General features: G+C 38.0%; 5 protein-coding genes and 1 long non-coding RNA gene across 10 annotated transcripts in view; 3 read left to right on the top strand and 3 right to left on the bottom strand.

Annotated features, from left to right (window-relative positions):
* Positions 1–12,275, top strand: part of LOC104091267 (uncharacterized) — a 12,953-nt gene extending 678 nt beyond the window's left edge. The window contains exons 2-8 of one of the 4 annotated variants that reach the window (XR_004505704.2): positions 3,391–3,626; positions 5,887–6,577; positions 6,997–7,342; positions 7,510–7,616; positions 8,432–8,626; positions 10,923–11,727; positions 11,825–12,275. Coding sequence is in view for 2 of the 4 variants with exons in the window: in XM_009596558.4 (XP_009594853.1) it covers positions 3,391–3,626; positions 5,887–6,577; positions 6,997–7,342; positions 7,510–7,616; positions 8,432–8,626; positions 10,923–11,675 (2,328 nt within the window). In the remaining 2 variants the exon portion in view is untranslated. Of the gene's footprint in view, positions 1–3,390; positions 3,627–5,886; positions 6,578–6,996; positions 7,343–7,509; positions 7,617–8,431; positions 8,627–10,922; positions 11,783–11,816 lie in introns of those variants that run through there. The other 3 variants (XR_004505705.2, XM_009596559.4, XM_009596558.4) reach the window with 3 other exon arrangements.
* Positions 12,276–19,738: 7,463 nt separating this feature from the next.
* Positions 19,739–22,162, bottom strand: LOC104091266 (small ribosomal subunit protein uS2-like). 2 transcript variants are annotated; one of them, XM_070177454.1, is made up of 6 exons: positions 21,910–22,147; positions 21,044–21,306; positions 20,766–20,963; positions 20,379–20,568; positions 20,015–20,050; positions 19,739–19,948 (listed from the first exon to the last, which is right to left on the bottom strand). In XM_070177454.1, exons 1-6 carry the CDS (start codon positions 22,040–22,042, stop codon positions 19,890–19,892), a joined length of 879 nt encoding a protein of 292 aa, XP_070033555.1. In that variant the 5' UTR covers positions 22,043–22,147; the 3' UTR covers positions 19,739–19,889. The 2 variants fall into 2 exon arrangements, with proteins under 2 accessions (XP_070033555.1, XP_009594850.1); XM_009596555.4 differs by having other exon boundaries at positions 19,739–20,050; positions 21,910–22,162.
* A 557-nt stretch (positions 22,163–22,719) lies between these two features.
* On the top strand, positions 22,720–27,338 carry LOC138894178 (uncharacterized). The gene is made up of 11 exons (XM_070178860.1): positions 22,720–22,789; positions 22,855–23,189; positions 23,462–24,070; positions 24,489–24,758; positions 24,831–24,920; positions 25,002–25,231; positions 25,348–25,419; positions 25,487–25,771; positions 25,872–25,995; positions 26,337–26,836; positions 26,942–27,338. Exons 1-11 carry the CDS (start codon positions 22,720–22,722, stop codon positions 27,336–27,338), a joined length of 2,982 nt encoding a protein of 993 aa, XP_070034961.1.
* A 15,798-nt stretch (positions 27,339–43,136) lies between these two features.
* LOC138894958 (uncharacterized) lies at positions 43,137–45,582 on the top strand. Its single transcript, XR_011409148.1, has 2 exons — positions 43,137–43,727; positions 45,253–45,582. It is a non-coding gene; the product is annotated as an uncharacterized lncRNA (long non-coding RNA).
* Positions 45,583–58,608: 13,026 nt separating this feature from the next.
* On the bottom strand, positions 58,609–59,614 carry LOC138894177 (uncharacterized). The gene is made up of 2 exons (XM_070178859.1): positions 59,261–59,614; positions 58,609–58,668 (listed from the first exon to the last, which is right to left on the bottom strand). Exons 1-2 carry the CDS (start codon positions 59,612–59,614, stop codon positions 58,609–58,611), a joined length of 414 nt encoding a protein of 137 aa, XP_070034960.1.
* A 162-nt stretch (positions 59,615–59,776) lies between these two features.
* On the bottom strand, positions 59,777–61,015 carry LOC138894176 (uncharacterized). Its single transcript, XM_070178858.1, has one exon. The coding sequence runs from the start codon at positions 61,013–61,015 to the stop codon at positions 59,777–59,779; it is 1,239 nt and encodes a 412-aa protein (XP_070034959.1).
* Between the last annotated feature and the right edge of the window lie 11,074 nt (positions 61,016–72,089).

The raw sequence follows: 72,089 nt of genomic DNA, 5'->3' as shown, positions 1-72,089 counted from the left end.
TTCATTAAAATTAAATGTTAAGTATTTGGAAACTATATGAGAAGTATATAAGTAGCTATTACTCCCTTATCTAAGTAGTGAATAAATGCATTTCAAAATGTTAGTCAAATGCAATTAGTTTGAATCTCGGAAATGAGAAGTGTCAGACATTTTGGAACAAAGGAAGTGTGATTTCTTGACCCCATTTGTGTGCGTGTGTGTGTTTTTGAATGACTATTGACCTATTGTATTCTATTAGGGGACATTGGTGGAATATAATTTGAGGAATTGAATGTATAAGTAGATAGATGTATTTTGAATATGGTATATGTAGTCTATTTGGATATATGTAGATAAGACTTAAGGCTAGTTATTTACATCCCTAACCTTTTAAGAGGCAGATCCATAATTTGAACTTTGTGAATTCCGACTTATAGGACAGTGACCTCAAGTGCTAGTAACTGGCTTCTAAATTTAGTTTTTGTACATATCTAGTGGATTTTTAGCAAGCTCCGAAATAACCCATAGGCTTACTTCGAAGTGTGTAATCTACATCTTTCTAGCTAGGACTCGGTCGAATAAGAATCATTGATTCCCTTTGTTGTTAATTTCTTATTCATTGTGTTCGGCCAGTGCTCCTTTCTCATCTCAAACCATAACACTCTGAATGTTAGGAAAGATAAAGGAAGACCGTCTAAAGAAAGCGATCGAAAGAACTTGACCTATCCTAACCAAATGATAGCAGCTTAAAGCTAAAGTTATCATGAGCAGCCTCGCTCCTTGATCGGCAGGGAGGCATATCAAAGAATGGGGCAAAGGATTAAGCGTAATAAATATTATTTCAAGTAATAATAAAAGCATTTATTACAAGCTCTTGTGCTCACTTATCTCAAGTATAGGATGCTTTCCTTGAGCCTGTATGTGTTGAATACGCTTTTCCCGACACACACATATATACATACATACATACATACACATATACACATACACATACATATATACATACATACATACACATATACATACACATATACATATATATATATTTTTTTTTAATTGGATTCTGCCGAACCCATATCTTAAAGTCAAGATCCGCTCCTAAACCTTCTATATGACATATGTACTTGTACATTGAATACAAAGTGTGTGTTTCTATTATGAAGAAAGGTATTTCCACATGCTTGATACAATTTAAAAGAACAAGAATCAAGTCTGCACGTGAGGGAGCTTGTTTAGACATAATTGAATAAATATAAGTGTACCCTAACTTTGCATGCGTCCCTTATGCTGATTGGGTTGGTTGTCTTGTTACTCGTCACTTGGTTACTCGTTATTGTTGTTTCTTTTGGTGAGATTTAATTCCTTAGGAGATCAAGACACAACCCACACTTTCTCCTCCTATTTCTGAGGCTGAATATATTGTTACAGATGAGGTTTTGTGGTTCCCTTCCTCGTAAGTAGCAAGTGGTAACCTTATTAGGAAATGTATCGCTATGGACAAATTGGATAGTAGACATCTTCATCAAACTTTTGTCACAGTTTAGATTTTATATGCTACATTAAATCTTGACATTGTACTTCCTCTTGCTCAAACTGAGGGAGAAGATAGAATGTAATTTGGACACTTGAATGCATAGATCACATAAGTATTTTGAATATGGTTTAAATTCATAGAGTCTATTTAGGTCTGTCTAGATAACACTTAAGGCTATTGATGTACATGCCTAACCTTCTATATACTTGTACATGGAATAAAAGGGGTGTTTACTTCAATAACTTCTACAAATTCATTATTGTTTGAATTAACTGGATTTGAAAGTAACGAGCAGTTTAGGCTTGTTTTGAGGTAACTTTGACTGGTGAAAATTGGGTCTTTCTCATTAATATGCTAACAGGAGAACTAATATTGGTTTTGTTTCAGTTTTGAAAAAAGGGCTGTAGAATGAGGTTGAGCTACACCGTTGAAATTAAAGAATTGAACATTGAGGTAAAAGTAATCTAAAAGGCTTTATTACCGGAAAAATTCAAGTGGTTAAGGTATATGCGTTGGAATCATTTGGATGTGCCATAGGATTTTGTAGAAGCAGTGAAATACTTCAATAAGTGTACAATTTATAATTTACTTTTGGCATTTAATTAACTAGAAGTTAACTTAGACATAAATATTGCAACTTTGCTTTGACAGTGGGGAAAGTATTTTTAAAATTATGCCTATATTTTTATTCCAAAGAAGTAGGTTATTTACGTATCAAATATTGGTGCTTTCTCAAAAGCGCTTTTTCCGTAGAACGTCGAACACCTGCAAAGTGGTTTTTGACACTAAAAGTACTCAACTTTCCTCCCTAATAGGGCGTCGGAGTGCAGTGTCTTTTTCATCTTCGACGGAGTAGAGATTTAAGGCTGGTAAGATCTAAGCATGTGTTGGATAAGACTAAACAAGTGAATGATCAGAGGTCGGTAAAGATCGGAATTGCCTGAGTTCTCATTGTCAAACACTTATCTGGTGAAAACCATCCCATCATTGTACAACTGAAACATACAAGTGGATTCTTGTGCTTCTTGAGAACAACATTAACAGCAACTATGCCTCAATTCCGAGCTAATGGGAGTTGCTATATAAATCCTCACTAGCCATTCTCTTTTTAGACCCATCTCAATTCAATATATAATAATTTAGGTTCTTTAACACTAAAAGTGCTTCCTGAGACCATATTCCAAATATATTCTTCGAAATCAAACCAACAGGCCCAAGAAGGCCAAGTTTCAGCTTTATGGCCTTTCTTGATTAGAAGATTAGTTAACGAATAATATTATTTGTAAACTTGGATAACAAATAGCATTCCGTCATCTTCCCCTTCTCCGAAGAGAAGGAAAAGATGTTCTTTGAGAGGATTTAAATGTTCTATCACTGAAAAGGCAGAAGAGTAGAAAATTACATCTTAGGAAACTTCAGACAATATAATAGTTGTCCTACAAGTGGTTTCAATTTCTCACTGGTCCTCAAGCTTCTTTCTACTAGAAAGTGGGAGGAGATCACATCATTATTTCCCATTAGCGAAACATGATAGGATGTGCTAGAGAGATTATCAGTTCAGATCTGCTGTTATATTCAAGCTCATGGTATAATTTTGAAATATGTTTCTTTTTCAGACTGTTTAGGATATTATTCTTACTTTAAGAAGATATTTCTTTGTCACAGTTTTGTTATTTTATAATATCTTGATAAAAATGTTTCTATTTCACAATTTTGCTCTGAGATATGTGTTCGGGGATAAACTGATAATTGCTCACAAGCTCACATTCTGCTGTAAGATTTGAGTTTTGTTTATCTATTCAGTTACCTTTCACATTTTCCCAAATGGACTCGATCTGTTTCAACTTATCGTATTGTGCTTCTGTTCTGTCTTCCAGGGGATAGTCTGGGTTCTAGAATCTGAAAGATTACCAAAGGCTTTTCCTGTGGATAAAGCCTTGAAGCAGCAAAAGGTCAAGAAAGAGATCTTAGAGGTTACACCTACTCAGAAATTTGCCCAAATCAAGGACCATTATCTCGTCCTAACAGAGTCAGATGGTTCCCATGTAGAAATTTTACTCAAAGGTTGCATGATAGCAGCTGTTTCTGCTTCAAGCTTATCCTCTAGAAAATGGTAATTTTGGAAGTACTATTGTCTTTTGAAGTGTTTTTAAGTTGGACTGCCACCCTACATCAGTACATTGGCAAGATTTATATTGCACTCCTATTCCTCTTCTAGCAATTTTGAGAGTATAGTACATAACTTAGTATTGAAGGCTCAGATCTAAAAGACCTCCCTAGTCTCTAGCTGTAATTGAGATATACGCTATGTCCGTTTCTCTGTGATTCTGGTTGCATGAAAGCTAGGGTGGACATAAAAATGAGCCCAAAGCGTTCTTCGTAGTCTGAGTCTGAGTTAATCTGATAGTCTTACCGGTAATATTAGTAATATTCTTATATTTTCCTGTTCCTAGATGCTTTTATTATATGTTGTGTCATTCTTACCAATAATATTAGTTCTATTCTTGCATTTTTTTTTATCTCTAGATCTTTGTTATTACACGTGAGTCTTTGTTTTTTCTTTCTTTTTCTTTTTCTTGTTGTTGTTGTTATTATGGTTGGTTGCTTTCTTGTCATTGTTCCTTGAGCCGAGGGTCTATCGGAAACAACTTCTCTACCTTCACAAGGTTGGGATAAGGTCTGCGTACACATTTCCCTTCCCAGACCCCACTTGTGGGGTTATAGTGGGTTGTTGTTGTTGTTGTTGTTGTATGTATGTATGTAGCATCACTGGGTGAAAGTAGGTTGGTCATTTGGTGCTGGATTTAGTAAAAGAATAAAATTTTTATTATAGTATTTGAAGTTCAAATCCTGGTTGTGAGATTTTTGGATAACTGCAGAGTGTATTTAATAAGAAAGCTAAGAATTTTTTTAGAAATAGTATACAGAAGATAGAAATCAAATATCCTTTTTCTCTAGTGTCAAGAAGTTGATTGATAAATTCTTGCCGCTTAGCAAATGTAAACAGATCTTTCTTTTTGCCCATAATAGACTTCCCTTTTCCTAGCAAAATCTTAGGTTTCATTGAGTTAGGTTGAAGATGGATGTCAGACTTGCATTATGCACCATAAGAAATGTTCCAGTGGCAGCTCTATCTCTCTCTGTCTCTCTCCTTTATTGGGTTGATGGCTTGATGCATCCATAATAAGGTCTAGGTTCTTATGTGAGGGTAATGTTTCTTTTTTTTTTTAATTCATTTTTTAAATTTTCTGCATGAGTATCACTGGAGATATCATTCATCATAAGTTGCTCTGCAAATTGGTGTTACATGACATATTTATTGGTTGGCTGGTTTAAGGAGGCATAATATTTAATGTTACGAATGTGGTATAATCTAGCTACCTTGCTATTTGAGAAGATGGCAAATGGAATTGAGGTTTCCTGGTGACGAAGACTCGAGGTTGAATTTTGTTGCTTGTGGTAGAAAGAAATGGATTAGCATTTTAACACTTGCTTTTTCCCGCTCACCTCTTAAGCTCCATTCAACTGAATCTTGCGTCATTCCTGACTTCTTAAAATACTGATTGTTATTGCTCTTACTTGAATACCGGTGATTCATGTGACTGTAGGCTGCTTTCATTTGTTTAATTCATGAACTTCTATGTATAATTTGGTAATGTCTCAGGAGAAATATATGCAGAACAATTGCAGAGTAAATCCAAATTGCTTCCCTAATATTTTGGGCTGCAAGAAACTAGTCTTCTAACTTTTAGGTGAGCTTGACCTACTCCTCTCCTGATCAAAGTTGGAGAATCAAGTTTTTTTTGGACAATATTGAATCTTCAAAATAAGTGGTCGACCCTGAGAGCATATTAACTATTCACTTTACGTGCTAGGTGTTGTCATATTCACCATAGATTGGTGGATGTCAATTAGATCGTTAGTTCGTTTTGTTGTGCTTACCTCGAAATTTGGAGCTTGTTCAATTTATAAAGAACAAAATACCAGGTGGAATTTATCAGAAAGTGTGAGAAATAAGTTATTTCCTACAAACAAGTGACTTTAATATATATTCATATTTCATATACAATTTTTTGATAAAATATATTCATGGATAATTGAAATGCTCCATTTTCTCTCAAGTGGTTTGTGAAAATTGGAGTACAAAAACCCACAACGTGAGATGTTATCAATTAAGAAAAAAATTAATTTCAGTAGAGAAGGTAATACTGTATACTTTTTATGCAGAAGTTAATCTCTTATATCTTTTTCTAAAATTGTTTTTAGCACCCAGTTAAGTTAGTGGTTTGTCTAATTATTTCATTGACAAAGATGTAAGATTTAATAACAATAACTTACGATTTCAATTGGTGTTATCTGGTACAATTTTACAGGGCAAAAAGATATCCTATTAAAATAGAGAGCAGAGCATCAACTTTATATGAAGGAAGTAGAATACTTTACTTTTATCTTGAGACATGCTGGGAGAAGGAAGCATGGTGCAAATCCCTTCGTCTTGCATCCTGTGAGGACAAAGAAAAACTAAAGTGGTTTGCCAAGTTGAACATAGAGTTTCAAAATTACCTGATGTCATTAAATGCAGGATATCCTTCATTTATGAAACCACATTCAAGCATTGGTGTTGATTTAGGTGATAAATCAAGTAAGTTTGATGGTTCCTCATCAAAAGTTCGGCAATTTTTGAAAAAGCTAGGCAAGAAAGCTTCTAAGAATGCTCCGGAAAATAAGGGAACCTTCATTTCAACGTCAGACCATGAAGAAAGGAAGATAAGTGAGAGAGTTCATTCCTTCCAAGACCTTGCTTTTGCTGGTGTTGGTGTTAAATCGGCTCCAACACGCAAACCTCTTGATTTTTCTACTAAGGATGTTGTAGTGCCTTCATCTATATCGGCATCTACTGGATCAGGAAGCCGGAGTCAAATGTCTGTTAGTTCTGATGCAGATTCTGATGACAGGGTTTTCGGTGATGAAGGAACCCTTTGTTGGAATTTGTTAATATCCCGTTTGTTTTTTGATGCCAAAAGAAATGACCAGATGAGAACCTCTTTGCAAGCCAGGATTCAGGTTTGTGATCTCCTTTGTCTTTCCATTATGAGATGTATGTATCTTGGTTTAAGCTTTCGGTTACTGACATCATAATTTGCTAAGTATTGCTTTTCAAGCATATAAACATCTTTTTGCAATTAGTTCTGTAGGCGGAAAATTGGCAATTGAGTTTTGTCAGCAGGAAGTGTTTGAGTAAAAAATGAATTTGATTCCTTATAATACAATCTTTCTGTTTTAGAAAGTTGTGTCTGGAATGGTTGATATTTTCTTCTCTTCCTACTCAAGTTATCATGGCAGGAAATTGTTTTAATGCTTTATTTGAAGCTTCGTAGGCTTGTATGTTTTATTCTGACATTTTATGTTCCATTTTTATATTAAATTAAAAAGACATTTGCTTTATCTAACTGAGCTATGATTCTGTGTGTTCTTACTTGTAGAGAACGCTGTCCAATATACGAATTCCCAGTTACATAGGTGAAGTGACCTGTACTGCCGTTAATATTGGTAACCTTCCTCCCTACATACGTGCAATGAGGGTTCTTCCCTCAGACATGAATGAGTTTTGGGCCTTCGAAATTGATCTTCAGTATTCTGGTGGTGCAATCTTGGATGTCGAGACAAGGGTTGCAGTTCAGGACCTTGATTTTCCTGAAGGGGACGAACCAGAAGAAGATTCCGCTGCCAGTCATGATGTCAAATCAGATTTACTAGAAGGATTTGAGCAGTTTGGAAAAGGAAAACAGTCTGAAGAGAATGTTGAGAAGATTGACCAAACCAACGAAGGTACTATTTTCTTTGATGTTCTATAATATTTGGAATTTCCAATCATAATATGTTAATTTGGTTAGGCATACTTAATGTTATTTGTATAGTTATCTATGGGGGAATAGTCCACTATTTTAAAAAGTAGAATTGTTTGTATTAGATAGTAATTGAGGTGCATTAATCAGGTGAATTTTCAGATGGGATGAGAAGCTCGAATATCATGCCAAGTGAGTCACCTCAAGTGTCTAGGTGGAAGTCCATCTTTAATTCTGTTGCCAAACAGGTTTCACAGGTTGGTAACAATTCCTTTATTTGTTGCAATGGGTTATTCTATTTGTATAGATAGGGTGGAGGGGCACATTTATTCCTTGTTCATCTATTAGTTTTCAGTTCTTATCTTCGGTACAGGGTAGAGAGTTTGGTAGCTCGCAAGGCTCATTACGTTGAGGTGACGGGTTTAAATCATGTCTCTGCAACATCTTGTTTTGCCGAACTATTTTAGGGCTGACTCTATTAATTAGTAATTAATTCCCGCCTTTTGGTTTTTGGGGAAGAAAAAAGAAAACGTAGGGGAGGGACAAAATCACTACACTGTCACGGTCAACTATATCAAATCCAGGTTAATTGGTTTTGTAGTCCTTTACAAATTTGTTTTGATTGTTTTATGTCTTTTCATGAGAGATCTTTATTTTTACGCGTAAGAGATCTGAAAATAACACACAAGAGATCTGAAAAGGTAATTTTCTTCTAATCAAATTGTAAGTGGCCATAGGAGACCATTTCCTCATCAAATCCTTAAATCTGAATCATTCTGTGTCAGCAATTTAATTCTTCACTGTGGAGCATGTTTGAGCATTGCACTGACTTGTTTAAGGGGTGATCACAGAAAAAGGAGTTTGATTCCAGTACTATTAATATTCTTTTGGTTCCATAAACATAGTTTAACCTGTAGATTTTGTGAACTCAATCAAAATGTGCACTATACTAAATTAGTACTATTGGTTTCTGAATATTTCTGAATATATTATTTCTTGTTCTTCTTGTACTATAACAAATTGTGGAAGAAGCTCTTTTGCATCCTAAACATTGAATCTTTAAACTCTCCAGGTTTCACTCTCACTGGGGATTAGGATTGCATCCATTCAAGGAACTATGAGGCTATACATAAAGCCACCACCTTCAGATCAAATATGGTTCGGATTCACGTCGATGCCCGATATAGATTTCCATTTGGACTCTTTTGTTGGGGAGCATAAGATCTCAAGCGGGCATCTTTCTTCGTTCCTAATCAATCGATTTAAGGTCAGATTGAGAAGTTATCTGTGCTACAAATTGATTATGTGTCTGCATCTCTTCTCATTTAACCACTTTCTGTTGACCTAGCATGATTAAAAACCAATTATGGGGTGATTAAGATTGAAATCTCTTACCTTTAATAGGTACAACACTTCGCTAGCTTTAAATCCATTTTTTAAGCTGTTAGAGAAAACACACTTTTATTTACTTAATTACGTCTTCAATAGAACTAAAATTTCTAGAATATGGAGAGCCTGTTTGGCCAAGTTTCTGGGAGGTTAAAAGTGCTATTTTTGCCCAAAAAAGTACTTATTTGGAAATACAATGTGTTAGGCCAAAACGGAGAAGTGCTTTTGAACAACAACAATTCTAGCTTCTTCCAAGAAGCAAAAGCAGAAGCAAAAAATTAATTTTTTCAAGACAAAAATATCCTTACCATAAAATAATATTTCCTAAATTATCCCTTATTAATTTAACCTTTACTTTTTTATCTCTACCATCCCTTTCTTCTCTTTTTTATTTTTACCATCTTTTTGTTCTTCTCCTCTTATTCCTATATAGAATAATCTCTTTACCATAAATAGATCTCTTCTTTTTTTAGCATGCATGCATATGATAAATGGACCTTGGGCCTAACTCAACCCCAAAAATTAGCTTATGAGGTGAGGATTGCCAAGACCTTATAATGAGACCAAGGACCTCAAATCCCACCGATGTAGGACAAAACATCCCACCTCACGCCCAGGCCTGCAAACTGGAGCGTTGACAACATAAAGGGGGACCCAACATCGGTAATAATAATTGAGATGTGCCTAACATCGGTAACAATAATTGGGATGGGCCTTGCTCTGATACCATGATAAATGGACCTTGGGCCTAACTTGACCCAAAAAGCTAGCTTACGAGGTGAAGATTGCCCAAGACCTTATAAAGAGACTAAGGATCTCAAATCCCACCGATGTGAGACAGCTCAACACATATAATATAGTTGACATAACGCAATACTACCTAGTTTGTTTTTTTTTTCAAGAATTAATAGTAGTATTTTTTGATCCATGTAATTTGTAAGCACATATGTTCCTACCAATATTATTGCTTTTACGTACTTATATTTTATATTGATTAAAATCTTTAATATATATTATTTTATATTTTATACTTTAATTAAATAAAAATAAAAAATTAATTAAATTCTTTTATAATAAATATTTAATTGTTTTTAAATAATGCTAATTGTAAACTAAACATTTACTGTAATTTGACACTCAAAAGTACTTTTTGAAAAGATTGGCCAAACACAATTTGCTTATCAAATATTGCAAAAAGTATTTCTCAAACAAATTGGCCAAACACAAACTGCCAATCTCCAAAAGTATTTTTTTGAAAAGCACTTTTGAACAAAAGTACTTTTCAAAATAAGTAATTTTTGACAGCTTGGCTGAAAGGGCTCTAAGAAAGTCTTCTTACTCAAAAAAGATTATTTGAGAAAGTCTTGGAAATAGATAGTATTGGAAAAAAGTACTTAGCAATCATCGTATGAAAAGATATAATGGTTGATTGATTATAGATTCCATGTCAAATCCCAACTCTATACAAAAGAGTCCCTTCCCACGAAAATATAGCCAGTTATATAAATGGATATTTCGTATGAATCCAAAAATATACAAAAAGCGGAAAAATGCACTGAATATGGAAGAGAGTATCTTCCACTTCGTCAAACCTTTCCACATAAGAGCCCTAGGTGCTACTTCCCATATGTTACCCTATTCCTTCCTGATTCCGTTAGTGTTGTGTGGCTGTAGCTTCCATAGTCGATGTGACCCCAAAGACATTGTCTGCCTGAAATTTCTGTATTTCAAAATCGGTCACAGAATAAGTAGAGTCTAGTCGGAAACTGTAGAAGAAAGGTTGTTTAAGAACCAGAAAGTAGAGGGACAGGAGTGATTCAGTTGCTGACATTCATTCAAGAAGATAGAGATTGATGGCAGGTTATAATCTTCAACTTGGAATGCATAAGCTGAATACACTAAGCCAGCGTAACTAGTTTGTGGTTAGATCATTTCTCTTTGGTAAGTTGTTATTTAAACATTTAAACTTGTTTCATTCCCAATTACTAATGAATTTGATCTACTTTAAATTCAACAGAGCAGTGTATGCAATATTTTCAATTATATTGTTCTCTTTTTGTAGCCCATAGCCAACATTACTTGCTAAAATGGTAACTAATACTCCTAGTGCTGATCTCAAAACATGGGTGAAATTTCCTTCGGAGGGTTAGCTGATGCTATCATAACTAATGCAGGTTGCTATTCGTGAAACACTGGTACTTCCAAACTGTGAAAGTGTATGCATCCCATGCATGTTGGCGGAAAAGGATGACTGGGTCCCCCGACAAGTTGCTCCATTTATATGGATTAATCGAGAAACTGCAGGTAATAATGCCAACAGACAAGAAGCACCCAGCTCCCAACCTGGGGATGCAACACGATTCACTGAAGTTGATAGGGGAGGCACCAGTGGTAATGCTGAAAGCAAAAGTGAAAATCCAGGAAGAACAGGATGGGCTAATCAACAAAGCAAGTCATTGGATCCACAGGCATTATTATCAGTTCCTACGCATAGTCCAGATACAGGAAGTACCACTAGCAATGCCGAAGGCAAACAAGAAAAGCCAAGAAAAGTTGGATGGTCTGCACTGCAAAGCAAGTCATTGGATCCACATGCATCCTTATCAGTTCCTATAGCGCAGCCTAACACAAGTAACCAGGCTTCAGAAGAACTGAAAGCCCCGTTATTGAAGCATGAGGAACAGCAAGTGGGTCACCTCAGGAGCACAGAGGAGAACATAGAATGCAAGTCACCTTCTCGACAACTGGTACTGCTTGCAGAAAAATATCAAATTACTGGAGAAGATGATACAAAGTCTACAAGAATAGGGAGAAGGGCTAGGATGCTTGGTTTGGGGAAAAAAATGGGGGAGAAACTTGAAGAGAGGGCACGTCACATAGAAGAGAAGGGGAGAAATTTAGTTGAAAGAATGAGGGGACAACAGTGAAAAAAGGAATATTGTAAATTTGCAGCTTCACCAATTCAGTTTGTTTAACAAGGCAAGTCCAAAATGTATCTTGTTATCGGTTAATGGTTGTTTCGTTTGTGCTTTAACGTCTACGCAAACACATTTTTACACATGTTTCAGTCACACAGGTGGGCAACCATGTGAAGGAACAAATTAAACTTAAGTCTTCATGCTTTGCATCGTCGTCGTCCGATGGCTCATCTTTAGTTGCCATGAGGAAGAGCTTGAGTTGTGAAGCCCAACAGGTTCAGTTCAAGGACTAAACAAGCTTTGTTCGTTAGTCATGGAGAAGTCGTAAGAAGAAAAATAGCTCTACGTTGATTGTATAAACTCAAGCGTGTTATAAAATAAAGACTATAAAGTAAAGACAAGTATAGGAAGAAACTGATATATTATTCAAACTTCAAACTTATATATATAATGAATTAAAAACTCCTCTATTTATAGAAGAAAGGAAGCAGCTGCGAGGCTTTTCAGGAAGTAGCTGCAAGGCTTTTTTTTAGCTACTTGTAAGTTGTCTGCATGAGCTGCTTGCAACCTGCCTGTTTAATAAGAAGTTGTTGTAAATCATTTCATTGAGCTGCTTGTAACCTGCCTGTATCAGTTGCTTGTAGATAAACTTCAACAGAGTACTAAATGGATAATCTTCCTCAGGAAGATTATCTATAGCGGATTTATAAATGGACATCCACAATAATTATTTTCATAACACTCCCCCTTGGATGTTCATTAAAAGGTATTGTGTCTCGTTAAAACCTTACTAGGAAAAACCCAATGGGAAAAATCCTAGTGAAGGAAAAAGAGTACACATATTTAGTAATACGCATTTCTAGCTGCCTCATTAAAAACCTTATAAGGAAAACCCTGTGGGAAAAAATCTTAGTAAGGAAAAAAGAGTACATCGCGTATTTTACTCTCCCTTGATGAAAACCTTGTTTCAAATATTTGAGTCTCCGCATTCCAATCGTGTATACCATCTTCTCAAAAGTTGAAGTTGGCAAAGATTTAGTGAATAAATCTGCCGGATTGTCACTTGAACGGATTTGTTGCACATCAATGTTACCATTTTTCTGAAGATCGTGTGTGTAGAATAATTTTGGTGAAATGTGCTTTGTTCTATCTCCTTTTATAAATCCTCCCTTCAATTGGGCTATGCATGCAACATTGTCTTCATATAAAATTGTGGGTCTTTTCTCACATTCCAAACAACATTTTTCTCGAATAAAATGAATTATTGATCTCAACCATACGCATTCCCTACTTGCTTCATGAATAGCTATTATTTCAGCATGATTTGAAGAAGTAGCAATAATAGATTGCTTTGTGGAGCGCCATGATATGATATTACCTCCACGTGTAAACACGTACTCGGTTTGAGATCTAGCTTTATGGGGATCAGATAAATAACCTGCATCTGCATAACCAACAAGATCTGCCACTATCTTTGTTAGCATAAAACAAACCCATATCAAAAGTTCCCTTTAAATATCGCAATATATGTTTAATCCTGTTCCAATGGCTCCGTGTAGGAGAAGAACTATAACTTGCTAGTAAATTAACAGAAAATGCTATGTCAGGCCTTGTAGCATTAGCAAGATACATTAGTGCACCAATTGCACTGAGATAGGGTACTTCGGGACCAATGAGTTCCTCATCCTCTTCTGGCGGTCAGAACAAATCTTTATTCACTTCAAGTGATCGAACAACTATTGGTGTACTCAATGGGTGCGCTTTGTCCATGTAAAAGCATTTTAAGACCCTTTCTGTATAGGCAGATTGATGGATAAAGATCCCGTCTGCTAAATATTCAATCTGAAGACCAAGACAAAATTTTGTCTTTCCAAGATCTTCATCTCAAATTCTTTCTTAAGATATTCAATTGCCTTTTGGAGCTCTTCTGGAGTTCCAACAAGATTTATGTCATCAACATAAACAACAAGTATAACAAATTCTGAAGTCATTTTCTTTATAAAAATACATGGACAAATAACACCATTTATGTAACCCTCTTTCAGCAAATATTCACTGAGGCGATTATACCACATGCACCCAGATTGTTTTAAACCGTACAAAGATCTTTGTAATCTGATTGAGTACATTTTCCGAGATTTTGAATATGCTTCAAGCATTTTAAACCCTTCAGGGATTTTTATTTAAATTTCATTATCAAGTGACCCGTATAGATAAGCTGTAACCACATCCATTAGATGTATTTCAAGCCTTTCACGTAAGGCTAAACTGATGAGATATCGAAATGTTATGGCATCCATAACGGGTGAATATGTTTCTTCATAATCGACTCCAGGTCGTTGTGAGAATCCTTGCAACTTCATTTTTATCATTCCCTTTTCGCACAAAAACCCATTTATGACTAACTGACTTTATACCAGCAGGTGTTTGGACTACTGGTCCAAAGACCTCTCTTTTAGCAAGTGACTTCAATTCCGATTAAATTGACTCTTGCCATTTTGGACAATCAGATCTTTGTCGACATTCTTCGACATATCGGGGTTCAAGATTCTCACTATCTTGCATAATGTTAAGTGCAAAATTATATGCAAAAATATTATCCACCACTATTTCAGATCGATTTAAATTAATCCCATCACCAGTAGAACTTATTAAAAGTTCCTCACTCACTTGAGTCTCGAGTTCATTGATTTCTTCAGGAATCTCAGAACTAATCAGATCTTGGGTCTCTTCAGGAGATCCCTTCATAATATCATTTTGATCATTTGTCTATTTTCTTTTTCTAGGATTTCGATCCTTAGAACCCAAAGGCCTACCACGCTTCAGGCGTGCTTTAGGTTCACTAGCTCTCATGCTAGTAGATGGTCCTGCTGAGACATCAATTCGGATAGGCACATTCTCTGCAGGGATATGTGACTTAGTTATCCTTTTCAAATCAGTAAATGTGTCTGGCATTTTATTTGCTATATTCTGTAAATGGATGATCTTCTGGATCTCCTGATTACATATAGGGGTACGTGGATCAAAGTGAGATAATGATGAAACTTTTCACACAATTTCTCTTTTGATTTCCTTTTTCTCTCTCCCTAATTGTGGGAAATTTATTTTATCAAATCGACAATCTGTAAATCGAGCAGTAAATAAATCTCTCGTCAATGGTTCAAGATAGCGAATAATAGAGGGTGATTCAAACCCAACATATATTCCTAACCTTCTCTGCGGGCCCATCTTACTGCGCTGTGGTGGTGCTACTGGCACATATACAACACATCCAAAAATTCGTAGATGGATAATATTTGGTTCATGACCAAAAACTAATTGTGATGGAGAATATTTATTATAATGTGTCGGTCTGAGACGGATAAGTGATGCTGCGTGTAAGATAGCATGGCCCCAAACAGTAGTGGGCAATTTTGTTTTCATATATAGTGGTCTTGCTATCAACTACAGGTATTTAATAAATAACTCTGCAAGCCCATTTTGAGTATGAACATAAGCTACAGGATGTTCAACTGTTATCCCAACTGATAGACAGTAATCATCAAAAGCTTGAGATGAGAATTCTCTAGCATTATCAAGGTGAATAGCCTTTATAGGATAATTGGGGAATTGTGCCCTTAATCAAATTATTTGGGCTAATAACTTTGCAAATGCTAGGTTGCGAGATGATAGTAGGCACACATGAGACTATCTTGAAGACGCATCTATTAGGACCATAAAATATTTAAACAGCCAACTTAGTGAGTGAATAGGTCCACATATATTCCCATGTATACGTTCTAAAAAGGCAGGGGATTCAATGCCAACCTTCATTGGTGATGGTCTAGTGATCATTTTGCTTTGATAACAAGCATCACAAGAAAATTCATTATTTGTAAGAATCTTCAGGTTCTTTAATAGATGCCCACTCGAATTTTCAGTAATTTGTCTCATCATTATTGATCCAGGATGGGCCAAACGGCCGTGCCAAAGCACAAAAGTATTTGAATCCGTAAACTTCTGGTTTACGATAGTGTGTGCTTCAACTATACTAATTTTTGAATAGTATAAGCCAGAAGATAAAATTGGTAACTTTTCTACAATGCATTTTTGGACAGAAATATTCTTTGTAATACAAAGATATTCCACGTTCATTTCATCTATTGTCTCAACATGATACCCATTTCGGCGGATATCTATAAAACTCAACAAGTTTCTTCGGGACTTGGAGGAGAACAATGCATTGTCGATAATAAGTTTTGTTCCCTTAGGCAGAAATATAATGGCTCTTCCGGAGCCTTCAATCAAACTTATATTACCAGAAATTGTTGAAACATTTGCTTTTTTATTATACAAATAAGAAAAGTATTTTTGATCCTTGAATATGGCATGGGTTGTTCCACTATCAATTACACAAATATCTTCATGATTAGTCTTTGATCCAAACATAATTTGAGGATTATCCATATTCTTTAAAATGCATAAATAAAATATATTATAGTAAATATTATTATCAAAGCATAACTTTTATTTATGTACAACAATTGCATAACCATACTATCTACTACAAACAATCAAAATTAAAGTATTTATATTTTTACAGATTCACTACCGATCACATGACTTGTTTCTCCTTCTGGGAGTGCAAAGTAATCAGTTACATCCAAATACATGAAGTCTAAATTATCTTCAGAAATAAAATTTGCTTCAACATTTTTCTCTGTCTTCTTTAGGGAGGCTTGATACAACTCAACTAGGTGCTTTGGCGTACGACATGTACATGATCAGTGCCCTTTTTCCTCCACATCTATAACATGCATTTTCTGACTTTGCTGTTTGCACCGTTTCATGCTTTTGTTCATTCCTTTTCCACTGCTGGTGGTGAGGAGGGTTCTTTGGTGCATTATTATTACCACGATTAGAGTTTTCTCCCCGACCACGACCATGACCACGATTGGGGCCACGTCCTCTTCCACGCTTAGCTTGGTGGAAGTTCGTCTCATTCACTTCAGGGAATGGACAAGAACCAGTAGGTCGGCTTTCATGGGTTTTCATTAATAGCCCATTATGTTGCTCGGCTACAAGAAGATGTGAGATAAGTTTAGAATACTTTTTGAATCCCATCTCTCGATATTGCTGCTGCAGGAGCATATTCGAGGCATGAAAAGTGGTGAAAGTTTTTTCCAACATATCATGATCAGTAATATTGTCACCACATAGTTTCAATTGGGAAATAATTCTGAACATAGCAGAATTATACTCACTGATAGATTTAAAATCTTGTAGCCTTAGATGAGTCCAATCATAACATGTCTGTGGAAGAACGATCATCTTCAGGTGGTCATATCTATCTTTTAAATTATTGCACAGTATGACTGGATCTTTAACAGTAAGATATTCCATTTTCAAGCCCTCATCAAGGTGATGGCGTAAGAATATCATTGCTTTGGCACGGTCTTTATTTTGATGCCTGATTTTTATCTTTGATGGTGTCTGCTAGACCCATCGCATCAAGATGAATTTCAGCATCAAACACCCAAGACATGTAACTTTTGCCTGATATATCCAGGGCTACAAACTCAAGTTTAGAAAGATTTGACATTATTTAGAAAAAGAAAGTTCGTACCTCTGATACTTTTAAAGTATTTTCTCGAGATGGCAGAGTCCCGTGCTGATAACGTGTTATAAAATAAAGACAGTAAAGTAAAGACAAATATAGAGAGAAACTGATATATTATTCAAATTTCAAACTTATGTACATAATGAACTGAATTCTCCTTTATTTATAGAAGAAAGGAAGCTGCTGTGTAAGTTGCTACTGCAAGCTGCTTGTAAGTTGCTGCTGCAAGCTGCTTGTAAGCTGCTGTGTAAGCTGCTACTCTAAGTTGTTGTGCCAGATATATATAATCTTCTACCATGGGTAATATTTATCCATAACGGAGTACCGAAAGGATAAGCTTCTTCATGATGCTTATTTCCAATAGAGTACTAAATAGATAAACATATTTACGGTGGAGTCTCATATGGATAAGTTTCTTCAGGAAGCTTATTTACAATGGAGTATTAAATGAACATCCATAATATAATGTATTTATAACATTCCTATCATTCTTACCTGTCGGCCTGGAACAAATCAGGAAAAAACCCACTTACCCAGAGATTGACTAATTAATAATTTTCTTTCTTTCTATACAATATATGAAACTTATTTATCAAATTTGTCCAAATATACACCCTAAATAAATTTTTGTTACAAATTATATATCAAATATCCTTCCAGCTGTGGGCCTTTTTAATTAGACGCGTGATTCAAGCAGCAAAATAATTTTAAGTTACAAAATAGATACGCTTCAATGTACAAACAATATAATACACAATTGACACCGATTTTTCTGCAGTATCTACCTCTATCGAAGATTTTTTTCTGCTTCTACATCAAAAACGCAATAAATTCAAAACAAAATTCTTATAGAAAACACTGGTTGCAGTTCAATGTGAAGTGTGATTAATCAGTTCTGAAAATATAGTAGATTTCTATACAATTTGACGATAATAAATTATTTTTTCAAGTTTGAAATTGTTTCAACAATTGAATCTCAATGACAACATTTGCGATTATGCTTCAACACAATGGTCACTGTATGATTTGTATATATTTTGTATGTGGTGTCTTCAATCTGAAATTCAGCCAAAATCAAGTTTAATCTTCACCAAACACCCTCAAAATTGAGATATAAACTCCAAAGAATATTCCCAATTGTTTGTAACAACACTCAATCTAAACAAATAATAGTTTTTGAAAAAACAAATTCGAATTCAAAGTTTCGAAACTTTTTAATGGTGAGTCAGACACCTTCAAAATTTATTGATTGACAATTTCAATTCGAACACCAATTATGCAACATAAAAGGAATCTGTTAAGTTAAAACTCTATAGTAAAACGATTGAAATTCATAGATGAATTCTAATAAAACTCTATACAACATGAAATGATAAAAAACAGAGAACATCAAAGGAAGAAAAAATGGGAAAAGAATAGAGAAGAAGAGATAGAGAAAAGTATTTTTGTCATTAAAGCATTTCCTTACAACAATTTTTGGCTCCTGCCGACGTAAGAGAAAAACGAAAACTAATTTTCGATAACGAAATAAGAGAATTAAAAAGAGTTAAAAGAGAAATATACGAGATGCCAAAAAATAAAACTTGAATCCAAGTTCAAAAGGATTTGAGAAGACAAAGAAGAAGTAGAATAAGACGAGGAAAATGGTGAAATTCAACTCCTCATTGCAGCAAATGACCTTTTGCAACTTATCAGTCTCTCACGCCTGCTAAGTCAAACAGTGTTCACTGCTATTGTCTGAGAAACAAACGACCTAAATGCAAGTTCCGTTTTTAAACTGATTGTTCTGGTTATTTTGGACATTTCTGGACTATCTTTTTCCAATTAAAATCTGTATCCCACAAAGCACATAAAATGTAATGAAAAGCATGGATCTTTCACATATATAGAAGTAAGAAAAATTTACAAAAAGAAGAAAAAACATAAGGTAGTACTCAAAATTATTCTTTTCTTAATACCATTAATAATATCAGTTTCCAAACTGGGTTCCGCGAATTGAACTAACTCATTGCTTTGGAAAGGCCAAAGACCCCTTAGAACAGAGATTTGAAAAGTTGGATTACAGTGCTCAAGTTAACAAGCTCCAAGAGCACTCAACCATCAAAAGGTCAATTACTAGAACTAGCAATGGAGGTTAGGTTAACCGACTCAAAAGTTTACACCTGCACAGTTTGTATAATACCAAAAAGACAATCATAGCTATAAAGCGTAATAAGCTTGACTTACATTTTGCTTGACCAAGTTTCTCATTCTTCTAGTAAAATGTAGTATGTTTTTCATGCAGTCATGGAACCCAAAACTCTAATTTTCAAATTAAAAAAATCAATGCCCGAGATCAAAGAAACCCTCCTAAAGAGAATTTGGTTAACCATTTTGGAATAATGCAGTAATAATTCCGATGGGCGTTGAATATTTTCCACACAGCAACCAAATTTGACAGTTTCCACCTCTTGATAACAAAACCACTTCGAAATTCTCCAAAAAGCCGTGCTAGCAATGATTAAATAATTCAGTACATCCACAGAAAATCCTTTAACTGTGCCATGAACAAAACTATTTTTGTAGAACTCACAATGTCTACTCTTTATCCACAAGGGATGAAGAGCTTCCTAAAGGAAACAGGTTCATTCCCAGCCTGTGGCGCCAGCAGTTGGGGCGGCATCTGACACAGGAACTGGAACAGGTGCAGCTGCAGTGTCCCAGCCTCCTCCAGCAGTTGGGGCGGCATCTGACACAGGAACTGGAACAGGTGCAGCGGCAGTGTCCCAGCCTCCTCCCTCAGCCACTGCAATTCATCAAAAGAAAAGAATGTAAAGTTGTTAGTGCCGCCAAATTTGGCTAAACAATAGACAAATAAAAAACTCGAAATCGTCAGACGATTGCAGAAGAGGTTCAACTATAGTCCAAGAGAAAAAAGAGACTAGCAAACCACCATCCACTAAGACAATCTCAGAGCTACCAACTAGTATCAAATTTCTTAGCAGAAAATATGACAATAACCTTAGCGATATAAAAGGGAGATAAAAGAACTATATAGAGTGACTAATTTGGCAGCTGCTCTGTCATATGTCAATATCCAGAGCTAATTTCATGAAACAGTGTAACAAACTAACCTCCTTCACCAGACCAACCACTAGCAACTACTGGACCAGAAGGTGCAGCATCTCCAGTCCACTGGGCCTCAGGGATTTGGCTACTAGACCAGTCACCACCAGCAGAGTAGTCTGCATAATCGATTGCAGGGGCTTCCTCCTCTTGTTGCTCCTTAGCCTCTTCAGGCTCTCTGTAAAAGAAGAGATCGACCTGCAACAATGGAAATGAACACACACAAATGAAAAACCGATATTCACAGCAAAAAAAGGCAATAATTTATTATTAAATTTCAGTTGTACCAATTGCAAAATGGAGCAATGAGCTATTTATTAAACTCGAGAGGAGCATTAAACCAACCACGGCAAAATGAAAAAGATGGAATTAGAGCTTAAAGATATAGTCTTTACCATGACATCCCATTTATGTCCTTGGTTAATGGAACCACGCATCTGCAGTACCATCCTCGCTAAGAGCCAGAAAAGAACACCAATACTATGCTTTCCTTTGTTATTCGCAGGGATACCAATGTCAACATAGCGCATTGGAGAGTCAGTGTCACAGAAAGCAATAGTTGGGATGTTCCCAAGCGCAGCCTCTTTGATTGGCTGCAAAGTATTCAAACAGGTAATAAATCATTGGAAGGCTTAAGAAAGAGATGATGAGTATCAGGAAAATATGTAAAAACCTGATGATCGGTTCTTGGATCAGTGAGAATCAGGAGTCTTGGCTCACTGTATGAGGTCTGAAGCTGGTTGGTAAACGTTCCAGGGGTATGACGTCCAGCAATTGCATTTGCACCAGTATATTGCGCAAACTTCAAGACAGCTCTCTGCCCATACGGCCTGGCAGATTGCACAATTATATCCTTAGGATTCTCAATAGCAACAATTACCCTGGCAGCCATTTGAAGCTTTTCCCATGTCTTTCCGAGGTTAATGATGTAGATACCTAAGAATACAAATAGATAGGTCAAGATAAGCAGAGAGTAGTACTTGAAAATTAGACCAAACAAAAGCCACACCGAAGATATATTTTGGGAAAGTAGTCAAGAACAGAGGATGAAACATAGCAGGTAAAACTATCACAATGAAATAAATGATTCTATGTCAACTAAGTAATTTATATGCATCATCTTTAGACATTAAAAATCAGAACATTGAAAAGATCATCTAGTAGAGTAATCAGCAGTTCCAAATAGAGAAAGCTAGCACAACCTGCCGCACATTGGACCTAGTCTTAGCAATTTAAAGATGATTCTTTTCATTCAATGCATGAGCTCTCAGGTTCAAATCCTAGCAAAGATGAACCTGTTGGAATAGTCTAACTGCATGCAAGCAAAAAATCAAATATAAATTTGACTAACGAATTAATTTACGGACTATATTTGATTGATTGAAATCTAACAGTTCGATAAAAGTGCATCACAATAAGCATTTGCAAATTTGTGCATAATATCGTGGTATTCACTGCTAATATATAATGTTTCATCATCATGAAATGAGAATATATTGAAAGAAATGAGACAAGTAGTAACATTTTAAGAGTATATACCGTCGTTGCGGCGCTTGAAGACGTAACGTTCCATTTGGAAGTCACAATTCTTAGTTCCGAGGTGGACTTCGGCAGCCAACATCATCTGTATGTCGGCTTCTTTTGTCGACATTGTTCTTCCTTCCGCCGCCATAGTTGTGCTCTGTTTCTTCCCCTTCGCTTAGTCTGCTGCTACTAGGGTTTTTGCTTGCGGCAGATCGAAACTATCACCAGTGCATCTAAAACCCCTTTTTGAATGGAAAAGGTGGCTATAAAACGTGGAAATGAACCACTTTAAATATGGCGTTTAAAATATATTTCTGAATTTTAAATTAGCGTTCATAAATTTAGGATGTTTATAGTCCTAAATTTCAAGTTAGAAGCTCACAAATTTAATACATTAAATTCTGAATTTCAAATTAGCAGCTCAATTTTATTTTTAATACTGAAGTTTGGATGAATTGACTAGTGTTTAAATATATTATAAATAGTGAATATTTCAAGTAGTTAAAAGTTGTTAGTGCACTTCGTCCCTATAAAACATTGAGAAAACTACCCTGTATAGCTCCTAAAATTTTTAAAAACCCATATTTTCCCCTAGACCCGAAATGTCCCTCCGGCCCAAACATATTACATCTAATGGCCCATAATCCATAATACACTGACCCGCCTCTTAACTCATTTTTCTATTGCACTCGGCTCTCAATGCACTGACCCGCCTCTCGAAACACCATTTCTTCTCAAACACAGCTTCTCCATGTTTACTCTTGCTCTCGATGTAAGTCAAAATTTTAGTAGGTTTTCCGATTTTTGTTCATAGTCGACTCTATAATGGAGAAAAAGAAGTCTTTGAAGAAAAATAGGAAGTTGAGGGCATCTCCACATTCTATGAAATTAGCTGGTAAATTAGTGAAATATAACCCTAGTTTTATTAGGAATGATGATACGATTTTGAAGATTTACCAGAATTTGGGTGCGATTTGGGGCATGCAACCCCTCAATCTGTTGAAGCAAGGCAAAATACCCCTATTGAAGGAATGCAAAGTACCCCTGTTGATAGAAGAACTCGTTCACATAGCGGGACTCCCAACGATAGAGTAACGAGGTCACAAACTGCTCAGCGAGTAGTTGTTGAAAAAGGCACAAGTTCAAAAAGAAAGATCAAAATGGTGGGAAAGGATGTTGTGAAGGATAAGGGTAAAGGTTCTAAAAGGAAGTCTAAAACAGATGGGGATGATGTTCCATCAAAAAAGAGAAAAGTTCATGTTGATCAAAAATATCCTAGCTCATCTGATTTGAAGGTATTTTCTAATGATATAACTCTGACTTGTGTGTGCTTAGTTTATTTTAGTATGTAGAAAATTTATCCAATATAGTAGTTATGTTCCAGATTTGAATATAAAATGTATCATTCTTTTTCATATTGCATATAATTTGTATCAAGTCAATAAGTAATATGCAATTTGTATATAAAGTGTATCATCTATCCACAAAGTGTATAAGTAATGTTTAAAGTGCGTATTTGTGATTGTTATGAAGCTTATATATATTTATATTTTTGTGTTGTCTGCAGCTTTGGGATTACTATGTTTCTTTGAGTGATCATTATAGTACTCGTATCAGTGTGCATACAAACTGCAGTATAGTGAAACATTTGAAAGATACTTTAGATGATCAGCAGATTGAGATGTTTAGAAGAACATGTTTTGGTTATTTTGTGAACTTGCCCAAATTTTTTATACAGAACCAACTTATCCATTCACTATTGCTTAGGGAAGTGGTGTCACCTAAAGATGATGAGTTATGGATTAAAGTGAATAGCACTAAGTTGCGCTTTGAACTTGCAGAGTTTTGTATTATCACAGGTTTAAAGTCTAATGGTGATCCCAATAAGGATTATGAATCTGTCAAGTCGAGTTGGTTGATGGAATTGTACTTTCCAAGCATGTCGAAAGTGTCTAAGAAATTATTAAGTGACTGTTTCTTAAAAAAGATGTGGAAATCTGATGAGGACGCATTAAAGATTGCAGTATTATATTTCATTCACAGTTTTCTATTTTCTATTACGAATGATGATTTGATAACAAAGAATGATTTTCTGTTGGTCGAATCTGGTGATTTTGAGACTTTTCCTTGGGAAAAAATAGTTTTTAATGCTACATTGGAGTCAATGAAGGATAAGGTTCGTAACAGGAGAAAGATGTACCGATATGGTGGTTTGCCTTTGGCATTCCAGTGTTGGTTTTATGAATGCTGCCCCTATACTCACAAAAACCTCGCTTACCGGATTGGAGATCTTCTGCCACGCATATAAACTGGACTGTAAAGAAGAAGGTGACCTTCAAGAGGTTGAGAAAATAATTTTTTCTTTTAAGTCAAGAGCAGGTAAAAAAGTATTTTTATTTAGTTTACAACATTTTGTAGCAATACATATGAATCTACTTTTGATACATAAATTATGCATTTCTGATACATAAATTATATATTTCTAATACATAATATTAATTAACTGTATGATGTGTAGTTTCTACAAGTAATATATTGGTTGTCTTTTATTTTTTAAAAATTTCATGATTGCTAAGTTTTTTTTTTTTTGGTAGTTGGTGTTTGGTAATATTGCCCCAACAAATGTTGAACAAACAAGGCTTGAATTGCATGATTTTGTCCCTGTGTATGAAGATCAAAATACTGAAGTTAATCCAAGAGATGGTGTTGATGATTTCAACACTCAACCTAAAAGAAATGCTAAGAAGCACCCCAAAAATAAGCTGGAATCACAACCTATTAACAATGAGAATACGGATCCACAACCCAGTAACTTGAGTTCAAGCGAGAATGAGCTGAAACTTCTGAGAAGTGAAATCAACACGGTACAGTTCTATTTTGACTTTGAGCAGTTCTGACAACTTAATTGATATTCGGTTTAACTTTTTCTTTTATAGGTAAACGACAAGGTTTCATCTTTGGAGCAGTTGATGATTACCTCATTTGAAAAAGTTTTTAAAGCTCTAGGTGAACACGATGCTTCAAAGGTTTTCTTATGACTATGCTTATTTGTTATTTTTACCTGTTACTATAATTTTTACTACTTTTTGTATATTTTTTTTGAACAGAGTAATAGAAAAGAGGACGACCATCATGATAGTCATGGCCATTATGATACTGGTGATATTCATAAAGATTATTTTAGCGATAAGGAAGTTGCAAAGAATAATTTTGATAGTGAGGAAGTTATGGAGAGAAATATTGGCAGTGAGGAAGTTGTAAAGAAAAATGTTGATACTGAGGTAAGTCTAGAGCAAACTGTTATTGTTATGGAGAGTGTGGTAAAAGTAGTGAAGGAGTTGGTGATGACGAAGCCTTGATTGAGGATGCCGAGCCTAAAATCAATATAATCACCCAGAAGTTTTGTGACAAGTTGTTGGTGGAGGATTCTGTACAAGTTGTTGGTAAAAACAGTTGTGAGGAAGTTGGTGAGGACAATGGTTGGACTAATGATGCTGAGACTCAAATAACTGCAATCACCCAAAAGTATTTCAATCAAAATATTGTACATGGTGATTGTTTAGGAGTGGATACAAATATTGCTACTATGCAGGAAGGATCGTATAGTTGTTGTTGATCATGACACACCTGAAATGATCCCTAGAGAAAGAAAATCAGCAGGGGTCATGAAGTCACCATTCATGAACAAATTTGACTCTGGTGGCACCATCCAAGTTGCTCAAGATAAGCCAACTAAGTCAAAGAAATCCATCTTGACAAATAAGTCCATCTTCACTATAAAGTGTCCCTTTCAGGGAAATGTTGACAATCTTGTTGATTTCAGAATATTGTGTAAGTGGAATACTTTCATCAATAGAGGCTTAAGGACCAATGCACCGTAAGTTTTATGTTTCAGTTTTTTTTTTTCTTTTTTTTTATTTTATTTTATTTTTCGTGTTTCGTGTTATGAACCACATCTTTTTATCCTGATTCATCAGGGACGATATTTATACAGAGATTAGCAATAAGCAAAATAAATTTTTTGAATTTGGAGTTGATGATATTGGAGAAAAAAAATGGTTCTTCACATTTGCATATCCCGACCTACCCTTGTATGATTCAGTAAGTCAACGTTATAATGGTTCTTCATATTTTCAGCATATTGATGTTAATTTGTTAGCATAAATGCCATTTTTTTTCTTTTATCCATGTTGTAATTACATATAGATTATATTTGTAATAAAATGAGAAATGGGACTCGGTAACCCATGGATAGTAGGCGGAAGAAAGGACTAGAACAATAATGGCAATAGAAAACATAGTATCAACTTGGAAGAGTATCTTTTTATGTATATTTGCAGTATCTTCTGTAAAATGTATAATCGGTTTATATATAAAATATACATTTTAGTTTTCTCATACTGTAATTTTCTGACAATGTGTGTTTATTCTTCATATTTCAGCATATTGATATTATTTTTTACTATTTGAGAAAGAAAGGGAAGTACGGTGTTGATGTTCCAGTAAGATTCACAACTACCGACTGTTGGTTTAACTGCTTGATTTCGAATTTGTACAAGAAGTTTTTGGAGAAAAAGAGAGACATGAATTTGATTATTGAAACAGATCCAATTGTTGAGTATATACTTGGGTATTTTTTAAGATGTAATGTTCCTTGGTGTACTGTTGATGAAGTCCTTTTCCCTATAAATCTGTCTGATAAGTGGCACTGGATATTGGCGAGACTGTCATTCAAAGATCTACGCATTTATATATACGATTCCATGAGTGGCGCGCGGCAGAATAGTGCAGTTCGGAGATCAATTGAGCCATACTCAGTGTTGCTCCCATATTTCCTCCATCGTATTGGTTTTTGGGACACAAAGGAGAATCCTATGGGAATCTCCACCATTGATTCTTTTGAGATTCATGTCATTGATGGGTTGCCAACGCAAGATAACACGTAAATTATTATTGAATATTTCTGATTATTATTTATTTTTTTGTACATGAATTCCTATTTGGATATTATACTAACTTATTCGTTTATGTGCGACCTTGTATGTAGTGACTGTGGTGTTTATGTTGCTGCATTTGCCGAGTACATCATTCAAGGCAGTAGAATTCCTGAAGCTATTGATATTGATGGGATACGGAACCGATATGGTATATTGCTATGGGACTATGGAGTGAAGAAACAAAGAGCAAATGCACTTAGTGATGACGAGTCTACTGGTAGATTGAAGGATCTGGCCAAAAAGGATAACAAGAAAAAGGGCAAGTCGCATTTCGTTGTTGATGACAAGGATTTGAAGGATAACAAGAAAAAGGTCAAGTCACATTCCGTTATTGATGACAAGGCTTTGAAAGATAACAAGAAAAAGGGCAAGACGCGTGCCGTTGGTGATGACGAGACTTTGAAGGATATCAAGAAAAAGGGCAAGTTGAAGTTCAAGAAAAAGTAGTTTGGGATAGTTTAGCAGAAAATTCACATGTAGTTTTAAGATGAAGTAGTTTGGTTATGATATTGTCTTATGATTGGATACAGTTGCATACTTATATCACGTTTTATGCTTTTTGTTTGGGATGTTTTTGAACAATATGTTTGAAATACTAATGTTGAATATTACTTTTAATTGCGACTTGTTTGTTTTCAGTTAATAGTGAAATTATGTAAGTTTCAGATTTTGTGTAGTTTTAACTTTTTTACAGTTTTAGTTTTGTAATTTATACAGATAATTTGTTTCGACAAGTTTTGCAAATTTAGCTGGTGTTGCTAAGTTGTTATAGGAAGTTTTATGAATGAAGTTTAGGGGGGCAGCTAAACTAAATATAAATTGTATAGCGACAGTCTATTTTGTATAATTTTGTAAAGTAAAAGTCCTTTTGTATATGTTTTGTATAGTGACATCTATTTTGTATATTTTTTGTATAGTAACATTTATTTTTGTATATTTTTGTATAGTGATATCTATTCTATTTTGTATATTTTTTGTATAGTGACAGTCATTTTTGTATATTTTTTGTATAGTGACATCTATTTTGTATATGTTTTGTATAGCGATAGTTTATTTTTTGTATTGGAATAAAATATTATATATAAATTATATAGTTACAGTCTATTTTGTATATTATTTTTTTGTATAAATATACAAATTCTATTTTGTATAATTTTTGTATAGTGATAGTTTTTTTGTATATTTTTTGTATAGTGACATCTATTTTGTATATGTTTTGTATAGCGACAGTTTATTTTTTTATTTTTTGTATAGGAATAAAATATTATATATAAATTGTATAGTTACAATCTATTTTGTATATTATTTGTAAAGTGTTATTCTTTTTAGTATATATTTTGTATATTTTTATCTATTTTGTATAATAACATCCATAATAGTATTTGGAATAAAACTTCTACCAATACTTTCATTACGACAAAAAGTAGCATCTTTATTCATACATCAGAGAGAATCTGATTGTAAATCTCATTATTTTTTCATTATTCTAATTGTAACATTCACAAGAAAAAATGTTACAAAATACTAAATCATTGATGAACATCTACTAGTTGTCTTGAGCATTCCTGCATGTTCTTCTGTTGTGTCCTTGTTTTTCACACAGTCCACATGTAACTGTTTCAGTATACAGATATTCATAAAGTCCCTTGCATCGCGACTTCGTCGGTCTTCCTGATTTGCCCTTTACTCTTGGTGGTAGCACCACATTATCTAACACCTCTGTTGGAAGGTCCCATGTAGTTTCATCTGGAAATGTATTAACTGACACTTCATATGTTTCTTGAATTATTGGTTGGTATAATAGGCAGAATAATATTTAGGTGCTTCTATGTGTGTGTAGTCCAATACTGCCATAGCATGTGGACAAGGAATCTCATCCACTTGAAATCGTTTACACGAGCATTCTTTTTTTTGCAAGCATACTATGTTCCGCCTTTGTTCAGCATCTATTACTACATATATATAATCGGTTGAAGGCCTCACCTAAATTTAAATAGATATCATTAGTAAAATAGGGATATGACAAGTATTAATGTATGAAGTAAGACATGATAAAAGAATATTTACCGTCATCTTCTGCGACAAATATCTATTTTCCTTCAGTACTTCGTTATATTTTTTTCCTAGGCCAGTAAATGTACTCATTGCAGTCATTCTATTTGTATTATTCCATTCCATAACCAAATTCATCATGTAATCTAGCAAACTCATGATTGGTAGCTCTCTTGCCTCTCTGTTTCTTGCATTTAGTGACTCGGCAATATTTGAAGTCATCATCATGGATCTATTAATAGTGGAATGCGCTATGGACCACTTTTCAAAACCAACTTGGAACAAGTAACCCCTTACCCTCTTATCAATGTTGTCCATATCTTGCATGAGGCGATTAAAATCTTCAATTTTATATGCTCTGGCCATTGCAAAAAATACTTCTCTCAGTCGGTCATGGTTCTTCTTGAACTGCTTCTTTATGTTATTCCAAAGATGAAAGATGCATACATAGTGAGATACCTCTGGATACACAATTGAAGCACCCCTAAATATGCCTGTATGACGATCGGATACGATGCACATCCTTTCTCTTTTCCCAAAAGCCTGTCTAAATATTTCAAAAAACCATTCCTAGGAAGCATCATTTTCAGAATCGACAACAACATATGTTAGTGGAAAAATTTTACCTGGTTAAGCAAATAAGAAAGCATCCACATGTTATTTTTGTTATACACGGATAAGAAATATCTATACCATATATAATTATTATACAAGTCTGCGACATATTCACCTGCCGCATTTTGTGCGCTAGCTGTTAACATTGTTCCCCTGTGTGATGATTTGAGGAATGTCCCGTCAACCACTACAATAGGGGAGCAGTATTTTCATCCTATGATTGATGCATTTAATGCGACAAAAACATACATAAAGCGTCCGTCCTCTGATTTATGTAACATTGTGACAGAACCAGGATTTGTCATATTTATCATATACAAGTGACCCAGCAGTTTACTATAAGATTCACGTTGTATCCCTCTTAGCAGTTCAAGAGCCCTTTCTTTTGTTCTATAAGCTTTTACGTAACTCATATTAATCCTATACTGTTGTTTCATGTTGCTCATGATGTCTGCTGGAGTGTATATTATTTTTGGATTGGCATATTTGTTGCTGTCACGACCCAATTTCACCTATAGGTCGTGATGGCGCCCAACACTACAGCTAGGCAAGCCAACTATTAAGTCAATCGTATATTGGTTAAACTTTTATTCTAAGAAAATAATAAAATACCAACTTCTACTAATGTGTGTGCCAAGACCCGGTGTCACAAGTGCATGAGCATCTAGTAGATTATACAAAACTCCAAATACTGTCTGAAATGAAATAGATAGAATATAAATATAAGAAGAGACACTGGTAGCTGCAGAACGACTCAGAAAGGTAGCTCACCACTATGCCTCGGGATGACGTGGGTATGTGATGATAGGTCCTCCACTAGTACCTGTCTCAGATTCTGCACAAAAAGTACAGCAAATGTAATATAAGTACGTAAACAACGTGTACCCAGTAAGTATCAAACCTAATCTCGAAGTGGTAGAGACGAGATGACCGACTTTGACACTCACTATGGGTCAATAATAATAACTGAAATAAAACTAGGATATTTAAATCAACATGATTTACAGAATTCACAATAATTTATTTAATCAGCAGAATTAATCAAATTCCTTCAAATGTAACAATTCTCAATATATTAATTAAATTTCTTCAATTCAAATAGTTTCCAATTTATTAATTAAATCTCATTTACAGGAGTAATAATTAATTCCTAAACAAGCAAGAATAATAATTCATTAAATTTCAAGAATTTTTCAATTTATTAATTAGCTTCACAAGCTGAAATAAATTATTAAAGTATCGTGTAATTATTATTATTAAGCACGATTTCTGCCGAGGACGTACGGCCCGATCCAGAGTGTCGTATACACTGTCGAGGGATGTGCGGCACGATCCATTGATGCATCTATCCTGCCGAGGCGTTCGGCCCGCTCCACAAAAAAGGAGGACATTTTCTTATGTGCCTCCGGAAGGAGAGTATATTTATTATAAGATAAATTTGGGAGGAGAACAATTTTTTTTAATAATTAATTGATTTAAATAAAAATTAAGTATATGAAAATTTCATATTTTTCTACTTTTCATAACAATTCACAATATATATATATATATATATATACATATATATATATATATATATATATATATATATATACATACATACATACCCAATAATATTAATTAAACAAAGAATACAATTTACACAAGTAATTCATGCTTTGAGTCCTAAACTACCCGGACTTTAGCATTAATAGTAGCTACGCACGGACTCTCGTCACCTCGTGCGTACGTAGCCCCCGCAATTAGCAACAATTATTCAATTTAATCCCTATGGGGTAATTTCCCCCTCACAAGATTAGACAAGAGACTTACCTCGTCTTGCTCCAATTTAATCCACAATTTTGCCTTTTCCACGATTATCCAACTCTATCTGGCTCGAATCTAGCCAAAAATAATTCGATATAATCACTAAAAATTATAAAAAATAAATTCTATAAGGAAATGCTATATTTTTAATAAAAATTCCGAAATAAATTAAAAATTTGCCCGCGGGGCCCACATCTCGAAATCCGGAAAAAGTAATGAAATCCAATAACTCATTCAATTACGAGTCCAACCATACCAGTTTCACTCAAATCCGACTCCGAATCGATACCGAAATCTCAAAATTTTGTTTCTATGAGATTTTTAAACTTTTCCAAATTTCAATCTCAAAACATTAATTTAATTGTGAAAATAATGATATATTTATGTTCATAGACCAAATTCAAGTTAGAATCACTTACCCCAATGTCTTTTCCTTAAAAATCTATCAAAAATCGCCTCTGCTCAAGCTCCAATTTGTTAAAAATGGCGAATGGGACGAATGCCCTCTTTTTATAAAACTGCCCAGCAGCCTTCGGAACTGGTCCTCGAACTGGACCTCGATCGCGGCTTCGATCACAGGCTTAAGCCTGGACCTCGGTCATGGCCTCGATTAGGGCATCGAGGCTGGGCCTTCGATCATAGCCTCAATCATGGCATCGAGCTTGAGCCTTCGATTGTGACCCTTGATCTTGGGTCTCGATCCTGGCCCTCGAGCCTTGCCTTCGATCATGGCCCTCGAGCTGGACCTTCGATCATGGCCCTCGAGCTGGACCTTCGATCATGGCTTCAATACACTAGCTCGAGCCTGTACCTCGTCAACCCTGGGCTCGATACCTGGGCTCGATATCTGGCACGATATCTGGGCTCGATCACAACCAAGAATGTCCAACAGAAGAGGAAAAATTGCACCAGCTTTTTAACTCCAATTTTTGTTCCGTTAACCATCCGAAATTCATCCGAGACCCTCGGGACCTCAACAAAATATACCAACAAGTCCTAAAACATCATACGAACTTAGTCGAACCTCTAAATCACATCAAACAATGCTAAAACCACGAATCATACCCCAATTCAAGCTTAAATGAAAATAAGAGTTTTCAACTTCTACATTCGATGTCGGAACCTATCAAATCAACTCCGATTGACCTCAAATTTTACACACAAGTCATAAATGACATAACGGAGCTATGAAAAATTTCGGAACTGGATTCCGACTCCGGTATCAAAAAGTCAACTCATCGGTCAAACTTCCAAACTTAAATTCTTGTTTTTAGCCATTTCAAGCCTAATTTAACTACGGGCTTCCAAATAAAATTCCGAACACGCTCCTAAGTCCAAAATCACCATACAGAGCTGTTGGAATCATCAAAACTCTATTCCGGGGTCGTTTTCTCAAAATATTGACCGAAGTCAAACTTAGCACTTTAAGGCCAACTTAAGGAACCAAGTGTTCCGGTTTCACCCCAAACACTTTCAAATCCCGAACCAACCATCCCCATAAGTCATAAATCATTACAAGCACCTACGGGAAGTTTTATATTTAGGGAACGGGGTTCTAAAAGTTAAAATGACCGCTTGGGTCATTACATTCTCCACCTCTTAAACAAACGTTCGTCCTCGAACGGGTTTAGAATTATACCTGGAGTGCTGAATAAGTGTTGATATTTGCTCCGCATGTCTTCCTAGGCCTCCCAAGTCGCTTGCTCGACTGGTTGGCCCCTTCACTGGACTTTTACTACAGAAATCCTCTTGGACCTCAACTGGCGAACATGTTTATCAACAATGGCAATTGGCTCCTCTTCATAACCCAAGCTATTATCTAGCTGAAATGTGTTGAAGTATACCACATGTGATAGGTCGGCATGATACTTCCAGAGCATAGATACATGAAAAATTGGATGAATTCCTAATAGGCTGGGAGGTAATGCAAGCTCATAAGCAACCTCCCCAACTCGTTTCAACACCTCAAATGGGCCTATAAACCTTGGGCTCAACTTGCCCTTCTTCCCGAATCTCATAGTTCCCTTAATTGGCGAAAACTTCAAAAGAAATTTTTCATTTACCATAAATGATATATCACGCACTTTCTGATCCGCGTAACTCTTTTGCCTGGACTGTGCTGTACGAAGTCGCTCCTGAATCAACTTTACCTTTTCCAAGGCATCCCTTACCAAATCAGTACCATATAGCTTAGCCTCACCTGGCTCAAACCATCCGATAGGTGAACGACATCGCCGACCATATAAAGCCTCAAATGGAGCCATCTCGATGCTGGATTGGTAACTGTTATTATAAGCAAACTCGGCCAAAGGCAGGAAACCATCTCACTGACCTCCAAAGTCGATCACACATGCCCTGAGCATATCCTCAAAAATCTGAATTGTCCTCTCTGACTGTCCATCGGTCTGCAGATGAAAGGCTGTGCTGAGCTCTACTCGGGTCCCCAACTCACTCTGTACTGCTCTCCAGAAATGTGAAGTAAACTGAGGGCCTCTATCTGATATAATGGAAATTAGCACACCGTGCAATCGAACTATCTCCTGAATATAAATCTGGGCCAACCTCTCTGAAGTATACGTGGTCACAACAGGAATAAAATGTGTCGACTTAGTCAACCTGTCAACAATCACCCAAACTGCATCAAACTTCCTCAAGGTCCGCGGCAACCCAACTACAAAGTCCATAGTAATTCGTTCCCATTTCCACTCTGGTATAGTCATCTGCTGAAGTAGGCCACCTGGCCTCTGGTGCTCATATTTAACTTGTTGGCAATTTAGACATCTAGATGCATACTCAACTATGTCCTTTTTCATTCGTCGCTACCAATAATGTTGCCTCAAGTCATGATACATCTTAGTAGCACCCAGATGAATAGAATACTGAGAACTGTGTGCCTCTTCCAAGATCTTTTTCCTCAGTCAATCCATATTAGGAACACATAGACGATCCTGGAGTCGCAGAATACCATCCGCTCTAATAGTAACTTCCTTGGCCCTACCTCGTAGTACCGTTTCACGAAGAACCATCAAGTATGGGTCATCATACTGGCGAGCCTTGATCTACTCAAATAGTGAAGATTGGGCGACCACACATGCAAGAACTCGGCTGGGCTCTGAAATATCCAGCCTCACAAGTTTGTTAGCCAAGGACTGAATATCCAAGGCTAATGGCCTTTCCTCTGCTGAAATGAAAGCCAAACTACCCATACTCTCCGTCTTCCTGCTCAAGGCATCTGCAACCACATTTGCTTTGTCCGGATGATACATGATAGTAATATCATAATCTTTTAGTAACTCCAGCCATCTGCGCTGCCTCAAATTTAGATTCCTTTGCATGAACAAATGCTGCAAACTGCGATGATCAGTGTAAACTTCACAAGACACCCCATAAAGATAATGCCTCCAAATCTTTAGAGCGTGAACAATCGCAGCTAACTCCAAATCATGTACTAGATAATTCTTCTCGTGGGGCTTCAGCTGACGTGAAGCATATGCAATAACTCGCCTTTCCTGCATCAATACATAACCCAAGCCAACGCGTGACGCGTCGCAATACACGGTATATATTCCCGAACCAGATGGTAACACTAACACGGGTGCTGTAGTTAGTGCTGTCTTGAGCTTCTGAAAGCTTGACTCACAATCATCGGACCATCGGAATTGAACACCCTTCTGGGTTAATTTGGTCAAAGGTGCTGCAATAGATGAAAAACCTTCCACGAACCGACGATAATAACCTGCCAAACCCAGAAAACTCCTGATCTCCGTCGCCGAAGTGGGGCGATGCCAATTCTGAACTGCCTCAATCTTTTTGGGATAAACTTTAATACCTTCGCCCGATACGATATGTCCCAAAAATGCTACAGACTCTAGCCAAAACTCACATTTAGAGAACTTAGCATATAGCTTTTGTTCCCGCAATGTGTGAAGCACTAATCTCATATGCTGCTCATGTTCCTCCTTACTGCGCGAATAGATTAAGATGTCATCAATGAAGACAATGATAAACGAATCAATATATGGCATGAATACTCTGTTCATCAGATCCATAAACGCTATCGGGGCATTAGTTAAACCAAAAGACATTACCAGAAACTCATAATGACCATATCTAGTACGGAAAGCAGTCTTCGGAATATCCGAATTCCGAATCTTCAACTGATGGTACCCCGACCTCAAGTCGATCTTAGAGAATACCCTAGCACCCTGTAACTGGTCAAATAGATCATCAATACGCGGCAACAAGTACTTGTTCTTAATAGTGGCTTTGTTCAATTGGCGATAATCAATACACATCCGCATTGTTCCATCCTTCTTTTTCACAAATAATACTGGTGCACCCCAAGGCGATACACTCGGTCTGACAAATCCTTTGGCTAGTAACTCTTCAAGTTGTTCCTTCAATTCTTTCGGAGCTATGTGATACAGTAGGATAGATATAGGCTGGGTATCTGAAGCCAAGTCAATACAAAAATCAATATCACGATCAGGTGGCATACCTGGAAGATCTGACGAAAATACATCGGGGAACTCCCGAACTACAGGCACTGAATCAATAGCCGGAGTCTCTGCAGTAGTATCCCGAACATAGGCTAGATAAGCCAAACAACCCTTCTCAACCATGTGTTGAGCCTTTATAAAAGAAATAACTCGATTAAATGAACTAACAGGCGAACCCTTCCACTCCAGCTTAGGCAATGCTGGAATAGCCAAGGTAACAGTCTTGGCATGACAATCTAGAATAGCATGATATGGAGATAACTAGTCCATACCCAGAATAATTTCAAAATTGGTCATCTCAAGCAATAGGAGATCTGCTTTAGTTTCATAACCACAGAATGTAATAATACAGGATCGGTAGATCCGGTTCACAACAACAGAATCGACCACAGGAGTGGACACATAAACAGGAGTACTCAAGGACTCATGAGAAACACCCAGGAATGGAGCAAATAGAGATGACACATATAAATACGTAGATCCTGGATTAAATAATACTGAGGCATCTTTGCCACAAACAGAAATAATACCTGTAATCACGGCATCTGAGGCCTCTGCATCTGGTCTTGTCGGAAAAGCATAGAACCGAGCTGGAGCGCTAACTGTCTGGCCGCTGCCTGGCTGACCTCCACCTCTAGGACGGCCCCTACCCACCTGTCCTCCACCTCTGGGTGGTCGGACTATTGGTGGAGCAACTGGTCCGGTAAGCATAGGCTGCTGACCCTGCTGTACTGGTCTACCCTGAAGCCTGGGGCAAAACCTCCGCATATGACTGGGATCCCCGCACTCGTAATAATTCTTCGGTGCGATGGGCTGCTGATTAAGTGTCTGGCCCTGGGGACCTGAATACCCACTGGGAGGACCCTGAATAGCTGGTGGGCGGTAAGAACTCTCTGGGATAGCACTGAGATAAGGTCTCACTGGAGCACCTCGAGGAGGTGGTGGTGCTGGATATGGGGGTTTGCTGGACTGCCCCCTCACGAACTGACCTCTTCCCCGGACGGAGCACCTCTGAACTCTCCAGAGTACCTGAACCGCTTAACTCTCATAATCTGCTCTCGGCTCCGCTGACGTACACCCTCAATCCTCCGAGCTATCTCCACAACTCGCTCATAAGAAGTACCCATCTCAACCTCTCGAGCCATAGTGGCCTGAATACCAGTATGTAAACCGGCTACAAACCTTCGCACTCTCTCCGCCTCAATAGGGAGTATCATTAGTGCATGGCGAGATAATTCAGAAAACCTCGCCTCATAATCAGTCACTGACATCTGACCCTGCTGGAGCTGCTCAAACTGAAATTGTAACTCTTCCCTCTAGGAGGGTGGAATATACCTGTCCAAGAAGATACGGGTGAACCTGTCCCAAGTCATGGGAGGAGAATCTGCTGGTCTGCCAAGAGCATAAGACTGCCACTATCTACGGGCTCTACCCTCTAGCTAAAAAGTTGCGAAATCAACCCCATGGGATTCCAATATCCTCATATTGTACAGTCTATCTTTGCAACGATCAATGAAATCCTGTGGATCCTTATGTCGCTCACCCCCGAAGACAGGAGGATGTAGTATAGTCCATCTGTCCAATAGTTTCTGAGGATCGGCGGCTATAGCTGGCCTGGGCTCAGGTGTAGCTGCTGCCACTGGCTGGACTCCACCCACGGGTAGTGCACCCTGGGTCTGATATACAGCAGCTGCCTGTCCATGAGCCTGCGCGGTAGGGGTCTGTGCTCCCCCGCCCGCCTGAGATGTGGCTGGGTCTGCCGGAAATAAACCGGCCTGAGTCATATTGTCCATGAATTGCAGCATACGACCCATAACATACTGAAATCCCGATGCAGATGTGAAGTCCACCGGAGCTGGCTCTGCCACAGGTACCTCACCCTGCTCCTCAATAATGGGATTCTCTGTTGGATCCACTAGCGGCATAACCGGAATAGTCCTGGGACATCCTCGCCCTCTACCACGGGCTGGAGCCCTCCTTCGGCCTCTAGCAACTAGGGGAGTAGCTCTTCCCTGGTCTGAAATCTCATTAGAGCGTGTTCTCACCATCTGTGAGAGAATAAGAGAAGGATATTTAGTACTACATCAATTGCACGATGGAATATAAAGAAAGGTAGTTTCCTAACACCATATAGCCTCTCAAAGATAAGTACAGACGTCTCCGTACCGATCTGCAAGACTCTATTAGGTCTGCTCATAACTTGTGAGACCTACGTGAACCTAGTGTTCTGATACCATGTTGTCACGACCCAATTTCACCTATAGGTCGTGATGGCACCCAACACTACAGCTAGGCAAGCCAACTAATAAGTCAATCGTACATTGGTTAAACTTTTATTCCAAAAAAATAATAAAATACCAACTTCTACCAATGTGTGTGCCAAGACCCGGTGTCAGCATTGTATGAGCATCTAGTAGATTATACAAAACTCCAAATACTGTCTGAAATGAAATAGACAGAATATAAATATAAGAAGAGACACTGGTAGCTGCAGAACGACTCAGAAAGGTAGCTCACCACTATGCCTCGGGATGACGTGGGTATGTGATGATAGGTCCTCCACTAGTACCTGTCTCAGATTCTGCACAAAAAGTGCAGCAAATGTAGTATGAGTACGTAAACAACGTGTACCCAGTAAGTATCAAACCTAATCTCGAAGTGGTAGAGACGAGATGGCCGACTTTGACACTCACTATGGGTCAATAATAATAACTGAAATAAAACTAGAATATTTAAATCAACATGATTTACAGAATTCACAATAATTTATTTAATCAGCAGAAATAATCAAATTCCTTCAAATGTAACAATTCTCAATATATTAATTAAATTTCTTCAATTCAAATAGTTTCTAATTTATCAATTAAATCTCATTTACAGGAGTAATAATTAATTCCTAAACAAGCAAGAATAATAATTCATTAAATTTCAAGAATTTTTCAATTTATTAATTAGCTTCACAAGCTGAAATAAATTATTAAAGTATCGTGTAATTATTATTATTAAGCACGATTTCTGCCGAGGACGTACGACCCGATCCAGAGTGTCGTATACACTATCGAGGGATGTGCGGCGTGATCCATAGATGCATCTATCCTGCCGAGGCGTTCGGCCCGCTCCACAAAAAAGGAGGACATTTTCTTATGTGCCTCCGGAAGGAGAGTATATTTATTATAAGATAAATTTGGGAGGAGAACAATTTTTTTTAACAATTAATTGATTTAAATAAAAATTAAGCATATGAAAATTTCATATTTTTCTACTTTTCATAACAATTCACAAGTAATTCATGCTTTGAGTCTTAAACTACCCGGACTTTAGCATTAATAGTAGCTACGCACGGACTCTCGTCACCTCGTGCATACGTAGCCCCCCGCAATTAGCAACAATTATTCAATTTAATCCCTATAGGGTAATTTCCCCCTCACAAGATTAGACAAGAGACTTACCTCGTCTTGCTCCAATTTAATCCACAATTTTGCCTTTTTCACGATTATCCAACTCTATCTGGCTCGAATCTAGCCAAAAATAATTCGATATAATCACTAAAAATTATAGAAAATAAATTCTATAAGGAAATACTACATTTTTAATAAAAATCCCGAAATAAATTAAAAATTTGCCTGCGGGGCCCACATCTCGAAATCCGGAAAAAGTAATGAAATCCGATAACTCATTCAATTACGAGTCCAACCATACCAGTTTCACTCAAATCCGACTCCGAATCGATACCGAAATCTCAAAATTTCGTTTCTATGAGATTTTTAAACTTTTCCAAATTTCAATCTCAAAACACTAATTTAATTGTGAAAATAATGATATATTTATGTTCATAGACCAAATTCAAGTTAGAATCACTTACCCCAATGTCTTTTCCTTGAAAATCTATCAAATATCGCCTTTGCTCAAGCTCCAATTTGTTAAAAATGGCGAATGGGACGAATGCCCTCTTTTTATAAAACTGCCCAGCAGCCTTCGGAACTGGTCCTCGAACTGGACCTCGATCGCGGCTTCGATCACAGGCTCAAGCCTGGACCTCGGTCATGGCCTCGATTAGGGCATCGAGGCTGGACCTTCGATCATAGCCTCAATCATGGCATCGAGCTTGAGCCTTCGATTGTGAGCCTCGATCTTGGGTCTCGATCCTGGCCCTCGAGCCTTGCCTTCGATCATGGCCCTCGAGTTGGACCTTCGATCATGGCTTCGATACACTAGCTCGAGCCTGTACCTCGTCAACCTTGGGCTCGATACCTGGGCTCGATATCTGGCTCGATATCTGGGCTCGATCACAGCCCAGAATGTCCAACAGAAGAGGAAAAATTGCAACAGCTTTTTAACTCCAATTTTTGATCCGTTAACCATCCGAAACTCACCCGAGGCCCTCGGGACCTCAACAAAATATACCAACAAGTCCTAAAATATCATACGAACTTAGTCGAACCTCTAAATCGTATCAAACAATGCTAAAACCACGAATCATACCCCAAAGCTTAAATGAAAATAAGAGTTTTCAACTTCTACATTCGATGTCAGAACCTATCAAATCAACTCCGATTGACCTCAAATTTTACACACAAGTCATAAATGACATAACGGACACAAGTCTCAAAATGCTGACCAAAGTCAAACTTAGCACTTTAAGGCCAACTTAAGGAACCAAGTGTTCCGGTTTTACCCCAAACACTTTCAAATCCCGAACCAACTATCCCCGTAAGTCATAAATCATTACAAGTACCTATGAAAAGTTTTATTTTTAGGGAACGAGGTTCTAAAAGTTAAAATGACCGCTTGGGTCATTACAGTTGCAATGGCTGACGAAGTAGCATGACATCATGAAAATAGTCTACTCGTCTCTGGGCAAGTGTGAACATCATTGAACCGTCTAATCTTGAAGACATTTGATTTGTGTAGACTTGAAGATCTAAGACTCCATTTGCAACTTTCATCCATGCATTTAAGACAATATCTGTTTAAAATATAGTGTTATAATAATACACTTTTTCTGATTTTTACACTTGTATCCCTAATAAACAAGCAGTATACATATGCAATCTTATTATACAATAATACAAGCAATATACACAAAATTACAAAGAAGTTCAATCTCATACGTAGAAATCATACCTTGTTGTAGATGATCTATCCACTATAAATTGATATTTTTCTCGTATTGCGTAGTGCTTCATTACACTAATGAGTGTATCTTTGTCCCAATATAACTGTCCTCCTGTAATTTCTTCATGTTGTGGATTGTTTATTATACAATTTCCCTTCATTATTTCAATTTTGTCTTCTTTTCCATGATTATCCATCATCTCAACAATATTAGTTCCGTGTACTTCTTCTACGTTCTAACATAGTAAACCAGCTGAAGTTGTTGCGAGTAAGTTGCCACCCAAGTATGAACTTGAATATGAGCATTCAACGCTTGAATACAGAGTTTTCAACGTTATGCATAATGAATATTCAGTGATATCCATATTTTTCTTTTTTATCTCCATATACAAGCGCACACTCATATCATTGTATATTGGAATTACTATATAGCCATTCTTCACTGTATATTTTATCTCCATCGCATTTGTAATTGAATCTATATCCAATTGCTTGTATATCTCATCAATAAAATACTCATAGCTACATCCCGAATTAATCAACGCGCCATTAATAAGGAAATTAACAAATTTACTTTCACTTACCCATTCACCACTGTGTTGATGTAAAATCAAAATCAAAATTGGAATAGTAGTTCCAACATTCACAATCTCCATAGACATTAGTTGAGTTTGTCGATTTTGTATCAATTTCACAATTTAAGAACAAAATCGCAACTCTATTAAGCTGATTGTAGGCCGCAATTGTGCAAAAACTTTGAATTTCACCGTAAATTTTTTGGAGCTCTTCTCTAGGTTTAATCTTCAGAAACCCTAGATTTTTTTTGACAATGTGAATAATTGGGCGACTTTTATAGTGTTTGGAGATTGAAGATCCCATACTGAACGCGTGAATTTAGGTAACAAAATCGATTAGGAGTGCTTTCCTTTTCGTTTGAGTTGAGCGTATGGTTTTAACTTTTTCAGTTGCTAGCATTTATTATTGTTTTTAGGCTATTACTTGTAAAGGGTTATTTTGTGGCTATTAGGTGATATAAGTTTGGCCCTAGTTGCTACAAATGAATTTCTCTCTAAAACATTACTCATATTAGGTTCGACCATTGTGGATTTTTGGGTTGGCCCAGCTTATTTGTAGAAATGGCGTAGACGTGCCACTTTCCGATAGTGTCTTTGAAAAGGGATTTTGGCATGGTGTGACAACTTACCCACATAATTGGCAGAAAAAAAGTCTTAGTTATAGATATTGGCATCAGATAGCTAATAAATGTATATCATAACAATAAAGTATATATCAAAATATATATCACAACTTTATTTTCTTTCTTTGTATATCAAAATATATACCACAACATTATTTTTTATTTTTTGTATATCTAAAATATAAAATTATAAATATAGTTATCTATAATTTATTATTGTCTCTACATCCAAGTGTATAACAGAAAAATAATTATATTTTTTTTGTATATCACAGTGTATAACATATCAAATAACGTGTATACCAAAATGTATATCACAAGTCACAACTTTATTTTTGTTCTTTGTGTATATTAAAATGAACATAAGAAAATTATTTTCCATCCTAGTATATTTCAGTGTATAACATATAATTTCTTATAAATATACATAAATATATATGTTAGAAATATATTAATATTACAAGATGAGAATTTCCTAAAATCAAATCAAATCTCAAAAGAAGAGGGGCGGCGAATTTTGGGGAAGGAGGCAACAAACTTATTTTATTTTTATTTTATTTATGTAAAAAACAAAACCTCTCAAGAAACGGCTATAGTTGACGGATTCTGCGAACTTGTGGTCTTTCAAAGAACGGAGGAGACGAGGGGCATCGAGGCAGCGAACAAGAGGGAGGGAGGAGGCAGCAAATTGGTGAGAGAATTGTTTTTGGAATATGGCTATATAATGCCAATTGTTTGGGGCAGTCTTTACAAAACCTAATATAAGACTATAAATTTGCCAATTTCTCTTATGTGTTGTTATCTTTGTGTCATTTTCTCCTTTGAAAAATAGTCCTTGGAGTTCCAAATCACATCCCTGAAGTTTTGGGGGAAGTGCGGATACCCAAATCTAGTACCGCTATTTAAGAAGGCTTGACTTAATGGTGAGGAATGAAGCACAACTACAATATATAGGTTTGTCAGAATTGTTTTTATATTAATAGTGAAGGCGCGCCACACTAACGGGCCTTCTTCTTGTAATATTCACGCCCCAAACCTGACGGACCGTTAAATATAATTTGAGAAGAAGGCCCGCTGACTTATCGCACCTTCGGTGTAAATTTTAAAATCATCAGAAGATTTTATCAGCAAACGTGCCTTCCTTGCATTTTTAATTTACACAGAAGGCTCAATGTGCTAATGCGCCTTCCGTTGTAAACTTGTAATTAAAATCCTGACACGGATTTGACTGGTATGACGGTTCAACTTTATTAAAGGTGCTTTCATTAACCGTGCTTTCAGTATTAATACTGAAGGTGTGCTTCTTTGTCGCGTCTTCAGTGTTTATACCGAAGGTGCGCTTGCTGACCGTTCCTTCAGTCTAAATATTGAAAGTGTGCGCTTTAAATGTGTTTTCCTTGTAATTGTTAAACTCTCCTCCTTTCTCCTCCATTTCGGTCGAACTCCTCCATTTTCAACCGAAAATTCCTTCAAGTTTCACCGGAAAAATAACCCTATATCGGTCCCCCCCAAAAAATCACACTATTTTCGGAACAAGCTCTTATTATTCAAGTAAGTTTTATTTCTCCCATTTTTTTTTGCCCTAAATAGATTCTTGTTATAGTTTGATTGGTTATGATTTTATTTGTTTTCTATTGAATTCATGTCTACTTGTTGCATTTTGATTATGTCTAAGTTTAATATTAGAACAAATTTAATTGTTATGTGAGCAAAAATATTAACTTAAATTCCTTTTATTTGTAGTGAAATTTTTTTAACCATTAGTAGTATTTTTTGTTATATTTTGATTGGTAGTATATTATTTATTTGGTTATAAAAAAATATTATCTTATTATTATTTTGATTGGTTGAATTCATCTTTAATTGTTGTATTTTGATTATGTCCAAGTTTGAATATTAGAAAAAACATCGCTTTAAATTGCTTTCTTTATTGTGAAAAAAGTTGATCATTAGTAGTAGTTGAGTGTGTAGTATTGAAATGCCTAATTTGTTCAATTATTTGTACACATGATTTACGTAGATTATATAGTATTGTATTTCTCGAGGTAAAAAATTATATAAGCGGAAAAAAGTATCGCTTTTAGTAAAATTTATAATACTAAATTTTAGAACTGAATAATAATTATATTAAAATTTATCCAAAAATACATAGTGACACGATATTATTGATTATGTTAGTAAGACCAAGTGAAGAATGAGTCATGCTATTCAACTCATAAGCTGCCTAATGACAATTCTATCCGCATTTCATATAACATACATAAACGTTAAGGTAGGCAATAGTTGATGTGAAGGAATAAAATGGGGACTTTTTTAATTTTCGTCACTGTCAGGAATAACCATGTATTCTTCTTCGCCCAACAACTTCCCGGCAACAATATGGTACTCCATAGTCCAATGTTTGTGGTAAATATTTTAGAAGTCCTTTTCATTCTTCAATTGTTGGGCATACTGGATATGTTTGATCGTGATGTAATTTTGTGTTTTCTAATACCGCCCAATGATCCTTTTCACTCCCCTCCACCATGTTTAGTTCATTCAAAGCATGAAAGGTGTCTAGTGCTTTTTTCATCTCTAAGATTTCTTTCATCAAGTGCTGGATAACTAGTGCTTCATCTCTGAACTTGCATTCTTGGAAAGTTGCTAAAACTGCTTGTGGTATAATGAGGCTGTGCCAGTGACATAATACCTCATAATCACAATTCTTCGAATATAACTCGACCCATTGAAGTTTTTTACCCCAAACTCGAACTCCTTCAGGCTTTGTTGAGTGTGCGGTACCTTTAATAATGTGTCCTGCTACTCCCAGATCTATATAGATAGAAATAGGTTAATTTTGTAAGGGGCAAAGAATACTATTCCACTTTTTACCCGAAAGATTGATATAACAACCTAGCATATTTTTTTTTCAAAATATGGTTCAATTCTATTTAATATTTCGCTCTTACCATGGAGGTTTCGTGAACTACCTTCTCCTTTTTGCCTTTTCTGAGTTTGTTCAATTCTCACCGGTAGTATACCCACATCCACGACAACATCTTCATATTGATCCAGTTCCCTTTCATTTGGCATGAAGTCGCAGGTAGTGGATGGGTCCGAAGACACAACTGCATTGGAGATGGCCAAAGGAAGGGCACAACTTAGGTCACGTGGTAGGCCACCATGACAAGTTAGATGTCATGGCGTTGATGCACCTATAGTGAGGCGGACTAAGCCTGTCGATACAGATGGGCATGAGCAGGCATATCCTCATAGTCTTAGACGTCGTGCTGAAATTCATGCTAGGCCTTGTGGCACGTGGATGTATTGTCCGGTTTATCATTACTTTTAATTTGTATTTGCTAACTTGATATCGTTTCACGTGAATGTATTGTCTTGTTTATCATAATTTCTGAATTGTTCACGAGATTCAGTAGTCAGAATTTACGTTTTGTATAAATTAATTTTTTAGAACGTGCACGTGAATTTGTCATGTCAAATAATGTGCCATCATTTTACTATATAAACTACACTTCTTATTTACGAGATTCTAACATAATATTTTTGATTTAATAAAAAAATAAATAATATTTCGCGGAATCCATTCCAATGGAATGTTAACTGCACAATCTACTATCCATGCGAGATATTTAATGCAATGGGTCAACACTGGGCACCAGAGGAGCAAGAATTTGCTCATTCACTAGACTCTAATAGTCGTTACAATCGGGACTACAACAATGAAATGAGACGTGAATGACACTATCGTTTGGCACAAGCAAGAAATTTGGAGCAGAAACTACCTAAGTTATCGCCTCAACCGTCCAAGACGCCGAGTTTTCCAGATGCCGCGCGGTACAACAAAAGAAGTCAATGTCGCTCTCAATCGCATCCGTGAAGAGAATAACAGGATGCGCATGCGTTGCGTTAGAGTAACTTTGAGTCATGATGGCTACATGGTAACACCCGTTTAGAACTCGGATTGTGAGATGTCGTATGGAGATAATTTTCCACAAAATAATAATATTGCTCTATAATGTAATAACTTTAGGCGTGCCTTTATTGCCGATTTGACAAGGCATCAACATAACACGTTTACTGTCATGGGCTGCTTTCCATCATCGACTCATGACCCCTTGGACGCGTCCCGTGGCGTCCCGGCAAGCCTCCCAACGCCTAGCGCCACGGTCGGTCCCGTAGTCTCGGCAGCGCCAAGTGACAAGCGAGCATGCGCCTCTGTCGCCCCACCGATAATCAATGCCAGCGCCCAGCGGCTGACCAATGCCATCAGTGCCGCGCGCACCGACAATGCCGCGCGCCCAAATCATCATATTGCCAACAGCGCCGCACACACAGACAGTGCCCAGCGCGCAGACCCAATGCCAAGCGTCAGCGCCCAGCCGCTGGCAGATCCAAAATAGTGCCGCGCGCGCCCACAGCAATGCGCGCGCAGACCCTGCTGCTCAAGACAAAGTTGCTGCCATCGGACTTGCTTCCATAGAAGACTAAGTCCTTTTCATTGTAATTATAGAGTAGTTTTACTTCATTCATTTTCAGTGTGCTTCTACAGCTTTCTTAGGTCAACTCATGTAACTTTGGTTTATTTTTTTTAAGCATTATTAAGGGGGACCAAAGCATTCAAACATTCAAGCATTCAAACAATTCTCTGTACTGGTGTCTCTCCCCCGACACCGCATTGCATCTTGTAATAGCTTTCATCATCATCATCAATACAATCATCAGCTTTCATCATCAGTTGCTCATTTTTCGCTGCTCAATTGCTCACGACATTGGTTTTCCCGTACGGCACTAACAATCTAGTCTAGCGTACGGCGAGGACCTCAGTTGGCGCATAGCAACCGCACTGACATCGGTTGCTTAGCCTTACGTCGCCCTTCCAAGGAACTTCAGGAAGGCGCCGCGTAACAGTTGGTATCAGAGCCTAGGCTCGACATCGGACGAGGGAACTCATTGCCATCATCATCACCATTTCTGACCATGGTGAATCACGGGGATCGCATCACGACCCTAGAAGAGACGGTTGACGCATTACGGCCCATCGTGCATACGTTGCCTGATCTAAAAACCAGCCTAGTGCAAAGGTTGGACGACCTGGACCGCAGAATGCGGCAGGCCGAAAATGACATAGCAAACATCAGTCAAGACTCGGAGGAAGACCGGCAAACGGCTGCCGTCGAGGCAACCAAAATTCATGGCCAATTTGAGGACCTCCAATAGGAGCGTGCCGAGGATTTAGCCCATCGGGAACTAGAGGCAAACAGACTGACAGTCATGCAGCAAACCATAGACAACTTGATAGGCCAGCTCAATGTTGTTAATGCTGCCCTTCAAAGCCTGCTCAAAAGAGGCGAAAACCACATCAGGGGTGCCATGAACATTGCCCCCATGCCACAAAAGCTGAAAATTCCGGAGCCCAAGCCATACAACGGAGCCCGGGATGCTAAAGAAGTGGAAAACTTCATCTTCGACATCGAACAATACTTCGATGCCGTTGGACATTTGGAAGAATCCAAAAAGGTAGCAACTGCTGCCATGTATCTTCAAGGCGATGCAAAACTCTGGTGGTGAGTCAAATACGAAGCCATCAGGGCCGGCGAAGATACTCTCCAGACATGGGCAGAACTGAAGGCCGCCATACGCCTGCAGTTCTTCCCCGAAAATGTGGAATACAATGCACGGAGAAAGTTGCGTGAACTCCGCCACACCAGGTCAGTGCGGGACTACGTGCGTGAATTCTCCGCACTCATGCTAAACATACGGGATATGGGGGACAAAGTCAAACTGTTCGCATTCATAGAAGGTTTGAAACCTCATGCTCGTATGGAGCTGCAAAGACAACGGGTAGATACCCTGCCCAAGGCCATTCAAGCTGCTGAGTGCCTTGGGGATTACCAGTTGGAAACTCAGAAGGATAGGCCCCAGCCGCCTGTCCGAGGGGGATACAACGGGAGCCAACCTAGCAACGGTGGCCACAACAGAAACGGAGGAGATCGAGGTACATCCAAATCCAAGACTCCTTCCTCAAGCAGTAACACTACTGCATCAGTCAACAACCATCAGGGGAGAAAGCACCCATCAGAATGCCGTCATTGCAGCGGGGAACATTGGAATAATCAATGCCCCAACACACAAGTCAATGCTCAACAAACTGTTGACGATGACGAGTCAGATGCCGACGACTCAGACGGCATCGATCCAGTAGGTGCCTTCAACGCATTTGTCGGCTCCATTCATGATACCTTGGCGGGAACCAGTGCTGGCAACCCCAAGAAGAAGGCATTCCCCATCGACAAGAAATGGAAAGGAAAGGCGGACGAGAGGCCTCTCACATCACAAAAGAGGACCTTAATATTCGTTGACATGAAAGTAAACGGCAGACCTATTCAGGCATTGATAGACACGGGTGCTAGCCACAACTACCTGGCCTCAACTCAGGTGCAACGCCTCGGTCTAGCAGTGCAAAAATGCAAGGGTCGTGTCAAGGCTATCAACTCTCCATCTCAGCAAGTGAGTGGAATAGCCAAAGAAGCGCCAATCCAGCTTGGCCCATACAAGGGAATATTCGACCTACGCATAGCTATCATCGATGACTTCGAACTGATAGTGGGATTGGAATTCCTCAGGCAGACCAACACCATCCCGGTACCATATGCCAACATGCTCCTAATGATGGGAGACAACGGGGCCAAACCCCACACCATACCGTGCATATCCAAGAAGATGGCCGCTGGAAACATCACGGCCATGCAGTTTAAGGAGGGAACCAACAGACCTGAACCCACAGTTTCGGCTGCCCTCAACATCATCAAACAGGCATCACATCATCGGGGTCCAACAGCTCATGGCGCCCCTCATTGTGTGAAGACTTGTCAAGCATTCCCAAAGGACAAGTCGGATCACCCAGCACAAGCGGGACTCTTGGAGCCGCTACCTGTCCCACAGAGACCTTGGAAAAGCATTTCCCTGAATTTCATCACAGGATTACCCAAGGTCGGAAATCATGCAACCATCATGGTGGTAGTAGACCAGTTTTCCAAGTATGCTACCTTCATCGCAGCCCCACAGAACATGTCGGCAGAAGAAACAGCTCGACTCTTCTTCTCCCATGTTGTCAAACATTGGGGTATGCCCAACAACATCATCAGTGACTGCGACCCACGCTTCACTAGCAAGTTTTGGACCCAACTCTTCAGTTGCCTCGGATCCAAATTGAGTTACAACTCAAGCCATCATCATCAGCAAACACATGATCAAACAGACCGGTTCAATGACATGCTGGAGGAATATCTCCGCCAATTTGCAACCGGGTCACAAACACATTGGGTGAAGCTTCTGGATGCTGCTCAGCTGTGTTTCAATTCACAAAAGTGTGCCCATACAAACAAAAGCGCTTTTGAAATTGTTACCGGACAGCAACCGCTACTCTCACATAATGTGAATGCACCAAACATACCATCATCTCATCGAGCTGCCAGTTTCTCTACAGAATGGGAACAAACTTTGAAGATAGTGTGGAGCTATCTTGTCAATGCCCAAGACAGGGCAACGAGGCATGCCGAACAAAATCGTCGCTTTGCCCAACATCAAGCAGGGGACAAAGTGATGGTAAGAACCCCGAGGTGGAACTTGTTTGCAAAGAGGACCCAAGATCCTCGCCTATTGCCAAGCTACATCGGGCCTTTTTCCATTGAAAGGCGCATCGGGAAATCCACATACCAACTGAACACACCAGCCTGGTGGAAAATCCATCCAGTCTTCCATGTCAACTGCCTCAGGCCATTTCAGAAATGCATGGAAGATCATTCAGAAAGACATCTCACAGCACCGAGGGGAACAGACCTCCCAGCCATCAAGAGCCTGACCAATCATCATCATCCTGCAGGTAAGGCTTCGAGGACGTCGCCAACTCAGGTGGGGGAGAATGTCATGGGCTGCTTTCCATCATCGACCCATGACCCCTTGGACGCGCCCCGTGGCATCCTGGCAAGCCTCCCAACGCCTAGCGCCACGGTCGGCCCCGTGGTCTCGGCAGCGCCAAGTGACAAGCGAGCATGTGCCTCTGTCGCCCCACCGATAATCAATGCCAGCGCCTAGCGGCTGGCCAATGCCATCAGTGCCGCGCGCACCGACAATGCCGCGCACCCAAATCATCATGTTGCCAACAGCGCCGCACACCCAGACAGTGCCCCGCGCGCAGACCCAATGCCAAGCGCCAGCGTCCAGCCGCTGGCAGATCCAAAATAGTGCCGCGTGCGCCCACAGCAATGCGCGCGCAGACCCTGCTGCTCAAGACAAAGTTGCTGCCATCGGACTTGCTTCCATAGAAGACTAAGTCCTTTTCATTGTAATTATAGAGTAGTTTTACTTCATTCATTTTCAGTGTGCTTCTACAGCTTTCTTAGGTCAACTCATGTAACTCTGGTTTATTTTTTTTAAGCATTATTAAGGGGGACCAAAGCATTCAAACATTCAAGCATTCAAACAATTCTCTATACTGGTATCTCTCCCCCCGACACCGCATTGCATCTTGTAATAGCTTTCATCATCATCATCATCAATACAATCATCAGCTTTCATCATCAGTTGCTCATTTTCTGCTGCTCAATTGCTCACGACATTGGTTTTCCCGTACGGCACTTTCAATCTAGTCTAGCATACGGCGAGGACCTCAATTGGCGCATAGCAACTGCACTGACATCGGTTGCTTAGCCTTACGTCGCCCTTCCAAGGAACTTTAGGAAGGCGCCGCGTAACATTACGCATGTTGGCATCAGCTTTTCATAATGTATTGCGACAACTGCAAGTTTGGTTATTATGGAAGGAATCTATTCAACTTTATTTTTGTATAGCTTACCTTTTATAACTGATTTGACAAGGCAATGATACTTTTAAATATAGGCTCGTCAATTTATGTCTCTACTCCATCACATTCACTATAAGTAAAAGGGTTACGTCACATATATTTTCTAGTAGAACAATACGCACTAGTATATTACAATTGAAAAATGTCACTTGGGAGTTCAAACAATAACCAAAATACTTCTTCTCCATATGAAATTTCCCCCCAAAAAAACACCAATAATGATTCAAATTCAAATTCGGATCCATCTAATTATAACTCAGATGGATCTCCTTATCCAGATTTTGATATAGACGACTACAAATCTTATTTGCTTGTGGAACGAGATGATAATTTTCGATTGGTGAAACACACTGATCCTTGTGATTCTTCTCACATTGTACACAAGTGAGTATATGAATCTTGCCTTAGGCCATAACTTGGAGTACTAGCAGTTAATATTTTTGTCTATTTTGCTTATAATGTGATGACTTTTGAACACTCTAGTCTTGGAATAGTCAAACTTTTCCTTCTTAGATGGACTTCCATAATCTAAATTACCATTTCTAAACTTTTTTTCTCTTCTGCTAGCTTCTTCTTAGTCTATTCTTTCCCAAGTGAAAGCAGCTGAGACTAGCTTGAAAAAACTCTCAAGTTATAGGATCGCTACAGTTTTCTGGATGGAACCATTTAAACCTTCTTCAAATCTTCTGCACCTATCTCTTTCATCAGTAATAATACCTCCAGCATAACGAGAAAGCCTTAATATTTTTTGTTGATACTCTATAGTACACATACTCCCTTTCCTTAAATTCAGAAACTCTTGTTTTTGCATCACAATAGACAATGGGGACATATTTTTTACAGAGTGCATTCACAAAGTCATTCCAAGTAAGCACTAGAGGTTTTACTTTTGTATTAGCTACACTTATCCACCAATCATATGCTTCTTTTTGTAGAAGAGAGATAACATACTTAAATTTGGCAACTTTTGTGCACTCTAGTTGTTCAAAAACTCTCTTCACGTGCTCAAGCCATTGTTCAGCTTCTGTGGGATCAGTAGTGCCTTCAAACTAAACTTTTTCGCGCCCCATTTTCTCGCGAAAATGGGTTTTGACATGTGATAACTCTTTTAAATGGGTATTAAAAGAGAAGAGTCGCCACCTAACGATTTTAAGATGCGTTAGGACACCTATTTGCAAATAACTCTGTTTTAACTAGTCAACGTCACCAAAGATCGGGTAAGGGCTCAAATCACCTCGAAGAGAAGGTGTTAGGCACTCTTCGAGGTCCACAACTGTGGGTCCTGACTGAAGTTTACGCTTATGTGGATTATAGATTATAACTTTCCTAAGCGATCATATAAGTAAAGGAAGACATAGAATTTAAAGGTTCTATTACGAACACGTGCAAAGAAAATCGGAAAATAATTAGACTATATAGATAATCAATACAAGTCTTTACAGTACAACTTGATTAGTCTATATTTGATAACTAAGTGTGAACAACAAACATATAAAGAAAATGCGGGGGGGAGGGGGGGGAGAGGTTCCTAAGTTTTTTAGCATAAAGGACCACCTCGTGCAACATAAATAATACTTCGCAACTCCCTTGAAGTAAGGGTTGCTTATATTATTCAACGGGCACAGACTATCATCTCCTGCTACCCGATTACTATGTTAAAGTTGTTTATCTAAAGGCGTTCTAATTCAATTCTAGGTCATGTCCTATGCGTGCATTACCCGTCACATGCCTATGGTCCAGGAGGCTCTGGACCTACTATTGGGTGGTTCTGGACTCTACTTAGAATGCTTAAAAATTGTAAAACTAGCGCACATTAAAAACATATAGGACTACACATAAATGCAAGAAAAGGCTCAAGTTAACCTCCACACATAAGCAACAAATTGCACGCAGGCACATTCAGTAGTAGATAATTTTTAGACGCATTAGAGTAGGCATGATTTCTATGTGATTTCGATTTCCAGTATTGTACAAGTGGTACTGCAGCTTTAGACTAACTCATAGGCATATTAGAAGCATTGCAAGTCCTATAGGCATGATCTCTAATTGTTTGTGCAATGAGGCAGTGAAACGATCCCAGAATTCCGAATTACCAGTGCTGATTTTTATAGACATGCTTCTTAGGCAGGTGAAAGTATCCTATAGGCAAGATTTCTAGTGGTTGGCAATTTAAATTGGTTTTATGATACTTTATCCCTATAGGCATGCCATCTAAGTGTGGCAATACAATGAAGCAACAAAAATAGTTGATTAAGATCCTATAGTCATGATATCTAGATGGGCAGTACACTAAAAGCAATAGAAGTGATTGACCAATTGATTAGTTGGAGTCCTATAGGCATGGTATCTAGATTAACAAAGCATATGTTATTACATCCTATAGGCATGCTGTCTAAATGCACAATAGTAACATAGAAACAAGTATGGCAAATACTTAGACTAACGTGCTTGAACAGTGTACAAGTGAGGTGTGCATGATTCCTATAGGCATGATTTCTATGAGTGTGTAGAATAGGAGCATGTAGAACAAAGTGACAAACAAAGCATGTAAACCCCTATAGGCATGCTCTCTACCCGTTCATATGAAGATTAAAGGATACCCGTTTCCCATTCCACTAATTCCCCCAACTGTCTCGTTTACAAATTATTACAGGCCCAAAATAATAAATATGAGTATAAATATTACACACTGAATAACTGCAGGCCCAAATGAAAAAAACCCAGCATAGCCTGGGCCTTCAACAGGTTCATTCTCACTCGAATAGCAGACCTAGATCCAAACGCATCTCAAACAGGAGAGTGTGTCCATTTGCACAGCCCAGGGCCACGCATGAACTCACGCCAAACCCAACAATTACAGATAAACCACTTAACCATATAAGCTAATGAACCACACATAGCAATCAATTAAACAACCCTGAAGTAATACCATATAGGGACATGATTACATGACATTCAACAAGATTCACATAAAAGCATATTGGCACTTGCATTTTAAAAGATAGGGTGACAAGATTGGTCAAACAAGGGCTTGAACATGAAACTAGCAGAACCAGTAGAACTTAGTCTCCACATGACATGAAAAACTAACAACATAGGTTCATAACAAGTGAAAGAATATAGCATGCACAACATTAGCAGAGTTGGAGAGGCATGTCACTTAGCCTAACATGGTAAGCACACATACATGCTTAGTTTTTCAGAACAACAAGTTTATAGTAAAGCATGAGCCAAAATTAGCCTAAAAGAGACTCAAAAACTAGGAGTCTAGGGCATGAAGGTCTGATAGAGTCATAATCAGAGGATGGCAATTACACATAGTAAAAGAGCAAGTAGGCATGGTCTACGACAATCAACAAGCAACCTAACATGCTGAGTATAACATAGATTCCAAGGTCTAAAGAATTCATAGTGGGCATACATATCCATTCAAGGTTAAAAGAAACAGGCAGACCCCAGGGCTTATGCCAGTTAACTATGCATGATAGAAGAAGCTAAGTATATTGAAAGTCAATTAGAAGTTTTAGGCAATACTAAAGAGTGCAGGATTGAACAAACAACATCAGGAAGCAGCATGTTCGGCTAAACACTGAGACAATAATGGGCACATAAGTTTCATGTAAGCAGGAAAATAGTAGAACATACATGAAGGATTCATCAGAAAGAAATTCACTCAAGCAAGTCCTGGGCAGGAGATAATCTCCTTAAGAATGCAAGAACCCAAGGCAAGGCATGAGAAATGGCTCTTGAAGAGTAATAGGTAATCGGAATAGCAGAGCAGGATGAAGGTAATAAAAATCATACACATATAACAGGCATGCATCGAAGCTTAGAATTCAAGCAGGTTTAGATACTAGAAAAGCACAGGGGTACAGGATAATGCTAAGGCAAACATGAATACGAACAGAGGCAGACAATATCATATTGATTCACAAAGGCCTGAATGACATGAACACAGGCAAAAGAGAATAGAATTGCAAGAGTCTCATTACTCACCAGTTTGCAGAATTAACGAGCTAATAAGGTAGAAATTAAGAGCCATCAGCTTGCTTATCAGTAACAAGGAGAGAATAACAGAAACCCCAAAATTCTTAGTGTGTCAGAGTTCGTAAGGGTTTCAGATGAACCCCGGACAGTGCTCACACTAAAAGAGTTCTAATAGTCAAATTTCGGTGGCCTTAGCTTTCAGCCGGCTAAAATCAAAGTCTCAGAATAATGTAGAATAAGTAAGAGTGAGAGATTAGTGGTAGTAACAATAGTCAAGCGATGGTCGTCCAGACTTAGAAGGGGAACGGGGAATGAGGGATTTATATAGTAGTAGAAATGGATCGAACAAACATGGAAAAAAATCAATCAAGCACAAATAAGGAAATAAAATATTATATGCAATCAATAATAGAACCGGTAAAGGAGAAATCGAAATTCAAACCCTAGTTGGGTCCAACCAACTGTAAATCGAACCAGAGATGCAAAATCGTTCCTCGCTGAGTGTATATAGACTAAATCATCATCCAAATTCCTAGAATTGAGTCTGCCTGGTCTGTTTTGTAGAGAATACTTTCCAAAACCAAGCAAGTACATATGTGATACCATAAAGGAGCAACCAGTAGCAAATAAACACAAATATGGTAAGCAAATAATGGGTGAATCCCATTGTTAACGGGATTAGGAGAGGGATTGAAAAGGGAGGCGACTAGAGTTTTTCAGATAAAGGGGGAAGGTTCTAGAGATTTAGGGGTGGCGGATGGGTAGAAATGGGTTAGGGTTTTTGGATGAGGGGATATAAAGAGATGGGTAGATTTATTATGGGCCGTTGATCATTTGAGGTCAATGGCTAGGATAAAATGGGAATCCGGGTGGGTTATTTGAAGGGGTTCGACCGAGTTGGCTTAAAAGGACGCTTGGTTTGGGCTGTGGGGGTATTGGGCCAGTTTTTGGTCCGAAAATTGGCCTAATTTTGGGCCAGATTTTAAATAAAAGAAATTATGGAGAAAATAATTTAATAAAATAGCTAAATAAATATAAAAAAATACTATTTATAAAAAATAATATTTTAAAATAATAATTGAAGATTATAAAATATTTAAAAATTATTTTGACCCAGAAATAAAATGATAAATGTAATTAAATATAAAATATAGGCTATTATTGCAAAAAATGTGTAAATAGCTCAAAAATGCAAATGTAATTTTATGAAATGAAGTAAAATGTTATAAAATATACATGTGGGTGTAAATAATAAATTTGTATGATTAAGCCATCATAAAATAATTTGAAAGGATAATTAATAAATATTTTTGAACAATTTAAATGCAAGAAAATTAATTTTAAAGCCCTAAAAATTATGAAAAATTACTGAAAGTGCTTATATGACTCTTGTAAATTGGTGATGATGCATAAATGATATTTTGAAAGTATATATGATATTTATAAAAATATGAGGATAAAATTAGGTATCAACAACTGCCCTTCTTTACCCGGAAATAATAAAAGAGTTGTCGGGTAAAGAAAATAATAACCAATTTTGTCTGAAATGAGTGGGGATGATGCGTTTTTTAAAAATGGGGGCCGAACCGTGGTTCCTAAGTTGCCTACATATCCCTGGTGTTACAGAAATCATGCCGTGTGTAGTTCTGGATCCAACGACGAACGAGACCGATAGAGTTGTTATAAGAGTGGTCGTGCGCTTCAAAAAAGGATCTCTTGGATAGGATAGCGTCGTGAATAACAGATAATTTCAGGTGGAGCTACGAATGCGAATTTAAACATTATAGATGTATAAGCCAAGTATTTGAGCGGTTACAGGATAAATGGTAATCAATTGCTGATCGTCGATTACGTTCGAGATGATAGAAAGATGTGAACGTTGTGAACGGAAACCAGAGCGAGAATTGCTCCTATTTGTAGAACTGTTACCTTTCGAGTTACCTACAAAACTTTAAACACGATGCATGCGAATATACGGGGTTAATGTGAAAATTTAAACATGATGCAAATTCCTTTCGGGCCATGAGAGTTGTCTTTGGACAATAAAGATGATGTCCTTAGATCATGATGTCCTGGGCCATGGAGCGTATGATAAGGGATTCGCAGGCCATGAAATGGTGTCCTCGAGCCATGAGAATGGTGCCTCTGGACTATGACACCTTTGAATAATGATGTGTAGTTTCGAGAGATCCTTCGGCCATGTCATGATGTCTTCGGGCTATGAGGATGATGCCCTCAGATTATGATGCCTTCGGACAATATGGCAATCTTTCAGCCCATGAAATGCAACAATGTAGAGATATCGGTCGTTTGATAGAGGAAATAGGCAATGCTTAGCCATGTGCGAGAATGAAGGAAGGCAGTGCTTAGCCCTATGCAGATAATGAGGGTAGTGATTAACCCTATGTGAATGAACGCAGTGTTTAGCCTTATACAATGACGAAGGCAGTGTTTAGCCTCATGCAATGTAATGAGGGCAGTGATTAGCCTGATACAGAGAAAGACAATGCTTAGCCTTATACAATAATGGGGGCAATGCTTAGCCCTGTATAATGTAATAGAGAAAGTGCTTAGTCTCATGCAAGGGGAGACAGTGGTTAGCCTTATGCAATAATGGAGGCAATGCTTAGCCTCATGCAAAGAACGTAGACAATGCTTAGTCTCATGCAAGGGAAGGCAATGCTTAGCCTTATGCAATAATAGAGGCCGTGCTTAGTCTCATGCAAAGAATGGAGACAGTGCTTAGTCTCATACAAGGGAAGGCAATGCTCAACCTTATGCAATAATAGAGGCAGTGCTTAGCCTCATGCAAAGAATAGAGACAATGCTTAGTCTCATGTAAGGGAAGGCAATGCTTAGCCTTATGCAATAATGGAGGCAATGCTTAGACTCATGCAAAGAATGGAGATATTGCTTAGTCTCATGCAATAGAAGGCAATGCTTAGCCTCATGCAAATAATGGAGATAATGCTTAGGCTTATGCAAGGAAGGCAATGCTCAACCTTATGCAATAATGGAGGCAATGCTTAGCCTCATACAAAGAATAGAGACAGTGCTTAGTCTCATGCAAAGGAAGGAAATGCTTAGCCTTATGCAATAATGGAGGCAATGCTTAGTCTCATGCAAAGAATGGAGACAGTGCTTAGTCTCATGCAAGGGAAGATAATGCTTAGCCTTATGCAATAATAGAGGCAATGCTTAGCCTCATGCAAAGAATGGAGACAATGCTTAGTCTCATGCAAGGGAAGACAATGCTTAGCCTCATGCAATAATGGAGGCAATGCTTAGCCTCATGCAAAGAATGGAGACGGTGCTTAGTCTCATGCAAGGGGAGGCAGCGTTTAGCCTTATGCAATAATGGGGCAGTGTTTTTAGCCCTATGCGGGAAGAGCAACGATTAAATGTGAGAGGGAAAATGATTCTTATCTTGACGCATTTGTGCTTGGCGACTTCTGTCAGTGTGAAGATAGTGATCTTATTTGAATTTATATATTTGTGGACGTGCTTTTTATGTCCATTGTACCGACATCCAAAGAAAATCGTGAGTTTTTAGGGGAAAGGTCGGTTCATGCCTTTGATTCTTCATTCCTCCTTTGCTCCTTGTTTTGCTGCCTTGTTCGAGTCACCCTGGGTAACATCCGGCTATTACAGAAAATGAAATTTTCGAAAACATGCATTTGTGATAGATAATTTATTTAGAGATGCAGTGTTCAAAATATATGATAATGCATAAAACAAATAAGTTTCGAATCGGAGACTGTGACGCGCTTTGAGACATTGCAACCTCCTCAAAATTATGCCCCAGTTTATATGCATACTTATGGCGATACACTTCTTGGTAATCCTTGACATAATGAGATTGATGAACTTACAATCTTGCCCCAGTTTTTGACCATAGGGAGGAATGCAGATTTTATTATGATGTGACCGAACCCATAGGGCTGCCTACGTTTCCCCTCTTAAACGGGAATCAGGTCAAACATAGTTCAGATTACATCAAATAGAAAGTGCAAACATAATCTTAAACATAATATCTCTTGACTGCGTCTGAGTTGATAGGTTTTGGACATATTTCTCCATCCATCTCTGCAAGTATAAGCGCTCCTCCTGTTAGTATTCGGTGAACCATGTAAGGGCCTTGCCAGTTGGGTAAGAATTTCCCCTCTACTTTATTCTGATGTGGGAAGATTCATTTCCGCACCAATTGCCCCGGTGTGAATTGCCTCGATCTAACCTTTTTGTTGAAAGCCCTTGCCATTCTATTCTGGTAGAGTTGACCATGACACACTACATTCATCCTCTTACCATCAACGAGAGCCAACTGTTCATACTGGCTCCGTATCCATTCCCTGTCGCTGAGCTCGACCTCTTGTATGATACTTAAGGAAGGAATCTCCACTTCGGTGGAAATATTGGCTTCCGTACCATAGACCAGTAGATATGGGGTTGCCCCAGTAGATGTACGAATTGTGGTGCGGTACCCGAGCAAAGCAAATGGTAACTTCTCGTGCCATTGCTTGTAGTTGTCCACCATTTTCCTCAATATCTTCTTGATGTTCTTATTGACAGCCTCTACGGCTCCATTCATCTATGGTCTGTATGCTGTAGAGTTTTGATGCTTGATCTTAAATGTTTCACATATAGCTTTCATCAGATCACTGTTGAGATAGGCGGCATTGTTAATAATGATTGACTCGGGTACTCCAAATCGACAAACAATACGATCCCGGACAAAGTCTGCCATGACCTTCTAAGTCACAGCCTTATAGGAAGCGACTTTAACCCATTTTGTGAAGTAATCTATGGCCACCAAGATGAACCTGTGTCCGTTTGAAGCAACGGGTTCAATTGGTCTGATGACATCCATGCCCCAGGTAGAGAAAGGCCAGGGTGAACTCGTTGTATTGAGTTCGTTGGGTGGTATTCGTATCATATCAGCATGTATTTGGCATTGGTTACACTTTTGAACATATTTGATGTAGTCTGTTTCCATGGTCATCCAGAAATACCTTGCTCTCAATATTTTCTTGGCCAAAACAAACCCGTTCATGTGAGGTCCGCAAGTTTTGGCGTGTATTTCTTCAAGCAATCTAGATGCCTTCTTGGCATCGACACACCGCAATAATCCCAAGTCAAGAGTCCTTCTATATAGAGTTCCTCTGCTCCGAAAGAAATGGTTGGCCAATCTTTGAAGCGTGCGCTTCTGAGTGTGCGTGGCATTTTTTTGGTATTCTCTTTTCTCTAAATATTCCTTGATATCGTGGAACCATGGATTTCCGTCAAACTCTTCTTCAACATGAGCACAATAGGCTGGTTGCTTACGAATCTCTAACGGGATATAATCAATGAAATTCTTGTCCAGATGTTGTATCACGGAAGACATGGTAGCTAATGTATCTGCAAACTCATTCTGGATCCTTGGAACATGCTTGAATTCTATCTTCGTGAACCTCTTAATCAACTCTTGTACACAATGCAGGTATGACAATATTTTAGTGTTCTTGGTAGCCCATTCTCCTAGTACCTGGTGTACCAATAGATCAGAATCTTCGATTATCTGCAACTCCTGAAAGTTCATGTCGATGGCCAATCTGAGTCCCAAGATGCATGCCTCATACTCTGCCATATTATTGGTGCATAGGAACATGAGCTTTGCGGATACAGGATAATGTTGGCCGATTTCTGATACCAAGATAGCCCCAATGCCCTCTCCTTTGAAGTTTGCTGCTCCGTCAAAAAACATCCTCCAACCGTCGTACGCTTCGGCAATATCTTCACCTATAAATGGCACTTCCTCGTCGGGGAAATACGTCTTCAATGGTTCATATTTTCCATCTACGGGGTTCTCTGCCAAGTGATCGGCCAATGTTTGCCCCTTGACTGCCTTCTGAGTCACATAAATGATGTCTAACTCACTTAGCAATATCTGCCACTTTGCTAACTTACCTGTAGGCATGGGTTTCTGAAAGATGTATTTCAGCGGATCCATCCTTGATATGAGATATATAGTGTATGCAGAGAAATAATGTCTCAACTTCTGGGCTATTCATGTCAATGCACAACAGGTGCGCTCCAGTAAAGAATACCGGGCCTCGTAAGGTGTTAACTTCTTGCTAAGATAATATATCGCCTGCTCCTTCCTCCCGATTTCATCGTGTTTCCCCAGAACGCAGCCAAAGGCTCCATCCAACACAGACAGATACAACAACAAAGGTCTTCCTGGTTCTGGCGGGACCAACACGGGCGATATAGATAGGTACTCCTTGATTTTGTAAAAAGCCTTTTGACATTCTTCGGTCTAACTTGTCGTAGCATCTTTCCTCAACCTCTTGAAGATCGACTCATATATCATCGTTGATTGTGCTATAAAATGGCTGATGTAATTGAAGCGTCCTAGAAAACTCATCACATCCTTCTTGTTCTTTGGCGGTGGCAAGTCCTGAGTAGCTTTGATTTTTGACGGGTCTAGATCAATACCCCGACGACTGACGATGAAACCCAGCAACTACCCAGCTGGGACTCTAAAAGCACATTTTGCAGGATTTAGCTTCAAATTATACTTTCGAAGTCGGTCAAAAAACTTCCTCAGGTCTTCCATGTGATCTGATCCTTTCTTAGATTTGATGATAACATCATCCACGTACACCTCTATTTCCTTGAGTATCATATCGTGGAAAAGAGTCTTCATGGCCCTCATGTAGGTGTCCCTAGCATTCTTCAAACCAAATGGCATTATTTTGTAACAGTATATCCCCCGTGGTGTGATAAAGGCTGTCTTTTCGGCGTCCTCCTCATCCATCCAAATCTGGTGGTATCCTGCGAAGCAATCCACAAAGGATTGGAGTTCATACTTGGCGCAGTTATCGATCAGTATGTGTATGTTGGGCAACAAAAAATCATCCTTAGGACTTGCTCTGTTCAGATCTCGATAGTCAACACATACCTTGACTTTCCCATCTTTCTTCGGAACCGACACAATGTTAGCTAACCAAGTTGGGTATTCGACCACTCGAAGGACCTGTGCTTTGATTTGCTTGGTAACATTCGCTTTTATCTTCAGACTCATATCTGGCTTGAATTTTTTGAGCTTCTACTTTACCAGATGACACATGTGGTTGGTGGGTAGCTTGTGAGCTACTATGGATGTGCTTAACCCAGTCATGTCATCGTGAAACCATGCAAAAATAACCTCATATTCCTTATATACTCTTCCTTCTCCGACGGTGATAGATGAATGCTTATGCGTGATTCTTTGACTGTTTAAGAATCCCTTAAGTTAATTGCCTCAGTTTCCTCTAAGTTGGACTTTGGTTTGTTCTCAAAACTCTCTATTTCTTTGATAATTTCCTCAGGTATTATATCATCTTTCAGATCTTCCGAATCGCTGTCCTTATGTTGCGTTGTCTCATTATATGTCACAGTTGTAGGTTCATCAGGATATGTAATAATTACGCTGGAAAGAATGTAGAAAGATAAAAATAAATACGAAAAGTAATAATACATTAATAAAGCTTAACATTGTCAACAAGTACGACTCGATGGCTAGAGTAATTATTTCAAACAAAAAACATTGGAAATGTCTTAAATGCTCAAAAACAGTTTAAAAATAAGTCATGCTAATTCTGCTAGGCTACCCAGGTACTCGGCGAGCCCGAGACGGTGCAGCGGTCCAGTTCTTGAGAACAACTTCTTCTCCCACTATCTGAATAGTAATGTGTTCCTCCTCCTCTAAAATTGCACTACAGTCCGTATCTTCCTTGTCCAGAAACAACTTCCTCATGCCGGCCAAAATCTCATCCTCCTCGGATCCCCAAATCATGTCAGTCTAGCGGAATGTCCATTGCAGCGGTGGTATGGGTTGTTCCAGTGGATAGTAATCGGTGCGCCACGGCGGTGTCCAATCCTGGTACTCTTGTACGGTATATTCATATCCGAGCCCAAAGGTCGTGCCATGATATTGTGGTCGACTGGTCGTATGGGTTCTGTGATCCCTTGAAGCTTTTGGCCAATACCCTTGCCTTGTTTATATCCCAACCACATCAATATGCTTCCTATCTTATTGCTCCACCATCGATCTTTCTCAATTGCATTTACTCGTTCAATGTGGTGGTATGTTTCTCCTCCCAATTTCCTCCAGTTTTTGATGACTGTCATAGTATGGTTGGTGTAAATAGGGTTGCTTCCATCTCCATGAATGATCTTCTCCTGATGGTTCCACTCGAACTTCACAACCTGGTGCAGAGTAGAAGCGATTGCCCCAGTTGCATGTATCCATTGTCGTCCCAACAACAGGTTGTAGGTGAGAGATATGTTAGCACTTGGAATTCGACATCAAACCAGGTCGGGCCCATCTGTAGATCAAGGTTGATTTCTCCGATAGTGGCTCTTTGAGATCCATCGAATGCTTTCACATTTATGCTTCCCATCCGTATTTCATGCATGCCTTTACCTAATCTTTTTAGAGTGGTCAGCAGGCATATATTCAGGCTCGAATCTCCATCTATTAGCACCTTGGTAATGAACTTGTCTTCAAATTGCACAGTGATGTGCAATGCCTTGTTGTGGCTCAACCCTTATAGCGGTAACTCATCTTCGTGGAAAGTAATTTTATGACTCTCCAGTACCTGTCCGACCATGTTAGCCATCTCTCTGCTAGTGATACTGGCGGATACATAAGCTTCGCTCAACACTTTCATCAAGGCATTCTTGTGTGCATCTGAATTTTGCAATAGTGACAAAATGGATATCTGGGCGGGAGTCCTGTTCAGGTGATCAACAAATATTCTCTTGCCTGTACCTTCCGCCAATTATCATCTGTGCTCGTTTCAACGATAGGTGACTTAGATACAATTTCTTTTCTTGTTCCTCCAAGATTCTCAGGTGTGTAAACTCAACTAGTTCTAGTCATACCTTGCGCAACACCTGTCTATTCCATCTTGGCTTTTCCCTTTATTCTTACCTCCACAACATAATCCCATGGGACGACATCAGACTTGTACGAGGGAGTGGGAGCTACCATCACAGTGAAGGGCGTAGCTACACCGACCTCAAACGGTGCCTGGGTTTATACCATAATAGGTGAGAGGGTGATAGGATATGCCTTGGGAGTATCCCCCTCTCGAATAAGTCCAATGGATCCCACCTGATCCTATTCCTTATCATTTTCTATCACGTTCACTCCCTCACCCCTATGATTTGGGAGAGAGTTATTACATACATTTGGTGTGGCTTCCTTTGCTTGTATAACCTTGGTGTCGATTAGTGTCTGGATTTTGTCCTTTAGCATGCAGCATTCTTCTATGGTATGACCCTTCATGCCTGAGTGTTAGGCACAAGTTTTGTTGGGATTAACCCACCGGGAATGGTTCTCAACAACAACAATAAGAATAGGGGTGACGTAACCAGCGACCTTTAGTCTTTCATATAGTTGGGCTATGGGTTGAACTATTGGGGTGTATTGTCTGGGAGCTCTACGATCAAAGTTTGGTCGTGGCTTTGGGTAGTTTTGTTGGGCGGGTGGAGGTGAATGATAATATGCGGGTTGGGTGTTATATGTATAGTAGGTGGTGGCGAGGAATTGGTATTTTAGAGGTGAGGGTTGATATGTGGGTGGAGGTGTTTGGTACGTAAGGGGAGACTTAGGGCCCTGGGCTACCATTATGACACCCACTTCCTTTTTCTTCGAGATGCCTCCTGATTGCAAGGCTTTGTTTGTGGCTTACAGTGCCTCAAAATTAGTCACCATCCCACTCTTGATTCCTTCTTCTATCCTTTATCCTAACTTGATGATGTCTGAGAACTTATGATTCTCGATAACTATCAGTCTTTCATAGTACTGCGGATCTTGAGCTCTAACAAAGAACTTGTTCATCTGTTCTTCTTCAAGTGGTGGCCTTACCTTGGTGGCCTCTGACCTCCAACGAGTAGCATACTCGCGGAAGGTTTCTGTCGGCTTTTTCTTGAGGTTTTGAATGTAGAAAATGTCTGGTGCATTCTATGTATTGAACCCGAACCTGTCGATGAAATCCGATGCCATGCTTACCCAATTTGCCCACTTCTTTGGATTTTGACTGATATAATAAGACAAGGCTTCTCCCGTAAGACTTCATATGAACAATTTCATGCGAATTTGCTCGTTCTTACCCACTCCTACAAGCTTGTCGCAATAGGTTCTTAGATGCACCTTTGGATCACCAATGTCATCAAACATCTCAAACTTGGGAGATTTGTAACCCTACGCCAGTTCTACATCTGGCTGGATACACAAATTTTCGTAGTTTAAACCTTCAACACCCTTTCCACCTTCAACGCTCTGGACTCTCCCTATAAATTTCTTGAGTTCTTCTGCCATATTCCGAATGAGCAGGTCCTTCTCGGTTGGCTCAAGTATGTATAGGGTTTGTTGTGGGGTATGGGGTAGGGTTTCCACGTATATCAGGTTGCCTTGATGAGTTCCTGGAACTTGGGTATATGGGTGATCATTGATTGAGGTTTGAGGGGGATCAGGAGTAGGTTGTGGTGTGTTTTGAGGAGTGTGATAAGTGGTGGTTTGTGGATATTGGGTCGGGTGATTGTGGTGTTATTGAGGGGTTTGCACTGGTGGTGGGTTAAGGTTTTGGGGAGGTGCGGGATTGTGATACTGGTGCAGTGCGGGAGGATTCGGAGCTATAGGTGGTGGATTCTAGTTTTGTGTGTTTTGTGGTGTTGTTTCGTTCTGAGTGGTTGTGTTTTGCTGGTTGATGTCGGAAACATTTAGAGTAAGGGAAAGGTTTGCCAGATTTCGGACCTGCTCAAGCTCACCCTGCAGCTCCAGGATTTTCTGCTCCAAACGTAAGACCAACTCATTCTGTCCTGGCGTACTTCTCCCTTCCGAGGTTTCAACATTCTCTGCCATGGTAGCGTTTTCTTTTCGAATACCACTTAAATCATCCATCTTCCCTTTGCCTTTGCCTTTACTTTTTGGATCGCTAGGTGGAGGAGGAGATGGAGGACCTCTGGATCTGGTATGGTATGATGATGATGCTAGTATACACGAACCAACCTTTAGGAATGAGAATAATTAAAAGAAAATAAAAGCAAAAGGTAACCAAGTCAGTAAGACGAAGTAAAAGAGTGTTTGCAATACTTAAACATGTATCACATAAGGTCATGCAATAATTCATCATGCCTGAGGTAGGCCTAAGCGACACATAGACTTGGAAAAAATTCATGCCAACGTTTGCCTCATTCCATTAGTGCGATAATAAGCCAAATCAATATTCCACTAAATCGACAATAATAGTAAAGTCACTAATGACATTAAGCCTTATTACATTGAAATCTAATCTAGAAAGCAGTAAAGGACATTATCTCCTAATCTACTTGATCCCTGAAGGAACTTCTCCATGCTTGGCTCTCTTGACCCCATCAATCATATTCCCCAGATCACGCATGTCCAGTAGCAAATAAGCCTTGGCCAGCTTCCCTCCTTCATCATCGTCCATGCCTTGTCAATACCAAAGCCTCTTTCTTATCTTCCATTCTAGTTCCATCAATCCTTGCTCTAGATATTCTAACTTATCTGTCGACTTAGTGGCAATCTCTTTCCATTCTCTTATCGCCTCTATGTTCACTTTATGTTGTTCCAAATGCTTAGCTTCTAATTCGAACACCCTTTTGCGTAGCCTCTTATACTTCACCTGTGCTTCATCCACCTCATCTATATATGATCCTATCTTTCAGATTGACTCCCGGTTTGACATCCCCGGCTATGTCGTCCTCCAACCACGAGATATAGTAATACATATTACTGGCGTGATACCTGTCTGGTTCAATGGTTTCTCCTTCCACAATGATATTTTGGTTCCACATGTGTTGTGCTTCGAACTTGAATGGGATGGCATCCCCTTTGAAATCCTCCTTATACTGAACCATGTTGGAAACCCGAGGTATGACTTGTTTCCTTCCAGCTTGCCTCATTACCCTTATAGGAGCATAAAGATAGATGCCTCGCAGCCCGATCAGTACTAAGTGAGTAGTTCCTTTGGATTTGATAATGGAATCACTACTAGGAAACCATTCAAACATCCAATGCACTTGCTCATCTGTCAGATTGCTGAAGAAACGCACCCAGCCTACAGCATTTCCAGGCTTTGCAAACCTGTCTGGAATGAACGCCATCTTCTTTGGATGATGACTAGTTATGTAGTCATTCAGTGTCCTGCGCAGAAGCTCCTGGAGATACTCACCCCTCTGAAAGTGTTCCAGCAGCCAAACTTGGAGCAAGAGATTACAACCCTCAAAGTGTCCGGACCCATGCTTGCATCGATCCAGAGCACGGTACATCTCGGCTAAGATTATCGGGATAATAGTGTACTTTTGCCCCTCGATACCCTCCATTAAGGTCCTGGCGACCATGGCTAAACGAGTATGAATTATTCCCCCTTGCATCGAAAAGATCAATAGACCCAGAAAACAGACTATGAAAACATAAACTCGGCGGTGCACCTATTCCAAAGAGGTAATGGCTAGCTCCTCATGATGAAGGCGATATGATTTGCTATGCCCATAACGCTCATAGAGAAATTCAAAGGGGATGTATGATTTCTTCAGACAGACCAACTCATCATTCTTCTTAAAACCCAACATTTTCAGAAAACTGCGTGGAGTGCGATTCTCTGGCACCAATAGTCCTGGACTATCCCATGGTAACTTGGTGAAACCCCTTATTTCTTCGAGGAGAGGAGTCATTTCTATATTGCCAAATCGAAAAACAACTCTCTTATCATCCCAGAACATGGTAGCAGCCTCGATCAGTTCCCTATTTGGTTGAATGTTCAACAAAGATGGCATGTTACCTAGTATTTGAAGTGCGATTTCTGGTTGGGAGTTTTTTGGCTATCTGTAGATTTAGATTAAAAACAAAAGTTATTTATTATTTTCTTAATATTTAGAATGGTTATTTAATTATTTTCCTACTATTTACCACTTCAAAATCAGCTAAAAATAAAATAAAATTGCTTATTAAATATTTTTTTAATTTCAACTATGTCATAATAATGAGTATTTTAAATCAATTAAAACTCTTCTAAAATTCTAGATTCTGTAGAAAACTATCGGTAGTTGTCCTATTTAGTTGTACAAGTTGCATTTTATTATGGATCGTTTTTTTTCAAGTTATGCTACATCTGTTATCTATGAAAATTTGTTAATTACTCTATTTTGTGGTCATATTTTTCTTTTGGGTTAAGAATATTGTGTATTGAGTGTCTCTATTTGGTTTCTTTGTTACATTGGTGTAATGGACGATTAAACATTTAGGAGTCACCTAATTTCATGTTCTATCGTTGTTGATATAATTCAAGTTCATTGTTATGGGATATAATTTGCATGAAAGTTTCTTCAGTCTTTATGTGGTGATAGCATGTCTTTTAAGGAAACGCTCGATTCTTTAGATTTTTCTTAATGATGCAAAACCAGCAAAGCTAATTAAAAAATATTGTAGGGATAAAAGTCAATTAATTTATTATCACCGTCTTTTATCTTAGTCTGTCCAATTGCTAAAGCAATATGCTTTCTTTCATATAATTTGGAAAGAACTACAGGAAGTGTTCCCATGAATTTTGAACTTATAAGAATCAAATTATTGATTTTGGCTACTCATCAATGTTTACTCATCTTTCATATTCATTCGAAAGCAATATTTAGCACTTTTTGGCTTCGTGATGATGCTAAATATGGTCAAATGTATATGATAATCATTTATCAACTTGAACTTATTTTTTTTCCTTCAATTTATGCATAACTTTTTACACATACTCTAATGGAGTATTATTTATACCATTCTTATAAAAAAACAAATTTCACATTCAAGAAAATTGTAATTTTATTTACTTTTATAATATTTAGGACTTTAAGAAAAAAACCTAAACAAAATTCTTACCAAAGCATTTCTTATTTGAACTAGGTAAAACGTCCTAATATTAAAGATTTTAAAATCAACTAAAATTTACCTAATAAAAGTCATTAAAAAATCACTAGTAACCGAAAACTAAACCATAAACCATTGGGAAGGAGTAACTCCTCACCAAATCATTAAAAAATAAAAATAGAGAAGAATCGTTCTTTCAAATATAATTTCTGATAAGTTAGGCTTGCTCAATTGATAAAAGCACCTCCGCTCACGACCGTTAGGTCCTGGGTTCGAGTCACGTTGGAGGGGAAGTATGGAAATACTATAGATCTTCATAATTAGGGAGAGATTTATAAAAAAAAATAAAAGATAATATTATTTCTTGTTATTAATTTATTAATTGATTTTATTATTTTCTTTATATAGACCAACATAAAGGTGCTTATGCCATTGGGAGGATAAACAAGTATATTGAATCAAATCCAACAATGTCAAATGATGGAAACTATAGTAAACATGACCACAAAATTTCAGGTAAATATCAGATAGTAGTAACTATTATTAGTATTAGTTTGCATAATCTATCTCATATTATAATGTACATAATTTAGTAATATTATTCATATAACTTATAGTGTTATACTCACTAAGATAAGGTACACGCATAAAATGCATACGCTAAAACTAGTTCTTTTAAAGAAGTATGCAGAAGTATTTGAATTATGTGCAATAGCGTGAAAGCAAGAGTAGACATAAAGGTGAACCAAAAAAATCTTCTTTGTCTGAGAGTGAAATAATATGATAGTTGGAAGCTGACCTGCACATATATGCCTACATGTATCTCTGTAGCATCATTGGGTGAAAGTAGGTTTGGTGCTGGATTTAGTAAAAGTATAAATGTTTGATTATAGTATTTGAAGTTCGAATCCTGGTTGTCATATTTTCGGACAACTTGCAGAGTTTATTTAATAAGAATGCTAAGAATTGTTTCAGAAAAAGTATATACCAGATAAAACAACCAATTACGTACCCTTTTTCTCTAGCGTCAAGAAGTTGATCGATAAATTCTTGCCACTAAGGCAAATGCAAAACAGATCTCTCTTTTTCCCATAATAGACTTTACTTTTCCTAGGAAAATCTTAGGTTTCATTGAGTTAGGACGTTGGAAATGGATGTCAGACTTGAATTATGTACCATAAGGAATGTTCCAGTGGTTGCTCTCTCTCTTTCTCTCTCTTTTGGGTTTATGCACTTAATTTCCACTAAAATTTTATATAACAATCACGAGATAGAGGAGAAGCAGTAGTATAATTAGGTTTAAGTTCCTATTTGAGGGTAATATTTCTTTTTTTTTTATTTCAATTTTTAATTTTTCTATGTAAGTATCACTGGAGATATCATACATCATACTTTGCTCTGCAAATTGATATTACATGACACACTTAATGAGGTTTTGGGGGAGACAGAAGACTCGAGGCTGAATTTGTTTGCTTGTGGTTGAAAGAAATGGGTTAGCATTTCAACACTTGATTTTTTTCACCCATTTTTTAAGCTCCATTCAACTGAAACTTGCGTCATCCCTGACTTCTTAAAATACTGACTTTATTGTCGTTGCTTTTAATTGAATACCAGTGATTCACGTGACTGTACGCTGCTTTTATTTGTTTAACTAGTTTCTGGACCTCATACTAATGAGTACCAAATTTATTAAAAGTGACATAAAATCTTATTAAAGATATGTTGGACTCATAACATTAAAATTGTTAAAAGAAAAAAGTGCAAGTTTTTGAAAATAATGAATATTGATTTTTTTTAGCTAACTCAATAAAGAAAAAATCCTGCCGGACAGAAATTCTTAAAATTGTAAATTCTACATATATATAAGCTATGTATTTGCTTTAAAAGTCCAAATAGAGTAGCACAATACACAATGTGTTAATCATATTGACATTATCCGCAACACTATTTTTGTCCTATGTATGACTTACGTTTTGAGGAAATAACTTGAAAAAGCAAGTTTGTATGGCACAAAGCATGCACAGTCCAAGATGAAAAAATATATTTAACATGAAGAATCGCAATTATGAGAACATGAAAAATTATCTCTAAGCTTCTTTCGCACTAAGAATGTGTGGCGTTTAACATGACCATGTCTATGTTTGATCTAATCGAAATGTGTCTATTGCAGATTAAAAATACTTCCAACCCCCTATTCGACCTAACTTCAGCATTTTTTTTTTTTTGAAAAAGATTAGAGCTTTAAATAAAATAACATATCTTTGATTAACATAGAAGAGCAGCTCCTCACAGCAGGTCAGTATTTGAACTACGGATTCCTTCAAAATCAAAATTGATAACAAAATAAATACCAAAAGTAAAACAGGAGACCCAAGAAACAGTCTGAGGGCAATGCCTGCTGAAGACTTCAGGATAGAAGGAATCAGCTGAAGCTTAGGTGATGCCCTGTTGAATACTCCAGGTTAGTAGGAGTGTGGTATCAGAAAGACTCCTAATTGATTATTCTTATGCTCTTATCTTGCATCTCTTACTCTTTGCCGACCCATCTTTCAGTTTTTTCCCAACCTCACTAGTCTCTTCTTTCCATCTTTCAAAGACAATTTACTCTTCTTCTGTTTCTGAGCACTTTTCAACTTCTTGGCTTTCTTCTCACCATTCAACTCACTCAGAACATCACCACGCTTCTCAGTATTTTTCAACTTTTTGGCTTTCTTCTCAGCATCCTTCTCAGTTTTCCTCTTCTTTGTTTTCTCAACTCCATCATCCTCGTTCTCCTCGATATCTTCATCACTGTTGTCCTCTTCAGCATCATTGCCAACATTTTCTGCCATATTACCAACATCATCATCATCATCATCTATTGTATATGGTAAAATATGATATGACACGTAGGACACATGGAATCCAAGATGGGATGATTCAGGACCGAACGCAATCACTACGCTTGTCGCCGGAATTGATAATATTCATAAAAGTGTATTAAAAACTTTGCGCCCGGTAGTATTTATTAAGGAATATTCTACAACATTAAGTTCGTTACAGAGAATTTGACATTTATGCTCAATATTACATCTCAATCAATGACCCTCATAATTGGCATTAAAGGAGGGCATGATCCTAGGACCTTTTTCCTTAGGCATAACTATAAATAGTG

The sequence above is a fragment of the Nicotiana tomentosiformis genome, chromosome 6 (genome assembly GCF_000390325.3).
Source record: "Nicotiana tomentosiformis chromosome 6, ASM39032v3, whole genome shotgun sequence".
NCBI classification, from domain to species: Eukaryota; Viridiplantae; Streptophyta; class Magnoliopsida; order Solanales; family Solanaceae; genus Nicotiana; species Nicotiana tomentosiformis.
The sequence above is the reverse complement of the archived record's forward strand: the minus strand, read 5'-3'. Positions and strand labels throughout refer to the sequence as shown.

Bases quoted from the DNA above. Each gene is read 5' to 3' on its own strand.
- LOC138894177 (XM_070178859.1), bottom strand. From the start codon at position 59,614: ATGAATGGAGCCGTAGAGGCTGTCAATAAGAACATCAAGAAGATATTG. The intron at 58,669-59,260 runs GTTAGATCGAGG...TTTCTGTAATAG, and splicing joins CAAGGGCTTTCAACAAAAAG to CCGGATGTTACCCAGGGTGA.
- LOC138894176 (XM_070178858.1), bottom strand. From the start codon at position 61,015: ATGGATCCGCTGAAATACATCTTTCAGAAACCCATGCCTACAGGTAAG.
- LOC104091266 (XM_009596555.4), bottom strand. From the start codon at position 22,042: ATGGCGGCGGAAGGAAGAACAATGTCGACAAAAGAAGCCGACATACAG. The intron at 21,307-21,909 runs GTATATACTCTT...TTGTATTCTTAG, and splicing joins CTTCAAGCGCCGCAACGACG to GTATCTACATCATTAACCTC. The intron at 20,569-20,765 runs GTAAAGACTATA...CCATTGTTGCAG, and splicing joins GACATAAATGGGATGTCATG to GTCGATCTCTTCTTTTACAG.
- LOC138894178 (XM_070178860.1), top strand. From the start codon at position 22,720: ATGGAGAAAAAGAAGTCTTTGAAGAAAAATAGGAAGTTGAGGGCATCT. The intron at 23,190-23,461 runs GTATTTTCTAAT...TGTTGTCTGCAG, and splicing joins CTAGCTCATCTGATTTGAAG to CTTTGGGATTACTATGTTTC. The intron at 25,996-26,336 runs GTAAGTCAACGT...TTCATATTTCAG, and splicing joins ACCTACCCTTGTATGATTCA to CATATTGATATTATTTTTTA.